General features: G+C 39.7%; 1 protein-coding gene across 2 annotated transcripts; it reads left to right on the top strand.

Moving 5' to 3' along the window:
• Positions 1-15,484: 15,484 nt before the first annotated feature.
• On the top strand, positions 15,485-61,539 carry GABRA1 (gamma-aminobutyric acid type A receptor subunit alpha1). Of its 2 annotated transcripts, none has more exons than XM_048488573.1 (10): positions 15,485-15,982; positions 18,073-18,161; positions 22,183-22,295; positions 38,318-38,385; positions 42,212-42,432; positions 43,609-43,691; positions 44,966-45,109; positions 48,785-48,937; positions 53,428-53,630; positions 58,636-61,539. In XM_048488573.1, exons 2-10 carry the CDS (start codon positions 18,088-18,090, stop codon positions 58,948-58,950), a joined length of 1,374 nt encoding a protein of 457 aa, XP_048344530.1. In that variant the 5' UTR covers positions 15,485-15,982; positions 18,073-18,087; the 3' UTR covers positions 58,951-61,539. The 2 variants fall into 2 exon arrangements, with proteins under 2 accessions (XP_048344530.1, XP_048344532.1); XM_048488575.1 differs by lacking the exon at positions 15,485-15,982 and adding an exon at positions 16,007-16,124.
• Positions 61,540-72,089: the final 10,550 nt, after the last annotated feature.

Raw genomic sequence — 72,089 nt, 5'->3', positions numbered from 1 at the left:
AGGCAGAAATCAAAAGGCAAGTTTCTATTCACTCATAATTAAATATGGCCAGTGGTGGGACTCAGCAGGTTCACACCACTTCCGCAGAACCGGTTGTTAAAATGGTGCTTGTAAACAACCAGCTGTTAAATTATTTGAATCCCACCACCGGAACAGGTTGTTAAATTATTTGAATCCCACCACTGAATATGGCTATAAGTAAAGAGCAGCTTTGTACATCATATCATATCTATATCACAATCTTCTATAGAGTTTTAACAAAAAGTATAAAAATGGAACTAGCATTCTCCCTGCTGTGCTGCAGGCACATAGATACCCGGTCAACAGGCCCTCTATTTTTTTTTCATAGTATCAAATATATAGTAGGAGATAATATGTGTGTGTTTTTTTTTCAAATCAATGGGAAGCATTAACTTGAAATGATTTTGTAACTCCTTTGGTTCTTTGGATTGAACAGTGTGGATCATATATTTCACCATATATTTTGTGCAGTGTGAATTGTTTATAGTCTTTCCACAAGGTTTTTTGGATTTTATATGTTCTCCTAAGCACTCAGAATGAGACAATAAATAAAGAGATAAGATATGCAGAAAAGTAGGAATATAACACTTCTCCAGGTTGGCTTTGTTGGTACATTTGCTAAATTTAATAATTGCTTAATAATTTGAGCAGCATTCAGATTTGGAATTAGGAAAGTGGAGCATAACTCAGTGGATGGAAGAGCGATTCTTGCTGCAAACATTTCCCAATCCTCTTTACAGCACAATACTGTCACATCACTATTATGTTAATTCTTTCTGGAGATTGAACCTGGTAACTTCTACATGCCAGATACTCTACCACTGAGCCACAGCTCTTCTCATGTGGGAAGAGTGAATTACTAATGGCATGATGCAATATAAGACAGCTTTATTAGATGTTCATATGATGTCACTTTCAGTACACCCCCCCTTTCAAGCTGGTGTCAAAGACATGGGACAGGAGTCATAGTCCTGAATTTGGAACCCTACTTCATGGAATAAGAGAGTCATTGATTGTGGCTTTGGTGTTTTCTACATTCTTCTCTGAGAGCATACTGATTATATATGCATCCTTATATTATCTTTGAAAAGGTTAACTGAACTTCATTTCTTAACACTTTGACTAGGATCAGTGCTGTGATAGGACTTGATTGCAAAACCACAGTTGCTTGGAATGCAGTCCATATTTTCAATTTCATTTGCCAATAACAGATGACAGGAAAGTCTTGCAAAATCTTTGGCTGACAGTACAAAGCTTCCAATCAAATACCACCTCAGCAAACAACATATGTATTATTAAAATAGCAATAATTAGCTTCTGTAAATGATCAAAGGCAGACACAAATATGTTACTTTAGCAAATGTAGATAGGCTTGCCAATTAATTTGCCTTAATCCAAGCAATTAATTGTGCACTAGAACTGGACTGAGCCTAAATTTTAAATCGCAACATGATTCATCACTGAGTATTGAGTCTATGCAAAAGTATATTCCAAAGTAAAATTACCCAAATTCATGTTAATACCCTACTACTAGGAACAAATGTTTGAGTATATAGTCAGGGAACAGAAAACATGGCAGGGGGCTGTTTTCAGCACTGTAAGTGGTTGTTTTAAATTAGTCCATGTGTCAGATCAATGAACTGGCAAAAGATATAGGTACTCATGAGGAATAATTATATGTGGCATGCAACTTTGCTTATAGTGCCCACTGCTAGAGTTAGCACTGGGACTTGCTGTGCAATTGGACTGATATTGCTGCTAAAGAGTCTGCCAAACATTACAGTTCTCCAGGTGGACTACCAGTATGCAGACATGGTTTCCAGGGATCTCCATGTGTGGTCTGCAATAAATAAAGATTCCCCGTTGTGTCCACAGTGAAGCTAAACTGGCTTAAATCCACGGTCATTTGTATATAGTTTTGTCCCTTCCAGCAAACCGCAGCTCTGCTTTATTCATTGTTTGATCCTTTATTACTGGAACAATGCAAAGACTTCCCCTGGCAGAGCTTACTGGTCTACAAATAGGAATATGAAACAAAAGAAAAGCACAGTATTATGTAGTAATGTCTGGCCTTACTTTACTGCACTTCTACTGAGGCCAAGAATTACTTTAATAGCATAATTATGAAGGGGTAAAAAAGAAAAGAAAAACCAGTTCCATTATCATGTTCTATAATAGACTCAATTTATACAGAGATGGCTTATAACCTGTTCAAAATGCCTTTCCCCCTTTCCCAACAAACTTTAATAAATGTATATAAAGAAGACAAAAAAATAAAGATAATTTGAAAAGTATTGAAGCATTTTTGAATATTACAAAGTCCATAGAAATAATTTTAAGTTGGTGGGGTGAGGAGTCATGTTTGAATTCTTAATAGAAGGTATTGGCCTGATCCATTTGTCTTTACACTACTGTTTCTGATCCTCCTTACTCATATCAGGTGCAACGAGTTAAAAGAAATCAGCATAACATTTGCTCAGAAAGTATCACAAGGCCCCAGGAACCTGGACTTATTCAGGTATAATGTGTGGTTTGGAAGCTTATAGTCAGTGGTGGGATCCAAAAAAATTAGTAACAGGTTCCCAAGGTGGTGGGATTCAAACTGTGGCATAGCACCAATGGGGCTGGGCGGGGCATGATGGGGGTGTGGCCAGGCATTCTGGGGGTGGGGCATTCCTGGGCAGGGCTGTGGCAAGGATGCAGCCACTGCGCCGGTCCTTGGGCAGGAAACGAATGCACGCAGGTGCAGGCTGCCACGCACGCTGGTGCACCTCCTGCTAGACTGCTTCAATTTCTGTGCACTACTGCTGAGAGGAGGGGCGTAACTAAGGCAAAAATCATGTGGCAAAATCATTAATTAGTAACCCCCTCTCGGCACACACAAATAATTAGTAACCTACTCTCGGGAACCTGTGAGAACCTGCTGGATCCCACCTCTGCTTATATTGTAGATGAACTTCAAAATTAAGCTACGTCTAAATTGTAAAGTGGGTATTGCTAAACCACTAGACCACTGGCCTATAGTGAAGAGCCTTTCTTCTTTTCTCTGATCAGCTTAATCCATGGAATCACTAACAGACTATAAAGAATGTTGTTGCAGCGTTACCAATTTAAAGATTTTGGGAAGCAGAGAAACACAGCCAATGACCAGCATAGGGCCTTTACCATGACTTGAATGTTTCTGGGAATTGTATGGTCAATTGAACTGAAACCTTTGATGGCATTCAAATAACAACAATAATACATACAAGAGAGCGAGAGCGCGCGCGTGAGAGAGAGCACAAGAGAGAGCATATAACAAAATAGGGATCTATATTTTTTAAAAATCCTCTACAATTATCATTGGCTGATTCCGCATGGACCAAAAACAGCAGTGTTAAAATGGTGAGAAAATGGTGTAAAAGGGTTTAAAACGGTGTAAAATGGTTTATACTGTTTTTACATCGTTTTCACACCGCTGTTTTTGGCCCATGTGGAATCAGCCATTTAAAAACTGAATAAAATGTTTCAAAGGTTACAGTAAGAATGTCTTGAAATTACAATACAGAGGAACCTGGCAGTCAACTCTAAGACTTCTCTTGAGCCATTGTCCAGAAGGAAGAGGGTTTTCTGTTGGTCCATGAGAATGCTGTTGTCAATCAATAGAGGTGCCAGAAACCTCCCCCTAGCTTCATTATATAAAGGACAATGGTGTAGCATATGATGAACTGACTCTTCACAATTCATGTTACAAATGCAAAGCCTTTCATGGCATGGTATTTTATCTCCCTACCAGATCTCAGGGAAGATGGCATGATGTTACATCTTGCCAAGAGGATTGTGCATCAGATTTTGGGTTCAGGATGTAAATATAAATAGTTGGACATATTTGTTTTCCCCAAAGAAATACCAAGATACAAAGGCGAGCAGAATCTACTAGCCTGATCAATCAGACTCTGATATTCTAAATCATCGAGTCTGTCTCTGATTCTGCTAAACACTTTATTAGAGAACAGCATAACTCAGAAGTCTACTGGAAGTCCCATCCTTCCCAGTTGGCCTTCAATATGGGTCCACTATTCTGGGGAATGCAGTATAGTTAGGGCCTGGCATGAAAGACTCTTGCTCTCACAGATGTGAGTCCAGTATTTAAAGGTAATTCACCAGGCCCTTATTTCAAGTAGATGCTCTCTGGTTTCCACACATAAAGCAGCATAGGGCACTGAACGAGGCAAGCCAAGTACTTTATACAGGAAATTAGACTGAATACATTCAATGTCCCGGCTCCATCCTGGATCCAGAGTGGAATGCCATAGAGAAGCTGTGGGCACACTTTGGCATTGAAAACTTTTGATGCTTCCAGGAGATGAATTGTATGCATAAAGCCAAGGGCTCTCATTGTTCTCCAGCTTTTGGGTACCACTAGTCACTAGTGTAAAATAATTATGATTTATATCCAATGAACAGTGAATGACACTTCATTTGTAGAACATGGCTTTCTCACCTTTTTCTTCCAATTGCACTCCTTTGAATCTCCAAAGCAGGTCCTGAGTACTGGAATAATTTCAAGAACAGCATGGAACATGTCCTTCATTTTTGTGCTCAAGAACAGGCCCATCATATGTGGAGAAAATCAGTTCTCCTATCAACATAGTTCTTTCAGTTCCCTTCTTGGTTATGATAAATTCTTGTCAAAATGGCAGATTGATAAATGTCAATAGTACATTAACTTATTATTTTATTATCTGATAACATAATTATTATCATGGGTAGGGGCTGGCCCAGGCATGTTTGCTGGGTAGGGGCTGGCCCAGGCATGTTTGAGGTGTGTCCTATTGCTCCTGTTCCCCCAGATGCTGCTGGAAAGGCCCCCAACTGTTAGCTTGGTTGTTGGGGCCCACACCCCATAACTGGACCCCAGGTGCCTAGGACCCAAGCATCTTGGAACTGGCTGATGGATGCCAACTGATCCCATCGTACAAGATCTTTGACCTTTTCACAGGGGTGCTGCTAGGGCCTGGAGGCCCTGGACACCTTGGTTGGTGCCCCTCCCCCCTGACCCGGGAGGTCCTCTTCTTCTCAGACATCATCCAGAATGTATTCAGCATCAAAATTCCCATTTTTTAGTTAAATGTTTTGTTCCAATTTTTTTTAAAAAAATGTTAATACCAAATGCTTTGATACTGGTGGCTTACCCTTGCTTTCTAGTGATCTTCTCCTTTTTCTTCTGATCTTGAAAAGAGCCCAAGAATATACCTTTTCTTGTTACCATCTGCCAGATCTCTAAAATAATAATGTAAACACTAATATTTCAAATATTATCACTTCATGTGCTAATGTATTTACATGCACATGGTGGATCACTAACCCATGAGTTGTAATTTGTATCAGTCTCATCTTCCTGACAATGTTCATTATGTATCTGATTTGGCATGCAAGGGAAAGCAAAGTTGTTTGCTATATTTCAGAGGCTGGAGCAAGTCACTGTCTTTATTCAATGTATGTTGCATCAATCATGTAGTCATATGGCCATTGGCATCAGCCATTCAGAGGAGAAATTTATGGAACTATAATTCTCTATAATGTGATTAAGCATTTGGTTTCTTTGTTCTAAAAGAACAAATGTTGCTCTATGATCTAAACCTCCGATTCCAAAGAATGATAATGTAGTTTATTGTTCATATATGCTATTATGCGCAAATTAGAGGTATGAAAATAATGGGTTGGATTCAAGCTCTAACTTGTGTAAAATGGAGGGTCCACATTTGGTTTGTTTCTCTCTATACTTGCAACCCAAGTGGTCTCCCAAACAATTTGGGCAGCTTTTGGAGTGCAGGAGACTGCAGAAGTAACAAGGCAGGAAATCTCTATTTTGTAAAGTGGAATTTTGCTCATGGTACCCTGGATTCTGATTAATACATTTAGGATATATGTGATTTGCATGTATGCATGTGTGGGAGAAAATGAAGGATCTTCTGCAACTGGGCATGCTGAGGGTCCACAGTATCAAAGTATTGAAAGTAAACATACTATACTTAGTACTGCTTCTAGAGTTGCACAGTAAGAGTGCCAGTCAAAGTTTTTCTCCAATAAAACTTTATCTCAGGATAGTATTTTAATTTCTTATGTATGAAAATGCAATCAAATGGGTCACATTGGTCAACAGATGTATTTGATATCTAATGGCTGAATAAAAGATGTAGAGGAAATTCCAGATTTCAGATTTTGGTTACTACTTCCTGCTTCCATTTAGACTGAAAATCATCATTCAGAGTCAGTAAGGCAAGGCCGAGTGGGCCAAAAAGTAGCCTGAGTCAATAATTAAGTATATCCACCCATACTGTAGCCTCCACTCTCATGAGGCCTGTTTCTAGATGCAAGGTAGCATTAGAAAAATATATTTTGGTACTTGAAGGGCTACTCTTAAGAATGTAGATTGTACCAGTTCCAGTGGTGCAAAACTGGTAAAGATGCCTAACTGAGCCCCATACAAAAGTTGTGCAATTTACTTGTCTTTAAACAATTGAAGTGTGGCAGCACCACATTTCATGAAGAATTTACAAGTGACTCACAGAAAAAAACTGTGCAGCCCCTGTTCTGTCCACCAGGGTTTGTAGGAGGGAAATGCCAGTGGGACTTTGTTGATGGTGATTTAAAGGAAGGCCAAGGCAAGTGGTGGTGGCAGAGACACTGACTGCAATTGTGCATTAATACATTGAGGTTGCCACTTGCTAAGATACTGCACTGTGAAGTTCCTGCTTAAAATGTTCTCTTTACTTCATTGGGTGGCTTTTGGGGAGATGCTATGTCAACTTCACCCCCCTCTGCAATAAGAGGAGAATAAAACTGACCTATTATTACTTGAAGGATTACTGAGATAGTGTGTATGAAGCATTTTAAATAAACTATATAAATGGCAGGTATTATTATCAGCATCAGAAGAATGCCAAACATTATAGTCTGTGAGCTCTTTTATGTACTCAGATAAATGAAATACCTCCCCATATATTTAAAAACCAGACAATTGAGTAAGCAGTGCTGTATTTAGCCCTCAGAATTCTACAGAGCTTATTTTAAGGAAGGTGACTTTGCAATGAAAGATGGAATTGGAATGCTTCCATGCTATAATGTAAACATTGCTTCTGTGCCATGATTAGAAGCATTTAAAACCCCCGTCACATCAACAAATATGACAGCCATGTACAGAGTGTGCAGAATTGGTCTGGGATTTATATCATCATTTGGTGGCTTGATCTACAACTAACTGCTTCAGCATTCATAAAACACACATTGTGGTAGACCGGTGGCCATATCAATCCAAATAAAAAAAACACATTCACATCACATTAAAATGGAATAGGCACTATATTTTAGCAAAGGATCTCTTAATCCTTTTCATATTTTGATATAACTATTTTTAAAAGCTATTAAAAACCTGATAATATCTGATTTCCCTTAAAGTTGAATGTACTTGCATTTAAAATAATTGCAGTGGCCATTTGATAAAAGTGTAAAGAAAGGCCCTTGATTAAATTACTCCTGTGTTCACACTCCTCTTCAGACTTGCATGCTGCATGGTGATGTTGGAGAAAGATAGAAACAGCTCAGGCCTGGAGAAAGAGGAGGCAAAAGAATGCTACTTTAAGGAGATTTAATAAATCCATCCTTTCCTGATAGCCCTGTTGCATTATGGAATTGTTTACAGCGGCAGATGGCTAAAAAATCTGACACCCAATGTGGCTTCTCCCCCATCATATATTTAGCACATTGTGGACAATTGTAAAAACTGTATTAAGGAACGGGCTACATATTCACCAATATTTTATTGCTGTTGATACAATGAATATACCAGTTTTTGTAGACATTGTAGATCAAAATATATACCCAGGTAAATTTTCTAAGTTTGATGGTATTCAGGTTTCAGGATTTGTACAATACTGTGTCTGTGGATGGGTGGATCTCAGGTCTCATGATGTATGGAGATGCTCCCTGTGGGACCTTTTGAATCCAAACCTGTGTCTCCTATTTCTGCAAATCAGTTTTGTCTTTAATTTTATATGCAAAAAGGGGATTGAAAGAATCTTTCCCATTAAGCTCAAGAAATAATTACTTTTTACTGGCTGTCACGATAAGCAGTGTAAACCTCTCAGTTGTTACCATTTGTGATACAGTACATTTAAGAAACCATGTAATCCCAAGTAAAAATAGTAAAACAGAATAGCCAAAAAACCAATTTTGTAAATATGTCCATTATTCAATGTAGAAATGCAAGTGACACAAATTCCGAATCAAGTCTAAATCATATATCTGTAAAATTGTTTGTGTTTGTATTTAATCACGTGAACAATGCTTTGGTTCAAAGCAATGGAACAGATGGTCATTTCTATTTTAATGCTGGATCTGATCTGCTGCATGCTAGTAAATCTCTGAATTTCATTTGCTTTATGCAAATCCTTTGACTGTTTCAGGACATATCTTCCATATACCACCATACTGAACCTACTTATATTTAAATTAATATCTAGATCTAGATATATAGATACACACAAAGATACATATATCCCAAACTTATCTACTTATAGAGGTTTTTTCTGAAGAAATTAATAAAAGGATACATCTACTCCAGTAAAAAAAATCTAACCAATGAAATTTGCATAAAGCATGTCTACTCTGATTGTTTGCTAGACGCGTTTACGTACAAGCCTAAGGTCCCTTTTCACTGAACCTTAGCAGGATTCTGAATAGACCTACTAAATATTGCTGTCTAAATACTATAGATTTCAATGCAGAAAATGGGTTTACTAGCAAGTAGATTTATTTTGCCCTTTCTCCCACAGGTCATTATGACCCTTATTATCCATTTATAATTGGTTAATGATATATATTGTTCTCTAATAAAAATGGAGAAACATGTTTTTTTGGTTCCAGCACTAAAAAGTGGGGGGAGAAAAAAAGATGATGAAGCACCCCCACCCCATCAAAGACATATGTAATGGCAGAAACAACTTTCTGGAATGAAACTGACCATAAATTTATTGGTACAACAGCTGGCAGAGCCTTAACACAGCATGGAGCAATGGATCCCAAGGTTGACTGACCTGCTTGCTGACCAATGTATTCCACAGCACTCAATCCCTGTCCACTGGCTCAGTGGGAGGAGATACCATGGGATGGCAAGTTGAAGGATTCTACACTGGCACCAGTCACTGTGTGGTCACCCCTGCCCCTCAGAAGTGAAGGCACTTTGACAGCCCCTCAGCTGGGTATGTCCCCTGTAAGCCCTCACTCAAAATACCTTAAGGGTATTTTAAGGGTTAGGGTTAGGAACAAGATCTACCGGACCAAGGTGAAGGAATTGGGCATGAAGGACAGCCCCTCCCCCATGGTTCTGGCTCCATGCTGATACTTCTAAAAGAGGCTAGTGTGGACCTGCCTAGCTCCCATCAAAACTCCTAACAGCTGCAGTCAAACCTGTAGGCCATGCTGAATGTTGTTCAGCTAGGTCAGGGGTAGGGAACCTGCGGCTCTCCAGATGTTCAGGAACTACAATTCCCATCAGCCCCTACCAGCATGGCCAATTGGCCATGCTGACAGAGGCTGATGGGAATTGTAGTTCCTGAACATCTGGAGAGCCGCAGGTTCCCTACCCCTGAGCTAGGTATTCTGCCCCTACTCCAAAAAAATAGACCCTGTCTGTTTAGAATAACACCTCATGCCAAAAGGAAATGTTTGGGTGACTGATCTGATGGCTGCCCAGAACCTCTATTGCCTTGCTCAAAATACAAGTAACCTTTGTCCTGATCAAGTCTACCTTATCCAGGGGAGTCATCCCATAGTAGTGTTACTGCAGATTTACATTTTGAAGTGGCACTTCAAAATGGTCTCAGCCTCCAGGTCTACTACTGAAAACTACAAACTCAAAATTGAAGCCAAAGCAACTGCTGGAGCAAGTGCCATCCCCCCTCCAAGAATAATATTTGCCAGCTGAATTTGATCTACAGGAATGCACAGTCATTACTTTAGCAGTCCCTGATTACATGCAGTGATTTCTTCTAGTACTGTTTTCAGTTACCCTCAGCTTCAAATGTTGGGACACTCTCTGCCATTATGTTACATAGGCAATTCAATATGAAATTGACAAAGCTGATCCAATTGACTATGCTAGTATATATCTCTGCATGCAGTTAAGATTGTGAGTTCTATGTGAAATTGACAAAGCTGATGCAATTGGCCATGTAGTTTGTATTTCTGATTGAATGTTACATCAATATGACAAAGAGAACAAATATCTGGTTGTGGGTTTTCTGGGAAGGGAAGTCTGTTACATTGTATCACTGACTGTATCACTGGACACAATGTGTAACAGACTTCCCTCTGTGATACACCTCTGAAGATGCCTGCCACAGATGCAGGCGAAACGTTAGGAACAAGATCTACTGGACCACAGCCACACAGCCCAGAAAACCCACAACAACCAGTTGAATCTGGCTGTGAAAGCCTTTGACAATACAGAAAAAAAATCCTTTTGAAAATGGCACTTTGGCACTTTAATTGAGCTATCCACTGTGATCTCAAGGTGTCTACCCTTCTCATTCTCAACAAGTCCAGACTCCATTACTATGTACTTAAAGTTGTTGGGAAGGGGTTTTTCTAATATGCATCACCTTATACTTATCTACACTGAACTTTATTTGCCACACTGTGAATCACCCAATTTGTAGAGATTTTGAATAATTTGGTGCAGACTTCATCACTACATTACTCATGCCTGGTTCCAGATCATTTATCAGCAAATTAAATAGTACTACCCCCCCCCCTGTACAAATCCCCACTACTTAGTTCCCTCCATTGAAAGAACTGTTCATTAATTCCACATGTTGTGGTTCCTTCTTATCTTATTGTCCTCTGACCAGAAAGCATGGTGATGATTGGCTGAGAAAGGACCACAAAAAAAGCCCCATCCACAAGATCCATGTGCTCTTAACTCTTGCCATTTGAAAAGTTGCCACATGGAAGAAAGCTACTTGTAAGCATGAATAAACTTGCTTATTGCAAATTTAAATAGTTCATAAATTCTTATCCCCAAAACCCTGATCCAAATATTAATTAAATCAGACGTTAACTATTTCAGCTTTAAGGCAGTAAAGCAGCATTTAAGTTAGTGATTCTGATATCCAAGACAATACACTACAGCTCTTATTTCAAAACAGTTCCACTGACTTTGGTGGCATTACATCAGATTAGCTGGTAAAACATTTAAACCTGTTCTAAATATTAAACAGTGTTCAGTAATTGGTCAGTCTCATATGAAAGATACAAAGGCTGCACAGTATAATACCGGCTACAATTTAAACCTCCACTCCAGTTCATTGTGCACTGCTATTTTTCCCCATTGACAAATCATTCCTTTGGTTAAAACTGGGATGTGGCCTGATATAGCCCAAGTAAAATAATGTGTGAGATTGTGCTAGATGTTGCTGGTTCCGAGTCTCTGTTCAGTAAAGAAAGTTATGCCAAAGAACATACAAAACAATCTCAACCAATTATAGCTCAGTTGTTGCAAGAAACAAATTACAGTCCTGGGACTGGATCCAAACATCTTTGTCTGATAACAGAAGGCACCTTCAACAGTGGATGGGGCATATTGCCTTCCTCCTCTCACTGCAACCCAAAGATCTCCCCAGAATCCTTCATTAAGGTAATACAGGTCTTTCCCCTGTTTTCAGCATGTGGAGTGAATTTGGGTTTTTTAAAATTGTCCTCCCCTTTGAACAGACGATCACCTGAGCCATATCACAAACTGCTTGTTCGTCTCAGAAACAATGTAAGATAATGCTGGCCACACTGTTGGTCCTATACACTGATTCAACTGTTAGTGAGAGTGAGCGAATGAGAGAGAGGGAGGGAGGGAGAGAAAGAGAGTGGGGGATTTGTGTCCTGAACTAGTATGATTGATCACAGAGCAATATTTGCTATCTAGGTCCTGTAGAAGCTTATATCTCACCCGTTCACTATATCTTAATGCATGACGCCTGCATTTTCATGTTATGTTCAGTTTTAATTTTATGCATGTTACATTTGATGGAAATTTATTAGGCTGATTATTTTATTGGGGGGAAGAATAAATTTGCTAACTCATATTTGTTGCAAATATCCCATAGTTAACTGTGAAGGGTGGAAAAATACATTAACTTTAGTTAATCTTCATATGTTATAACAAAGTACATTTGTTTTTAAGGGAAGATATGAAACTGAATCTTTCCCACTGGACTGAGAAATCCCATAATGGGGTGTTTTCTAAAGCATTAATCCAAACACTCTCACATTTCATTGAACTCACGGTGTCTGTTTTCATATCCTACAGGAAACAACCTTTGGAATCTCCAAGCACGATTCAGGAAAAAGGTGGGATGAAACTGGGAGGTAACACTTTCAGAAAGTCTAATTAGGTTGGAGCAAAATAAGACACAGTTAAGTGCTGGTTGGCTCCATCAAACTAATTCCAGGCTTATCATTGGCTACTCCTATTTGCTAACTAGCACAAGTGATACCCACATCCTATTCAAGATTAAAGAAAGCTGTACGAAAATGAATACAATGGAAAAGACATGCCATGGAGGGTTTATTTTTCCTAAAACAGATTAGAACAGAACTAACCAAATAATCTTCACAAAAATAAATCTCAATTCTCTTGCACATATATTGCAAAACTTTGAATGTAACACTTTGTGATAGAATGTAAAATTATACATTGTGCTGATTATAACTGGCAAAAGAAATATAGATACATTACCTCTTGGCACACTACAGCCAGGGTGCTTCTCTCCCGCCCCCCCTCTTCTTTGTAAACTGTTACTGCACTATCAAGCCCCAATCTGGTGATGTGAAAACCTCACTCTAAACCTATCTCTAGTCTACCAATTCAAGGCTGGTGTAGTATTAAAAAATATCCTGAAGATTTGAAAATAACAAGGAAAAATATAAGACTTAAAAATGAGCACAGTGCTGAAAGATTCTTTGCTCATGTGTCTTCACTGAAGGCCATAAATAGAGCTTTTTCATTCAGAAAGTCAGACAATGACTCTCCTCGGCAGTTGGGCAGTAGCCCATGATAACCCTGATTTGTGTACACACACTGTTCATGTTTAGTACACTGAACAACATTACCTAAAGGCCACCTTCTGAAAAATCTCAAAGATGGCAGGGCGTGGGGAGGATATTTGATAAAGCAATCTTATGTGAGCCCTTTGGGTAAGATCCAAGAGGATGCTTGGCAACTGGCGCTGTTTTTTCAGAGTTCACTATTCAAGATGGGGGGAATTCTCAAATTGTCATAATGCCAGCAATTTTTTAAAAAAGAAAAGTAAAAATTCTATGAAAGTAGCTTCTGAAAAGATCATTCATAGGTATGCTGCCTATATGATGTTTGTGAGAAGCAGATAAAAACTGGCAGAGCGGAGTCCGATTGATTACTATTGTTATTACATTGTGAGTCTTGATCTCTATTCTACTTAGCAGCCTTGAAGTTTCTTAACAAGATTGGTACTTATCTAGATTCTGATTAGCCTTGCTTTATTGCTTGTTTTGTATATTTAATTGTACGTTTGTGCATATATCGTTATTGTTACTTACAAGTAAAATTACTTCACTCTGATGGGAGATATTTGCTTTTGATGCAGTTGTTTCAGCCTGGTTGGTACATATTATCTCTTGTCCACCCTGTGGTTGTGTATCTTCCCCTTTTGCTCATTATGGTGTCTGTACAACATGCATGACTGGATCACAACTTAAGATATTCCTGAACTGGGATATTAAAGTCAGAATGAATTAAGCTCCTTTTTGTGCCATGTGTTTTCATCTCCTGTTGCCTACCTGGAGTGTGCACATACACTGGAACATATACTAAACTTAAAACAATTTCACAATTTGTTCTTCTAAGCATTGTGGGACCAACTGCACAGCCTGCTCGTAGATATTTTATTGCAATTCAGATACTGAATCTATGTGTGGATTGAAAGCACACTTTTAAAACATCCTCTATGGAATCTGGTCTGGAGAGTCCATAGCTGTGCTGCTATGCCACTTAACTAGAGAACAAATCCCTCTGAACTGAGTGAAAGTGACTTCTAAGTAAATCAGTGTGGGATCACTCCAGAGATCATGCTTACAGCCCTTTGAAATCAATGGCCAGGCTAGCCTTATGGAGTATGACAAAGGCCCTCTGGTCTGAAGTCATGGAACTGGTAAGAAAGAAAGGTCTGGGCCTTTCATTTACAATCCCAATCAGAACATCACATAAAAATTCTGAAAGTTATTCAAGCTTTCTTAGTTTCATTCATTCATGAGCTTCAGTGTGGCCATATTTTAGTTTATTTCAGTAGTCCCACTCCACTCATCCCCCAAGAAACATATACTTACTGCTGTGTCCCTGCCATCCCTAAATTAGATACTACACGGAGACCAAAGGTCAGTTTCCATTCACCAGTCTTGTAATATACGCCTACAGATAGAATGCAAACTCTGCTCTGTTGAACAGTGTTCTCAAAGGTTAGAACTTCCGCTTTCCTACCATTATGTGACTTAAAGTCCTGCCCTTTTCGTCTAGTTTCAGCACCACGGAGAGCAGAGCACGGAGAGGTCTTTCAAAGCATGTATCAGTCCTCTGTAAAGTGGCTCTGTAAATAGGTCCATTCATAAAATCGGAGGCTGAATCCCACAGCTGGCTAATGGGGGGAGGAGACAGGGCAGGGGCGATTATATCTATCTACGGAACGTGTGCGTGCATCCTATGTACCTAAAGAAAACCCAGTATCAAACAGGGCATGGCTGTGTCTTATGGGCCACCTGATGTTATTATTCTGCTGGGCAGTGACATGTCATTGAGAGGAACCGGCCATGTCATTGAGAGGGTGCTTGGCAGGAAAGAAGCTTTTTATTCCAAGGGATATTAAAGAATCGCTCTCCTGCATCCTTTGGCAAAGGCAGGTAAATCGTTCATTCAGAAGCAGACCTGGCGTTCAGCTGTGTGAACTGACGCTGTCCAAACACGGTATAAGAACCCACCCGCCCCTCCCCAAAAAGCCAGTCTCGCCTTGCCATTAATGTAGAAAAGATCGCTCTAGACAAAACATGTCGCCTCCTTATTCTCGACGTTGTGGAGAAAGCAAGGTGATACAATGCGTCTCCTCTATTCAACAGAAGATCTATACACACATTCTCTTCAGAATTTCCCAGCTGGCTTCATTCATATTGATAAGCCGACTGAATTGATCCAAAGACTGAAGAACAGGGGAAGACGATGGGGGGGGGGGGGGGGAGTGAAGAAGCGGGTGATTTTGTTTACCCCGTGCCACCCTTCCACATAGCCTGTTTGGTCAATTACATCTGTCCGAAGAGTGTTAGCTCCCCCTCCCTCCGGTCCTCAACAGATCCCCCTCCCTCCCCCCTCCCCAAATAAGAATCATCCTCCCAGCCGCAGATTGGGGAAAGGATTTGAGAGTGCAGTCCGAGAGAGAAAGGATTAGGGCCGGAGCGCTGGAAGTTAAATTGTGCTGCATATTTTTTTTTGAAAAAAAAATATGGGCGGATTGGTCTCTAGATGAGAGCTTGGTACCACCTTCCTTTCTAAAATAAAATCTCTCTGGCATGAAGTCACAGCCTATTTCACATCCGGTTTACCCCGGGACGTACTACTACTGTCTTGGTAAAGAGCAAAGCCTTTTTTTTTTTTTTTTGGTGGGTCGAGCTGCGCGCTGAATCCCAGGCATAGAAAATCGGGGTGTTAAAAATCCGAGAGCGGAGCGGGGCCGGGGGCGGCGGCAGAGTCCATGATGGCTGGGAGCGCCTGAATGAATGAGACGAGCAGCAGAGGCTCCGCCGCTCTAAGGCGCCCTTTGCCTTCCAGCAGCCGCGGCTTCTGAGGCGGTCCTCTCGGGCAGACTCGCCCAGTGCATCGACGAGCCGGTGCACGAAGGGTCTCCAGGTAACAACCGCTTTCTTGCCTGCTCCAGCATCTGCCGGGGAGGCTCTTCTCTCTCTCTCCTTTCTCTCTCTCTCTCTCTCTGGGCAAGGGAAGAGGCTCTGTGGATGGAAGGGTCTCATTTCGCTTTCTTCTCCCATAGCAGGTACAGCGCCGGCATGATTTCCCAATATTTACTCCCCCCCCCCCCCGCCATCAACCCACCTCCACCGCATCCCCCTACCCAGGTGGAAGATCCGCAGCGATCGATGGGCAATTGATAAGGGGAGGGAAAAGGGGGGCTAAGCGGTCTGCGAGGGGAAAGGAAAAATAATGGCACCCATTGGGGGAGGGGGCGGGGGGGCGACTTTTAGAGGGAGGGCAGAGAATACAAAGTTGCTCCGCAGGCTGCAAAAACAAGTCTCCGTCTCCTCCTCGGAAGCAGGCAAGGCTTTTCCACCGGGCTCCGGCAAGGCAGCTCGCTTGAAGGGTTTGGTTTGCAGCCGAGCATGGGAGAGGCGTGCGGGCGTTCTTGCTCTTTCACGGGGAGCTGCTCGAAATGATGGGATGGGGTGGGTTGCAATAGGGTTGTGGTTCCCCTTGAAATGCCATTTGGGGGGCATTGGATGTGTATTTGTGTGCATTTTCTACAGGCTGGCGGGGATGATGATTTGGTGATTTTTGTGTATTCGCTTATTTCATTCTCCACCACCACCACCACCACCACCCCCCCCGCCCCGCACAAGGGTGGAGTGTGAGCACAGTAGGGGACTGGCATTTTATGACCGTTTGGCTGAGGAGCAGTGCAAAAGTTGTTAGTGTAAAAAGGTGCCTGGGCTTTTTTGCATTTGTAGATGCAACACTCCTTTTGCAAGGTGAGCAAAGCAAGGCAACTCACACCCATGAGAATCTCTCTCTCTGTCTCTCTCTCTCTCACACTGCCTTTCCCCTACAGCCCTTATGGAGACCCCCCTCTTTCTTTTGCCCACCATTGCTCAGTGTTTTCACTTCCAGGGCTTCTACTCTGAACACATTCGTCCTCTTACACATTCGTTCCCTGGTGTCTGATAGTCTGCTTCCTAGTTTTGGTTGGCTTAAAAAAAGCAATGGCTTTGTTGCTGCTGATGCTGTTTTCATTGTTTTCCAAATAGTCTCCGTGCCAGGAGAAACCGTGCATATTTTCTTCTTCTTGGTCAGAGCAATTCAAGTAGAGTGGATTCCAGCACTTGTAGGCAGACACCATAAAGCAGGCAGCAAAGCTACTGCCTGAGCAGGCAAAGTGAATGGTTAAGATTGCTTCCAGAAAAATCACCTAAATTTGAGACTGGGGGTGGAGAAAAGAAGAGGGCTAGACACACACACACTCTTTCTAATATAAATGAAAATGGACCTGGGCTCCCCCCCCCAAAAAAAGTGCAAAATAAAATGGAGTCTTTGTAGCAGGGGTGTCCTCACAGAAGACTGGAAGAGTGGCTAAAGATTTAGGTGAGGGCAATCCTCATGCAATTATCTGCAAATGATTTGACTATGAGGTATGCTTTTTAAATTGATGGAAGCTTCAGTGTACGAAGACAGCAATCCTGAATGAGGCTCTTAAATGTTGAACTGCTTCTTCATGTGTAATGGCTTGGTAACCTAGAGGACAACCATGGAAATCCCTCCAGAAGAAAGTTCTTTCCATAAAACCTCCTATACAGCTTCAACACCTCTGGGAACATTCTTGCTAACACTGACTGACACAGTCAAGGGATGGTCTGTCCCTTGTTAAAGGTAAAAGAATATTTACGTCCTTTCCCAAAGTTGTTAGAGCCATTTGAGGGGGAAAGATTGTAGAACTTCGTAAGCAGTTATAGTTGAGAGAAGCAGAGCTCTTCAGCCTTAAAGGAGGTTAAATATAGGGTGTTTCATACAGTAAAAAGAAGAATTAAATCTCTAGAAAACCAGAAGTTGAAATTATTAGGTGTGAAATGGATTGAGCCATTTTTTGTCTGTCAGTGGCACACAATCATTTACTTCTTTGACTCTAAGGAGAACAATCTATGCCTAGTTTAGATTTATTTCAAGTCGAGTCAATTGCAAGGAATATTTACTTATGTTTAATATGTTGTTTTCAGTTTTCCCGATCTACCATGAAGATGACAACTCTTCTGTATGACCGTCTTTGGGCCTACGCTCTCCTCATGAGCACACTAACTGGAAGAAGGTGGGAAAAGAGCTTTTTAAGTATATATATATATATTTATATATACACCAATCTCAGTTTGGAACTCTCTCTCTCTCTCTCTCTCTCTCTCTCTCTCTCTCTCTCTCTCTCTCTCTTTAAGTAGTTACCAGAGAACCAGAACCAGGCAACACATGGGATGGGCTACTGCTAAAGTGTATTTGAGGGAAGTTAATCCTGCTCAAATCCCAGCTAAATCAAAATACGAGAAGATTGAAAGAAACATCTGTAGTGCAATGCTGTTCAGAAAGGCTTCAGGAAACACTAGCCACACTGAGGGTAGATTAATGATTTAAGTGCAGCTAAGACTACATAGTCCTTTATATAGAGAAAATGTGCAAGGCACAGCTTCCTTTTAGCAATTTATATATGGGTCTCTTGGATTTTTTCCCCCCTACCCTACTGAAATGAATGGGATTGGTCTGTTAATACTGCCCCAATTTATTAGCACTATCTTATTATAACAGAGCTTATACTTCAAACCAATGGTGTATTTGAATGTATTGATGATATCGCCTAGGTACCTTAACCTTACCGATTAATTGAACTTTTGGAGTCAAATAATCCTATGAATAGGAAGAATTAATTCACACCAGTGTAAGGATTTGTCTCTGGCACCAAGGAACAGAGATACACAATACACAGAATGGAATATGGGGAATACTCTTGAGTTGCCAAGTGGATTTATATAGATTATAGTTCTGTCAATAATGTATCTAATTTATATATCACTGAAAATGTGGTCTGTCATTGAATTGCAAATTATGAGGAATATTTTTGTACCTCTAAGAGATCTGGTTCACATCCTTTATTCAGAAACCTTTAAAATATTGTAATAGTTTGTTAAGATAAAAGTGTGTTTGCATAGAATTGGCATGGTGGGGAATAATCAGGCAGATCTTCAGCATTTCTTCTCAAATGACACGACAAGAAAACTGACAATGAAACAAAAGATATGTACAGCTTTAGCTTCTGTAGCCCACGAATGGAAAAAAAAACCCTCAGGTTTTCTCAATAAAAGGAAAAGGAAATTGTACCTTGGCTATCTTTCTCTGCTTGATCATCTTGTTCATGTCATGTGATGGCATGTATGTTTCACTGGAATTGTTGATTTGGAATTGAGAATCAAGATGCATTTGCTTGCCTTTGAAAAATTGCATGAGGTGTCACTATTATAATGACCTGTAGATGGAGTTAGTGCACAGTGTTTTATTATACAGTTGTTTAGTGTGAAACCACAAACACAGTAACTGACATTTTCCTTCAATATGTTCAGACTACACATTGGAAAACAATAATTGCCCATCCAGGTTTAGCTTATAGCTTCTTACACAGAGAGCCAATGTCACATATAGTGAAAATTCACCTGCCTGTAATTGGGTAGTTCTGTTTATAAATGCTACCAATGCTTGTGTTAGTTTGTGAAGATAAATTACAAAAGAAAGTGTCTGTAAATTTGCATTTTAATTTTTTGTAATATCAGTTGTCTGTGCTATTATTGTATGTTGTCCTATTCATGGAAAAAAGGATAGGGTGTTTATCTAGAAAAAATAAAATCTAAATGTATGTGCAAACACCACTGCAGCCAGAAATTGGTAGAGGTCCCTCTACACTGTTATTAGTACGTGACATTGGAATTTAGATACCTTTATGAATACACATGTACTTATTGCAAGAGTATTGGACAAACTGTAGATGTCATTACACACACATCCAAATTAATATTACTTTACATCTTAATTGTTCACTGAATCTCCATAGCTTACAATGGGACATAGTGAAGCATTACTGCCATGACCATTGTTCTAGCCCCCTTTCAACTCAAAAGTGAGGTGGAAGCTCAGCAGTACTTGGGCTCCCAAGAAACAGACCAGTTTCCCAAGAATTTTGTTGGCTTTGCACATAATGGCACATGCACAGTGTAGCCACATTGAGGGCCACTCTGCTCTTGGATAATGTACTCTTGGACTAAACATATTCAAAACTGGTACTTCATGCAAGAAAAGATGGATCCTGCATTTCTGTCGACTGCATCGTAGCTGAAACATCTGAAGGAGATCTTTTATGTTTGAACAAAAAATAGATGCATTTGTGGATAGAAACATTCACCTATCAAGGCTGTTGAAGGCATGTTTATGGTGTGTTTTCAAACATATAAAATGACCTTCAAATGTTACAGAAAAGACATAGTTGATCTATGTTGGAAATGTAAAGGCCTAGATTAATCTTAGTTACATATTGCTCAACAAATATAGATTTTCCAAGAATCACAAAGGGTTCTCTTCTGATGCTTAAAAACATCACAGGGAATTAAATATCCACCAGTTTACAAATGTATATTTATGATTATGATTAGGTTAGCTTAGAAAAGCCTGATTACTCCTCATAGAGAAAACATCTTATTGGTAATTATTACGTGTACAAAAACCACAGTGTGTGTGTATAGACACATACTTTTATATATAAGGATTATAAGTGATGCATCTATTTGTATTAAGCTCTTATTAGAATTATGAAGGGAAAATTGCTGTTTCCTTTGGGATGTTAGTTACACATTTATTTGAAAAAAAAATCAGAATTTTTCACCAATGAAATAGGATATGCAAAGTTATTCTTCTCTATATTTACGATCTTAGCAACAGAAACATCTAGACATTTACAAAGGTTAAATTATAGCTTAACATTGCACTGTATATTTGTTAAAACTGATTATTATTGGTCAGAATAAATGGAGCTTACAAAATACTGATTCGGTTGTTGACATTCACAAACAAAAGTTTTGGAAAAGATGCCTCCGTTAATCGTATCACACCAGATACGTGAGGTAGACTGATGCAGTAATAATGTATGTGACAAAGTGATCAAGAGGAAAGCTTGGGGTTCAAGGGCTAAGTCCTGCTGAGTTTACACTGGCAAATGTCCCACTTTGCAAATAGGAACTTTCTCAGCTAAAGGGCAGAAGAAGGACTGCAAGATTTGGCTTTAAGACAACCATGATAGATGATTAGGAGAAAACAGCATGACTTGTACTTGAGAGTGCAGAAGAGGAATCATTCTCTTAATCACAAGTACTTGAGATATTTGAGAAGAGGTCAGAACTTAGCTCACATCCATGGCAAACCCATAGAAATAATTTGCTACAAAAATTATGTACTAGTTAAACTGCAGTGTGGAGGAAAGGAAACTGTCACCTTTTGAATCAACAAACCATTGGCGAATGCTTTTGGCTATGATAATATAGAACGATTTGAACCTGAACCCAAGCATTGTCACTTATCAAAATCAAATAATGGTATTGAACTTGTCAGGTGTTACTCTATACTACAGTTATTGGATGCAGATTTGGGTACTAAGCTTGACATCTGGGAGAAAGAGGGAAAACATCTAAAATAATCTCAAAATGTGGCCTCTTGGTCTAAAGGACATTATTTGGGTCTGCTTTCAGGGGCTTCTCTAAAGGGGTACAAGAAGCAAAAGGATACAATTTTATTATAATAAAAATCGGATTACAGATACTACTAATGAATCTGCAGGGATGTAGGCAGGGATGTATAATATAAAGATAACATCAATGGTTACAATACTAAAATATTTCCTTAAAATCTGGAACAATTCTTATAAAATCTATATGTTCATGACTGAACTATCAAATCACATATTTAGACACTCCACCAATTTCATTTATGATAGATTTCATTCTGCAAGAAAATAAACTGTTTTGAGGTTCAGTAAGGAAATATGCTATCCTGCACCCACAAAATGCAGTGCAGAAAGCAGAAATACTGTGAACGTGAACTAATCATCCATTCCTAGTTTGTTGTGAACTTTTTAATGAACATGCATACTTTGAAGAGATAATATTTAGGAGAAACAACCCTGTAATACTGTCACAGTCTGGCATGATGGAAGAGAATAAGCAAGTGTATACAGATTTATGAGGAGTGATTTTGTAGGTTTGCTTGTGGATTAATATTTATAATGTTAAGAGTACTTTTTTTTTCAGCTATGGACAACCTTCTTTACAAGATGAAATTAAGGACAACACAACAATATTCACTCGAATTCTAGATCGACTACTTGATGGTTATGATAATCGCCTGAGACCAGGATTAGGAGGTATGCATCACTTTAATTTCTGGATTCACTGTAGAAACAATAACTATAAAATTATTATTTATTTGCTTTATTTTTTTTAAAAAAATGCTTCATTTTGTGTTAAAGTGCCATAAGGCAGTGAAGTGAATATGTGACTGCTAAGGCGTAGTACTTAAGTAATTAGTTCAGCAGCATATCTTAGCCAAATCTAAACTAATTGCCATAAATCTTGATGACTATATGTCTAAATTCTGTCTAAATATGAAATATTCTGGACTCCCTGATAATTTTGATGGAAAATCTTAACCCAAACATGCCAGTGAAAATGTGAATCTTCCTTTACAAATGAAGCATCAGACTTTTTTTAAAAAATGCATGCATTTTTACTTTTTTCTCAGTCTAAAGATGAAGCCTCATTAAATTAATGTTTGTGGTTAAGGGGTCATTGACAAAGGTGTGAGGAATTAATGTAAATACTGCCCACTCTGTTTACTGAATTGAAGACTAGGATGCTTGAGAAGAAATAAATTTGGGTTCCTCTCTGTCCTGTCCTGAAAAGCATAATAGGCGATCTCTCTACAGTTCCAAAAATGTTGAATAAAAAAGAGTGGCTTCAAATGTAATGATCTGAACAAATACAGTGCATTTGTGCACCATCATCCAGACCTAAGGCTTCTCTGTGCTATTTCTGTTTTTGGTAAAAATTATTTTATTGATGCAGCTCTCTAGTGTTCATTTCTACATTCCTATTCTTAAATAAGAAAAGGCATCTCTTTTTTTTAAAAAAATGTTAAATTCTACTTTTATACCAAGACGAAGATTATTTACATGCAGCTATATTACAGAAATGAGGCTGCTGGGATTTATATCAGGTGCCTTTCTATTTTCTATTTCTGATTGTTGTTAAGGATATTCTTGAAGGTCTCCTAGCATTCAATAGCAGATTTAGGGGGAAGTTATGAGATGAAATTAGTTATGTGATGTTGATTAGTATGTCTGATGCACAGCTTGGCACTGAAGAAGAACAAGCCGTCGAATCACAACGGACTCATGGCAACCCCACCCACAGGGTCTCCCATTCAAGTACTAGATTTGGTCAGCCCTGCTTAGCTTGAATGTTCTAATCAACTTGGCTGTTGAACCCAAGATATATTATACTAACAGCTGTCACCAGTGGTTTTGATATGACGTACTTCACTGTCTTTGACGTACCACAAGATTAATTTTTAATACAAACTCAATGACTACGAACTTCAACTGAATTTAATATTTGTTGTATCTTATGTCTCAAAGTCTTATATACTTCCAAGGTCATAAGACCTTATTTTGAGATTAGAAGCAGGCACATGTGCATGCACATGTACAAATGGGAAAGAACTGAACAAGCAGCCAGAGCTTTGAGTTCCATTCCCATAGCAACCCAAACCATGTCTTGCCAGTTCAGAAGGTGGAATTGCCCGTATACCGGAAGATGTCAGAAAATTGTATTGGCTGATCAGAACTGTATGGATAATTAAATTCACTCCTCAGTTGTATGGGTTCACTCAAAATCTTTCCCATTTACCAGCATTTTGGGCAAGTCTGAGCTGACTCCAAGCCTGTCATGACCACAGGCAGCATATTTGCTTGTGCAGGGTGATGTTGCCTATCAACTTCAAGAATGTACACTGTTTAAAGGTTCAAATGTTGATGCATAGCACTGAAGAATTAATCCACCACGCTCTTTGAGTACTATTTAGTTATGATTAGGTGCCTCCCCACATTCTAAAATGCCTCAGTATGTCCATCTATTACATAATATGCACCTAACCTGCATGAATCCTTACTAACCCCTCAGGATCAAGCCAACCTTGATAATCCAACCTTGATAAACAAATGTGAAGCAAATGAAAATAAAAAAGTCAGTTGTCCTGGCCAATTAAATAAAGAATGGAAAACATTTCTTTTCAGACTAGGTTGCCAGTTTGGGCTGAGAAAAACCTGGAGATTTTGGGGGTGGGGCACGAGGAAGGAAGGGTTGGGGAGGGGAGGGACTTCAAAGGGATATAAGCTGTAGCATCCACCTTCCAAAGGGGTCATTTTCTCCAGGTGAACTGATCTCTATCACCAGGAGATTTGTTGTAATAGCAGGAGATCTCCAGCCACCACCTGGACCCAAAGTGCTAAGCTCACATTATTGCCACAAGGAGGGAACAGTCAAGAGCTCCATGGCAAAACAAGAACAAAAAAACTCTCAACCCATGTCAGATAAGGTGGGAGTGCTATGAATAGCCTCTGCTTTCACCTCATCAGCAGTACAGCTTGAGGCAACTGTTATAGCACTCCTACCCCAATGTCTGCTGCCTACTTTTCTGAGGGGGATGGGATGAACGATCATTCTGATTGCTATGTGAGCAGGAAACATCCTTGCTGCAACAGAAACACAAAGCAAAATTCCACTGCTGTCTGCTGCTCTGCCTAATGCATACAAGGCCTTTCTCTGGTTTCCAAACCATTTGCTAAGCATAAAGAGATGAAAAAACATTCAAGTATCAGGTGTGTTTGTGCAACAGAAAACTAAAAAGTTCGATACTTGTTGCTGTTATTTTTAACAATCTGTCCTCCAAGAAGCTTTCATTTACCCCAACACTGATAAAGGTGCACTGTCTCATCTGTCATGGAGTGCCTTTTATCTGGTAATTCTATTATTTTCCCCAGTAGATGGTGAATAAAGCCTTTGAGGTTTTTCGTTTTGGGGGAGGGTTGTTTGCATTTGGGAATGATTATCTTTGAACTTTAGCTTTCTGGAATGTTGTTTGTAGAGCGTTCTGCTGCTAGGAACTCGAGAAAAGAAAAGCTTGTTTTTGGACTGAGAATTTTTAATGTAACATGTAACAAAACAAGTAATTATTTTGTTCACTCGCTGTGATAATATTTCCTCCGCTTTGATGTAAACCTTGGGATTAGTTCAAGAATAAATATTTTTGATTCTTGATTATTACAATGGTAGGTTTCAGTCTGCCTTAATAGCAAGTATCACTGAGTATATTGCAAAAACACGTCTGTGTACAACTTGGTTAAGAAGAATATATGAATTATGTTATTGTTCAGTGTTGTCTTGTTTCTTTTTCTTGTCTGTTTATACTTGCTAGAATTTGCCGTGCCATAAGATTTGGATCAGTGCAAGCATCTCAGCCCCAGTACTCCATTTAAATGCTAGAGATTGATAGGAAACAGGATTTAGGCTGATGCAATGACCCAGGGGTGTAACGAGGCAGCCCTGGGCAAACTGTAGCCCTGGGCAAAACTTGAGTTGGATGCCCCCCCCCATGGGTGGCCACTCCACCACGACCAAATTTTTTTTGCACCAGGACATTGGTGCCTGCAGGGGGTGCATTTTTAGACATATCAGCACCAAAATTTCAGCATATCATCAGGAGACTGTCCTTATGCTACTCCCCACGTTTGGTGAGGTTTGGTTTAAGGATTCCAAAGTTATGGACTCCCAAAGGGGGTGCCCCATCCCCCATTGTTTCCAATGGGAGTTAATAGGAGATGGGGGCTACAGTTTTGAGGGTCCATAACTTTGCCCCCCCTGAACCAAACTGCACCAAACTTGGGGGGTGCCATCATCTCCAGATGATACCCTGAAATTTTGGTGCCGATACATCCAAAAATGCACCCCCTGCAGGAACATCCTAGAAATTTGCCCAAGAATCTTTGTTCTGCATTGAGTTTTCTGCATTGCTGTCAATGGGGGTTGCAGGCTGAGGGGGGCACATTTCTGAAGGCACAGTCTCAAAACTTTCAGGGTCTCATCAGGAGACTGCCCTAAAATACCCCCCAAGTTTGGTGCAGTTTGGTTCAGGGGGGCCAAAGTTATGGACCCTCAAATCTGTAGCCCCCATCTCCTATTAGCTCCCATTGGAAACAATGGGGGATAGGGGCATCTCCTTTGGGAGTCCATAACTTTGGACTCCCTGAACCAAACCTCACCAAACCTGGGGGGTAGCATAAGGACAGTCTCCTGATGATATGCTGAAATTTTGGTGCCGCTAGCCTAAAAACTGCACCCTCTGCAGGCCAAAAATGGAAAACCACTAAAATACCCAAAAACGAACCCAGCATTTTGATGCCCCCCACAAGGTGATGCCCTGGGCAGCTGCCCACCTTACCCAATGGACATTACGCCAGTACAATGACCACTATAACAGTTGATCTCAGACAGGCTCTTGTGAGTTTCCCTTTGCTTTTTCTCATCCTATTGTCCTGCCTCCTTCAGGTAGAGCTGTCACACTCTTCACAGTGAGATTATCACATTCTTCTGCCCCTGACTCCCACATATATATTCAGGTTTTGCAATGCATATCCTCAAGAGTTCACAGTAATAGGTAGCTGGGGGAAAAACTTAATTTTGTTTTTAGCTCATAATTAAGTACAGTCTTGTTGAGTCATAATACAGTTTTGCATTCTAATCTTCAACATTTATATCCATCCATGTTTGTCTAATAAACTGATAAGTTTTGTTGTTGTTAATATTGAGTACTATTGGATTGGATTTTAAATCAGGTCATTTGGCTTATAATTTTCAAAAACTGGGGCCTATTTTGTGTTTGACTATCTATCAACCATGACTTAAGGCATTAAAACAAAAATTAAGAAAACAAATCAATAAGGAGTAGTAATACATCCTTCGCTGTGGAAAGGTTCTGCCATTGCCACTAACTGCACATGGGGCAAACAGTGAAACGTACATCTACAAACTGCTGCAGTGCAGTTGGTAAGGGTCAGGTGAACATTATTATTATTATTATTATTATTTTATTCGATTTTTATACCGCCCCATCCCCTGGGGGCTCTGGGCGGTGTATAGCATTTAAAACAATGTATTAAATAGCATTTAAAAGCAGCAGTAAAACTCCTAATACATTTACAATTTAAAACCCAAATCTAAGTTTAAGTTAAGGTTCAAAGTGCAGTGTGGCGTCCAGCATCAATAGATAAAAAATAATAAATAAAAACCCTCCCACCCCATGGTGGAGGGGGGCATGGTGAGTCTCAATGATGTAATTACGGCCTAGGTGTCAGAGGCCAAAAATGGGGCACTATTAGCGGCTGGATCCGCTAATAGTAACATTAAAGAACATCTGAAGCTACTGAACTCATCTTGTTGTAGATATGTGTGCAAAATACCTTCAAGCAGCAGCTGACTTATAGGGTGTTCAAGGCAAGAGACTAGCAAAGTTGGTTTGCTATTGCCTGCCTCTTCATAACAACCCTGGTATTCCTGGTGATTTCCCACCCAAATACTAATAACCAGAGCTAACAATGCTTAGCTCATGAGATCTGATGAGAATGGGCTAACCTGGGCCATCCAGATCAAGGCTGCCATAAATATAGGTGGCTAAACATTAATTGAAAATTCATCTTTAACTGTATTTCTACTATGGGGAAGATACCATGAAGCTTTATTATTGCTGTCATTATTTGTGGAAATTGAACAGAGACATTGAGCAGTCACTTAATAAGAGTGGACAAAATATTAAGGGCAATAGGGAGGGATAATTTCAACTGGAGGCTCCTTGCTTGCATTACCAATGTGGGTGAGAGTGAAAAATGTTTTTTCTTTGTTAAATGAGTAAAACTTATAGAGCCTGTCTCCAAATGGAGGTGGAGAAAAGCACCTCCAACATTGCCACAGAAGAAAGCATCCTGGGGATGACAGGAATTATATCCACAGCCCTCTGTTCGGATGACATTTGTGACAGATCCTGGTCCATGGGTGTCAGTCACAGCAATTGTATAAGAGGTCCTCATGTCCTGTAAACCCCTCCTTTTTGCTTTCCCTATGAGCCACAATGAACTATATAGCAGTGTTTAGTGGGAGTAAAGGATTAAAAACACTTTAAAGGATTAAAATGGTGGGTAGGTGTTGTATGCCAGCTCATTGCCATGTGCCATTTTCAAAACAGAGCTAAACTCATTCCTCAATGGAAGGAACATCTCCTTCCTTGTAGCCATTCTGCAGATTCCCCTCTGAGCCAGAATGCCCATCCACTTAAAGGGGACCCCTCAGAAATTGCAGGATTAGTGCTTGGAATGAATGTAAAGTCATGTAGAAATCCTTTTAAGGTAAGACGTGAGGCAATAGCATCATTACCAAGCACCAGAGCTCGGAGCCCCTTATCCAGACTCACTTTATATCAGACCCAGATTCATAGTTGGGATTCTAGTCCAAAGCTTGATGCCTTAGTGTGTCTGTGTGGAGGGTGGGAAAGCATCTTGGGGTCCTAAAATCTGGCAACATTTTCTAAGGTTTTCATTGCTCTCTGAATCTCAATCAATTACAATTCTTAAAATCTGACTCTGTACTATAACATTATCCTAGAATATATCCTTGTCGATTGTTTAGCTTCATGGTGGCAAAAGATTGCATTATAAAGACTTTTCCCCACCTTTTACTGGTCAGCTTTTGGATTTTTCTGCACAGATGTATTTGCATAAATGTTCTAAGAGAAGTCCTGTTGCACAGCTTTATGTTTTGTAAATTTCTAAATGTGGGGTGGGTTGGGGAGAGACATTCCTACCACTTGTGAAAATGATTACAATTTAGCTGTGTCCTGACTCTGGATCATATTCAGATTCTGTTTTCCATTTTTGTATCAGTCTGACTCAAAGCTATACAATCTTGTTTAAATAAAATATAGCAGCTGATGAAGGTCACTAGCGTAACAAGAATAATTTCATTTAAATTAATCGAGAAGCCTCTTGGACTTTTAGGTTAACATCAGATGTTCCTTATACTATACACTAGATGGATTATAGCATTTTTACTGTTCAGTTTAATAGCCAAGTTAGTATGATATTATCTAGCTATCTCTTTGGCAGAACCAATAAATTACTTTTTGTTGTTTCATGTCCTGGAGTAATCAAAATATAGTTGACAGTTATTTCAAAAATGTGGAAGTTGTTGAATGGCACATATGCTGTCCTTTGTTAACTCATTGGTAGTGGTGAATCTCTGATGTTTTAACTGCAAGATGACTATAATGCAAGTATGGCACTCACATATTGGATATAAATATGTTTATATACAGCATATATTTTATTAAGTTATATCTATCCAATTGCAATTGAGACTTCTTGACAAGAACATAATTGCAGTTCTTTTCTTATAAATATAGATCACAAGCAATCATCATTTCTTGTCATTTCTGTATAATTTACAACACTACCATATAATCTAATGGCAGAATATGGAACTCAAGCTAGAAAATGAGATCAAATAAGCCAGTGGGAAATCCCAAAATACTCCCATATTGCTTGTTTGATTAAAAAAAACCCTGCTCTAATTTCAGACATCAACTGGTTGTTTTTTTGTGAAGAGGGCCACCATGAAGAAGGCCCTGACCTGCCCCTTACTAGAATAAGGAACCATCAAACCTCATCAATTTTTACATAATCTAAGCGCTTGGGACATTATATGTCATAATCAGCACATTAAATGATGAAAATGAGCTTTGTAAATGCAGGAACAACTAGCATATAAGGAATTAGAAGAAAGGTTGAAAAAGTCCAAAGTCATTAGTGTTTATCTACCACTCCACATGTGCAGTGTACAGTTCTCCTATGTTCCTTTTGTTCCTGCAGCCCTTCCAGTACTGAATTCAGAGCCCATACAGGCAGAGACTGACAAATAATCCATGGCTCTGATCACACACAAATACATTTAGCACATGTCAAGGGATTCACCCATCTCCTGCAATTTTACTGCAGTGTCCTTTCATACCCATATTTAACACCACAAAAACACCATCTTATCCACACATTAGCATTGATAAAGAGATTAAGAGTTCCTGCAGCAAAGATGTTGACAAAGTAAGTCCCCTTTCTTTCTGGGCTATGGGGTCAGCTATATACCCTTGAAATCTACCCTTTCCACTCATTTATCATGACTCACCTGCATCTCTTGGGGGATAAGTCTTCCCTTGTTTCTAGGATTACTAGTATGAATCACACAATCCTTGTTTACTGTTACATTTGGAATATCATTGAAAAGGAGCCCAAGATCCCTTCACATTTTCTCTTCATCTCTAGAGTCTCTCAGATCAATGAGTGCTACAGAACATCAACTGTGAAAGAATTCTTGAAACACAGCTCTCTATTAGCCAATTCATTCCCAGCCTATTGGCAAACATCCTGCATTTTAATCTGGTACACTAAAGAGTGTTGAGTAAGTGCAGGGGAGGGGAAGGGGGGAAGTAAAACAAGGATGGGTACAGTTCTGTTCTGTGAGCAGACCTGAAATCAGGAAAGAGCCAGTGTTGCCAGTAACATATTCACACAATGGTTATTCATTCTTTATGCTGGCTGCCGAAACTATTATTGTAGGTTGGCATATTAATTGCCTGCATAAGCAGGAGTGTGAAAAAATGGATGATGGAAAAGACCTATTGTAAGGATTAGAGCTCACACAATATTTTCTTTCCATGTATAGTGGAAGCCACTCCAATCAGAGGATAAGTGTGGCATTAGTTTCTCCATCTGTAAAATGTAAGAAGGAAAACCTTGACTTCAAGTAATCAGATGTCCCTGTATCAGTTGTCCACATGTCCTTGTTATGGTGTGGTGGATAGCATACGTTGGCCCAAAGGGTTTTTTAAGCCTAACACAACCATATGGCCTTGGACCAGTCACTGTTTCTTTGCCTAATCTACCTCTTAAAGATGTAGTCCATATAAATGGGAAAAGCCAAACGTGAGCTTCTTTGTAAAAATTTGATAACTGAAATCTGATAACAGGTAATCATATTTTTCAGCAGTGCAGGATTTGTTGCATTATAGTAACTCAGTTGAATCTTGCTGTTTGTTGTTGTAGTCCAAAGAACAAAACCTCATCCAGATCATAGATATGAGCCATCAATATGATATGCAAATGCATAGTAAAAGTTATCTTTCATTGGAATAGATACCCCAACTCTGTGAGTCAGTTGCTATAAAGTTGTGTCCTGTGTAGGAATGATTCATTATTTTTGGAGCATCCAACAAAGCATTCATTATTTTTGGAGCATCTAACAAAGCATGCCTGAATCATCTAATTGCCAAAGTGCTAAACAAGAGTTTTAGCAAAAAAACACAGCCAAATCCGTGAAAGGGCACATTTCTTTCTCTATCTACAGGTGTGTTTTATCCAAACACAGCCAAATCTGTGAAAGGGCACTTTTCCTTCTATATCTACAGGTGTGTTTTATCCCAAAAGTGCAAACCGCTCCCCAAACCATACAAACCCACCCCCAACCAGCAAAAGTTATTTATTTGTATATGGAATAAAATGAAATCCTTAGTAACTAGTGTTACTAGTGTTACTACTCAGCATCACCTCATCAAAAATTATGTAGTGTTACTAAGGACATAATTTTTGATGGGACAATGCTGATATTAAAAATCTGAGAAAAAATCTGCTATAAAGTGCTGTAGATCATGGATTTCTGTTTTCATTGCTTTAGGACACTTTGTGTTTTCACAGCTGTTACAAAATAATGTGTACATGTGTGGGGGAAACATTTTTTAAAAAATGTAGCCCATCTTGTGAAATCACTGTGGCAGGTAAGGCAACTTGATACAATCCTGTTAAAGCAGTAGGATTTAGATTTAGTGGTTTTGAATTCAAACAGAATCCATTTACCCTAGAGTACCTTGAGATGCTATACCAGCAAAGAACAGCTCAGGGAAGGTGCACAGCAAATGCTGTGCTCCTATTAAAATACAACTTGATATGGTAACATAGATCTGGTTTAATGCATTCATTGGCTTAGTACTTCAATGTGTATAGTGAAGGTGTGGTAGGTATTTCACATGGAATCCCAAATGCCTGATACCCTGATTGGTGAGATCCCCTCACACTCACAAAATGAATGCTGATGAAGGTAACACACATAGTGCACATGGGTCCTATTACATTATGTCACTGGTAGGGAAGAATAGGTTGTCCCATCATGCCAAAACCATGAATGGGGACAGTATCAGTACAATGTGAATAGCTACAGTCTATGATATGTGGTATACTTTTATCATAAATAGCTAATACATAGTGTAGGATTGAAGGAAAACAGAGAAGGTAGAGTGGAATGACTAAAGGCTTCTTTCCCCCAAGATTCCAATAAATTGATCCTCCATTAAAATATAATTCTCTCTTGATTTGGGAATAGTTTCAGTTGTCTGTTCAAATTATGGGAAATTTTACCAAGTCTTTAGAATGGTCAGGCTCTAAAAGATTATGAAACATAATTGGGGTTTTTTTCTAGGTTTAGAAATAGATATGTACCATGTTTCATGAAACCTCCTGAATCAGTTTGTTCCCATAACAATAAACTATATGCGCGCGCGCGCACACACACACACACACACACACACACACACACACACACACACACACAATAGTAATAGAGATATTTTGGGCCTGGTTTGGATTCTAGCAGTACATTTTGTACAAATACTAAGGGGCCATTTATTTTAATTTTTTAAGGAAAAGCTGTTTCTAGAAGTAGCAACTAGGCACAGAAGCAGGAATCAGATCAATCTCTGAGAGTTATTTCTTAATCTATACTACTTCTTCAGTTGAAATTATCCCTCTCCAGTTTTTCCAGGGGATATAAATTTATTTGGTGATATAAATTTGTCTAGGTTTACATATAACATGTAGTGATACTCTTAGCCACTAAGAAAAATTTCAATTTAACACTGCAATCCTATGCAGATTTCAGTGGGCTGATACTGGACTAAGTCTGCATGGAGGCATTCACAGCCATCGTTGCCATGGGTTGATTTGGCCCAGTCCAGATTCAAATCAAGCTGAAGGCTAGATTGGCTGGGGCAGGGAACAGCCAGCCAATAGGGGAACAGTAGGCAGAGGTTATTTATTTGCTGCATCATGTGCATTTTTAGCTGTGACAAATGTAGCTTAGTAAGGAACTCAAAATGACTCTTAATAATGTAAACATTATGTTAAGGTATATTGGAAGGGTAGAATGCCAGAATAACTAGTATGTGAAGGGAGTGGAGGGTAAAAAATGTATAGATTTGTATAGAGCTTCTTAGACATGCTTCACAGAAGAGAAATGGTGACCCATTGCCAGTAATCCAATTGCAAAACTTGTGCAAATGTGTGCAGATTTATGCCAGTACACTGAAGTAATTGTGCAGGTTTCTACTGTGCATGTAATGTGGGTGTGGGTGTGTGGGTGTGCATGCCATCAAGTCACAACTGGCTTATAATGACTTCATAGGGTATTCAAGGCACGAAATGTTCTGAGGTGGTTTGCCATTGCCTTCTTCTGTATAGGCTGAGAGATTTCTGAAAGAACTGGGACAGGGCTAAGGTCCCCCAGCAGGCTTTATGCAGAAAAGTGGGGAAATTAACACAGTTCTCCTCCAGTTTAACATCCCACCCACTCTTAAAACCATACCACACTGGTTCCTAGGATATAATATGAACATAAGTAATTATTAGTCTGTCCAGATTACAGGTTACTTAAACCAGGAATGAACAAGACAGATCTTTCTACAAATGTTTCTACAAACTTGAAAAACATCCCAGGTTTGCAGAAAAATCTGAAATCTATTTTTTTTAATTGCAGGGCTTACAGCACCCAAATAATAATATTGGTGCTTGTAACTTTAAGAAACAGATGTCATCGATAGCTGTAGTTAAACAACTGCAGAGTACTGCCAACCTCCAAGCCTTGGTTTCTGTCAGTAAAAGGCAGCGAGAAGAGCCAGGTCCCTTTCCAAGGCTGTTATGACCATTGAGAGTGGACTTATTGGGAACAAGCCCAGCAGCAACAACTGGGTATCTTGTAATTAGGTTGATGGGTGGGAAGGAGAAAAGGAAGCAGGGAAGGATGAGACTGTCAGGAGGATAGAAAAAAATCATTAGTTTGGGGAAGCAAATACAAGGGAAAGAGAGGTACTCTTCTAAAGTAATTGTGAGTTCACCATGCAACTGGAACTGGTCCAGCAGCCTGCACCATACAATTGAGCCATCGTCTCCTGAGGCAAAGACAGCCAGGGAGTGGGAAAGAGGGAAAGCTGAAAACGGGGGAGCAGATGAAGGTAGTTTGGCTGGAGGGTTGGGAAAGAAAAGAAAGAAGCAGAAAAATTGTTGAGAGAAGGGAAAATGAAATACGCTCTGCAAGTTCTTGTGACTTCCCTGCTTGTTTATTTGGGCTGTAAAAACTGTATGGGTTATTAACCAACATTTGTTTATTTGTTTGTAATATTTATACTTCACCTTTCTCACTGAGATTCAAGGTAGATTACACAAGATAAATCAAAGCAATCAAGAAGATGATACATTTGATAAGTCATATAATAGGACTAGGTCTAGCAGAAATTTGAAACAGAGCTGCTGTCTGGACAAAACAAAATTATTAAACACTATATGTTAAACAATGCAGAACATGGCAGTACGTTATAGTGTGTTTCCCTGGGCCATTCTGTTATAATGTAGCCCCATTTCCTTCGTAAAAATGCCCTCCTGAACAATTTTGTTTTTCATAGTCTGCAAAATGCCACAAGCATATCAACCTTCCTGACCTTTTCAGGTAGACCATGCTATAGGGTGGGGGCCATTACAGAGAAGACACATGTACATACAGTTGTTAATCTTGCCTATCTGCTTGGTGGCATTGGCAGAAGGCCATGCTCAGTCAGCTCAGCAAAGTTGTTGTGGCAGAACAAGATAGAAAAGTGGGCATGCAGCTATGAGGTTCAAAGAGCTTTGTATGTGATAGCCAGTAAGTTGAACTGAGATCAGTAACTGTTGGCAATCAATGTAGTGACTGAAGAATGGGTGTGGATTAAAAAGGGAGTTTGGAAGTAGCAATGTCTAGTGTGCAAAGGAACTCCAAAAAAGGCCCAGCAGGGAGCAGGCAAGTGACAGGGGTGTGAAGTTAGAAACTCCTCCATTCTTTTGTGTCATCTTGTGTCTGTCTTTAGACTGATAGTCTCATGTCTAGTTTCCTCCTCCTTCTTGGAAGTTGAATTCTCCTTCCCTTCCCTAGCTAGCGAGGTAGTGGTGGGCTATCTCTGTCCCTCCTCTTTCCTATCTAAAATGTAATTCCCCTAATAAACATTTACTTGTAATCCTTTAATCTGACACCTCTCTGCACAGTAATCTGCCAGCACTGGTTACCGTCCGACTCCAGACTCAATTAAACTGCATATGCCGAGTTGTTGATAATAATTGAGCTACAGCATTTTGCGTCAGCTGGAGTCTCTGAATTTATTTTGTGGGGAGACTTATGTAGAGTGCATTACAGTCTTGAGGTTACTGTGGCATAGATCCAGGTGGTCACATCAGCTGAGTCAAAAGAGGAGGCCATTTTCCAGGCTAAACTAAGTTGGGGAAAAGTGTGTGTGAGTGGGGCGGGGTTGCACTTGCATTAACTTTTTTCTCCCACAGTAATGTTGGAGCCAGTACAACCCCAAAACTCTTAACAGAGTCAGCAAGGGCCAGCTGAACCCCATCAAAAGTTGGAAATACAATTTCATTCAAGACCTCAGGCTTCCCAATCAGCATGATCTCTATTTTGTCTAGGTTTGGTTTGCATTTGTTCACTTTCAGCTATTTAATCTCAGCAGATAGGCAGTGTCTCAGTGCTTCTGTTACATCACCAGGGGATCTTGGTAGAGAGATATATAGTGGGAGAGATGTATAGTGATATATGCTGGCAACATCCAATTCCAAAATTAGAGATGAATTCTCTGAAAGAATTCCCAAAGAGAATGAATAACATTAGGGATAAGATTGCAACATGTGGAATCCCACTTGTTAACCTCTATAATTTCAATTGTGCAAATTGTCTTTTTAAAAATATTGACTCTTTGTTGATCTCTTGTTCTGAACTTCAGCGTAGCTGGACTCTTCATTTGTTGCAATCTCCTGAAAGCACGTATCTACTCATATACAACTTACGTTTTTCTCAATCTTTTCAAACAAGGGGGTGAAACTAACAGTCCAGAGCATTTTCTATATTTGCTCCAACACTCTGGAATGGCCACCCATTGAAATTTCAGACTTCCCTCTTGCTGCTTGTTTTTAGGAGATGTTGCATTTACCATAGAATACCTTGAGATGGTATGCAAGCAAAGAACTGCTCAGGGAAGGTGAGCCTTTGAGAAACCTTAACAACATAATCCTATTGGGGGGAGGGGAATTGAGTTGTGGAGCTAGCACAGGGTTGTGCAAAGCATTTGCTTCCTCTTCCAGTGCAAGGGACACCCCCATTGGTGGAGGGGGGAAAAGCAACAGTAGTAAGCCACCCCTCAGCTCCAGGTGGTAAAACCTGGAAGTCAGGGCACTGCGAGCTATGTGGGTGTCTAATCAGATGCCAGCTTGGGAGGATGGGCTGGGGCAGGGGTAGGGAACCTGCGGCTCTCCAGATGTTCAGGAACTACAATTCCCATCAGCCCCTACCAGCATGGCCAATTGGCCATGCTGACAGAGGCTGATGGGAATTGTAGTTCTTGAACATCTGGAGAGCCGCAGGTTCCCTACCCCTGGGCTGGGGCATTCCTGGAGGTGGAACCAACATTAGTCAGCTTCCACCCAGGCTTTGCTGGTAGCCTGGAGCTCAGACTTATGCCTTCCTATTGGATGGCATAAGTCTACTTAAGCCCTATGGAAGGCTTTCCAGTGGTGAGTTTTTTCCTACCTCCCCATACTGCTGAAAAGCCCTCTGGAGGTGGTATGATGACGTGGCAGTAGCACCATCCCCAGTCATCTCGGACTGGAAATTGGGGTGCCCATCTTCAGTATTAGTCTGGCTGCCATGTAAGTCCATCTGTTTTTGATGGGTTTTGTATTATCTTTCTCTGATATTGTTGCACATGAGGCCTTGTTTGAGAGAAGCAGTCTGTGCATCTTTTAATAAATAACTAAATACTTATAATAAAGAACTGAGTTTATTGACTCAAATATAAATGGATATAAAAAGAAACAAAACAGGGAACTTTTACTTAACATTAAAATGTGAACCCAATAGGAGCATTTTTGCTTTCAAAAAGTTCTCATGCCAGATGACTATATCTCACTACATGGGGATTCTTCTAAAGGCACTACATGAAGGTTCTTCTGAGAAGGAAACTCTGAAATGAATTTTGATACTTGTGCCTGCACATGATGTCAAAATAGGGAATTGCAGACTTTGTCCTAAATGGTCAGGTTATATTGCTGATAAGCAAACTCAGAACTTAAGCATGAATATGCTTATCATGAGAACATATCTTGATCATATATTCCCTCAACTACATGAATGGCCTGCTCCTGATGTTCTCAGGTGGCAGCCATTATGAGCACAGTGCCATGCTGAGCAGCTTTGCAGCTGCACAATATCCACTTGGTCAATGCAGCATTAAATCATTTCATTGACTGGAAAAGAGGCCACATCCCCAGGGGTTTTAGTCATGCAGCAGGTCATTACATTGACCAACTATTGTAAATCATAGAATTGCTTGCTATTTCTCCTGCCTTCACACCTGCACTGTTGGATACTTGATTGACAATAGACAGAATGCAATGCCTCATTTTTAAACCTATGCAATCATATGTAGAACTAACTGAACTTTAGCTGGTACTGAAGCCACATAAAGACTCGAAGTAGTTTGCCTCACTCCTAAAAACTCCAAGTGATTTACATTCATTTTGGCCTGTGACCTTCAAAAATCAGAGGTGAGGGCAGTGGCAGTTAGATAGCAGAACATGGCAGAGGCAGTGAGACAGTGTAATTATGTGAACAAACAGTAATTATCATATCGTGAAAACAGACACATCTGTATTTATCTGCAACGTCTGAACAAGCTTGTCAAATGATCAGCTCCCTGCTTGTGATGAGCACGCAGCACGTGAGCTGAGAAAGTGGATGTCTGAGAGTAGTTAGTCATGGAACCAATTTTAGCATACTTAATCAAAGTCACTACATTCTCTGTATTGATAAAATCTTCTAGTAGGTGATCTAATGGAAAATGTTGATAAACGGTCACTATCCTAATTTCTTGCTTCATCAGAGCGTGTAACTGCTGTGAAGACTGACATCTTTGTCACCAGCTTTGGGCCTGTTTCAGACCATGATATGGTAAGTGACATCCTATCTTCATTTTGTTTTAATGTTTTTGCTTTCAAGAAGAGAATGAAAATCAGCAATAACCCATTTTGTTTAACCTGCTTTCCAAAATGATACTACCAGTTCGTGCAAAGTTAACCGTTGCCTTTCACATTGACTCCGTACACAAGAGCACTTAAATGTTATTCTGGAATTTCATTCCCTGTTAGCCTCAAAATACTTATTTGGAATGTTTTTCATCATTGGCTTACTTTGTGTCTCTAAACTGGGTCAAGAACCATGGTAACCGGGAAGAAAGCTTTCTTATGATGAGAAAGTCATTGTTCAAGGATAAGGATGATGAAAAGGTAAAGGTAGTCCCCTGTGCAAGCATTGAGTTATTACTGACCCCATGGAGCAAAGTCACACTAGGCAGACCATGTTTATAGGGTGGTTTGCCATTGCCTTCCCAAGTTATCTACATTTTAGCCCCAGCGAGCTGGGTACTCGTTTTACCGACCTTGGAAGGATGGAAGGCTGAGTTAACCTTGAGCTAGCTATCTGAACTAGCTTCCATAGGGGGTGGAACTCAAGTCATGAGCAGAGCTTTGATGGCAATACTACAGCTTACAACTCTGCACCATGGATCTCTTTTTAAGGAATACATGAAACCTCTAATAAAGTGCAGATCTCCAAAAGGTATTAACATTCTGTCTGATCACTTCAGAACTTGGTCAGGCTCATCTGCTATCTTTTCTCTTACTGCCCAGCTGCTGTTGAACTGCCTTCTATAAAAGCCTTCTGTCAAGACTACTAAGGCCTTCTGCAAGACTATTAAGGCAGAACTGCTTAAAATTGTCAATGGAGCAGCTTGATCAGAGTCTGAATTATTTGTTTTAACTCTACATTTTATTTACTTGTTTGAGTGATGTGTTTTAATGTTTTTAATATTTACTGTTACACTCTGTACTACAGATAGATAGAAAGACAGACAGGTAAAAAGATTGCCTTATCAGTTTCAATAAACATATCTCATTGGTCAGCTACTTATTCCCTTTAAATCTATTCTTCTTGGATATATTTGGTGTGACTGGTCCAAGAGTTAAAACGCAGCCCCAGAGTTACCTGGACCTGCTGTTGCAGCTGGGGAGGGGCAAGCGGGAAAGGCCCAGCTACGGTGGATATGGCTGCCCCTGGGAATGGTGTCATGTGACACCAAATAAGGCAGCGCCCGACAGGCCCTGGCCTCTTTCGAGGCCACATAGCGGACCCCACCCTGTTTTCTGGGTTGGATTGGTTGAATTTATTGTTGAATGTTAATTTGCTTTTTGTCACAGCCTAGGCAGGTTTTGGACATAGGAGCACATCCTTTCCGGGAATGCCAAGCTTGCATGCCAGACCTACCTGCAGCTGGAGGCCTCAATAAGAGGTCTGGCAGTGGGGCAGGCTCAATAACGCAAGCTGTGGAGGCTCTGCTAGGGAGCCCGCTACCTTAGGCAGGAAGAAGTGTCACATAATGGGCATGTGCTCAGGTGGCACCTGGTTAGTTTCTGTCCCAATTACCCAATAGGGATTGGGATTGGTGCTGGGTTCAGCAGGCTTGCTGCTCGGTGGCTAGGATGTGCCCCTTATGCTCACCCAGCTTCGTATGTTGAGGTGCTGGCAATCGTGGTCCCCCAGCTTTGCAGGCCTGAGGCAGCATTGGCAGAATCATGGAATCCCAGTGGATGCAGCTGGCAGCCTGGCAGAATCACGCTCTGCTGGTCAGGCAGGAGGCGGGAGCTGGGGAACACCAGCCATTCCCATGCACAGACTAGCTTGGGTGGGCAGGGCACACCATGGGGAGGGGGTGAGTGATTGGGAGGAAAAGGAGAGGAAGAGGATTTAAGGAGGAAAGAGGGAGAGACAGGGGGAGGAAGTGACAGGAGGAGGAAGGGTTGGAAAGCAGAGAGAAGCAGGAGTTTGTGGAAGTAGACAAGAGTGAGGGACATGGACAGAAGGAGTGGGAGAAGGTCTGCAGAAGAACTGGCGAAGAGGGATGGGTGATAGGGAGAGACAGGACACCCCGCCAAGCTGTTGGTATACAAGCTCCTGGGCAACTCTGCCCCAGAGCCTAAGGCAGAGGGAAGTAAGGGAAGATGGGAAGGATCAGCCTCAGTGGGCAGGGCCGGGGAGGTGGAGTGCCACTAATGGAGTTGTGTTATATATGTGGATCATATGTAATTTACAGCTTTTGTAAATATGATGTATCATTTATAAAGATATTGTTGGAATTGCACATGCACTTGCAAAATCAATTTGTATATTAAAGGCAGTCCTGTAAAGTCCTTGGGATTGGTGCTGCATTTAAGGGAGTCCAAAAATCCCAGTTTGACCTCCTAAGACAAAAAGTGAACCCCATATTATTCAGCAGGTTTGTCAGGTTGCAGCAAATGCCTGCAGCAAAGAGGTAGAGCCAACTAGTCCAGTACCTCCTTCAATTAACCCAATGAGAACTTAATGGTACCTTCAGGAAGATGTGGTGGCTATGATGACTCCCCCTTGCTCCCCAGCAGAAGATGGAATTTGTAGCTGTAATGGAACATTGCTATTGTTTTGATTGTGGATGGGAGTGAATGTTTGTGGAGAATAAGTGTGTATAACATCTCAAGGGGGAGCTATTTGGTAGGGGTGTGCATTCGGTAGGTGTGCATTCAATTATTTTTTTGGCTGGAAAAGAAAAGTTTTTTTTTTACTGTAACCAGTAATACTGATCTCCAAAACCCTGAAAAAAACTGGCTTTTCCCCAGAATCTTTTTGGGATTGCAAGCCATTATAATAGAAAGGGAAGATACCTCTTTTAAAAGAAAAAACACACACACCTGGTTTGGCACATTCATGCCAAACTCTCCTATTGGAAAAATAGGAAATGGATCAGTCTTTGGGCACCCATAAAATTGCACCTCTTGACCTAATCTTTACCACACTTGGAGTTACTCTAAGAAAAATCACCAGAAACGATGCTGCAATCTGGTACATCTTCCTTCAAAAAAGCCCCCTCCCCAAGCCCTGGAAATATTCTTTATAGATTATAATGGAGCCACATTTTTCAGATTCTCTCCCCCCTCCAAAAAAACACCCCCATGCAGGTATGGGGATTCAAAAATTTGGAGAATCATTAAAATTTTTGGTCCAATATACTTGAATCCAAATTTTTCTTTGTTTTTGCACACTTCTACTGTTTAGTCACATACAGATGACAGAAATTCAGGTAAAGAGGAGGAGTCAGAAGTTTAAAATCAGTTCCTTGAGACAGATGTAAGGGGAAAGCCTAGTTTATCTGACAAGCAACCTTTACCCTCTTGGTTATTCACAATTGTGGCTAAGATTGGACATTGTGGTTTTGAACTTGTGACTGAAAACCCTCTTAGTTTTGTGATCACGTATATGGGCGTTGTCTGTTGCTTACTTAAAGGGATAGATGTAGAAGAATGGATCAGAAATATGCTACCTAAGTCAATTTGGGTTTTCAGAGACTTTTCTATGTGGCAGAAGAGAACATAAATGTAAATATTAATAAATTTGAAATGTCCATGTTTTAGCTCTTCCAACAGACTTCTATTAGGGATCTTACATGCCCCCAGAATCAGTTTCCTAATGTGTAAATGCCCCACAACCTCTTTTTTTGGTGATTTCAGGAATGCTCATTTGGTGATTCAGGAATACTCATATGCTACTGGATTTATTCACTTTCCTGGATTTATCCACTTCAAATAAAAATAATAAATGTGCATTCTTTTAAAGCTCTCTATTAAACTGGAATCTTTTGCCTTACCATTGCTAGACAAACTTTTCAAAACTCCCCATTGTCTAATTTTAGGAATATACAATAGATGTATTTTTTCGGCAAAGCTGGAGGGATGAAAGGCTAAAGTTCAAAGGACCCATGACAGTCCTCCGGCTGAATAATTTAATGGCCAGCAAAATATGGACACCAGATACTTTTTTTCACAATGGAAAGAAATCAGTAGCTCACAACATGACCATGCCAAATAAACTCTTGAGGATTACAGAAGATGGGACATTGCTCTACACAATGAGGTGAGAATCACATGGCATCTTCTCATTTATGAAAAAAATACTGTAGCAATTATAATTTGCATGAGTAATTTAATTCCTTATCTCACTCCTTTAAAATATTTAGAATTTCAGATTCTGTGATGAGGTGAATGTCATCCCAGGGACAAATTGAATATAGCTTCCTCTGCTCTTTTTTGTGCTTCTCATTCCACTTTCTGAGCTGGGTTGCCTAATCCAAAACCCGAGGTGACCAGGGTGCAGTGCCACTGATGCTCTGCCCACTGACTCCAGAGGGTTATCAGGCAGCATGTGGAAGCTGAGAAAACTCATTAGCCTGAAAGCCCTCCATAGCGCTAAATGTACTTACACCCCCACTTTTGGGTGGCATAAATTCAAGGCCCTTGCTGTAGTGCTCCTCGTATGAAAGCCTGCATGGAAACTGACTATAGTTGGCTCCACCCCTTGGAACACTCCCTACTGGCATCCAATCAGATGCTAGAACCCACTTCTGGGTTTTGCTGCCATGGAGCTGAGAACACCTGGCCACTGGCGCCTTTGTCCTCTCTATTAGTGGGGGTGCCCCTTACACGAGCAAATGCATCAGTGCATCCCTGCACTGCCTCCACCAGCCAGTTTGCCCACTTCCCCCCAGGATTGGGCTGTGAAACAGACTTGAGCCTATCAAAGTCTTTGAGCTAAATGAGGATTCTTATTTCTGTTGAACAAGTTTGGGGATTATGCTGTTGTCGCTTTTGCTGCAGCAAAGTAATGAGCAATTTTCTCCATACCATTAAAGTAGCATCCAATAGATTCCAAGAAAGACATTTTGGTGTTCTTTGCTATCCCCATTCCTATCTCAGTATTTAGAGACATCATAAACCTGCTATCCTCTATACAGGTAAAAAAAGGGGAAAATGTCTCATTTCTGTAAAATATTCAAAAGCTTTTTTGAAAGCCAAACATTTGATCTTTGTAGCTTTCTCACTCTTTACCCCTCTAAAATGTTATGAGTTATGAAGATCTCAAGATGATATTTAAAATTTAAATAATGAACAGCAAAAAAATCCAAATGAGCAAATATATATATCTGGGTCAGTTAATGCAAATTATCATTTGATATGCTGCATTCATCAAAGTGCAAAAGAATACAAGCTGTTATATTACAACTTACCTGTGACCTTCCTTCCTCCTTTGTAGACTCACAGTGAGGGCAGAATGTCCGATGCACTTAGAAGACTTTCCCATGGATGCACACGCTTGCCCTTTGAAATTTGGAAGTTGTAAGTTCTCTTTTACAGTCATCCTCCCTCTCACACCCGAATGGCTATTTAACTGTCAGAAGAAAGTATCTATGAGCTTGGATTGTATGTGTGTACATACTTTTCACTCCTTATAGCTTTATTTTCTAAATGAAGATTTTCTACATGAATGAATGTAATCCAATATCTGGCACAGGGATGAGCCAAAAAGAGAAATGGCTACACTCCAGAGATGCAGAGCTCTGTATTATATAGCACACCGTATACAGACTTATCATTTTGGCTTGGCTGCAGCTATATTTTATAAGGGAAAGCCTGGTTTCAGCAAGACATACAAAAAATCTGTAAATTGATTCTAGTGAAAACAACCATGGCACTTAAAAAAACTCGCACAAATTTCTGTTAAGCATAACTGGTTTTAGACTTATTTGGAGATGAATAAAATGTCAAAAATCTAAATTAGAGTTGTTATTTGGTAATTTTTGATAGTGGAAATATGTGCTAATCTGTTCAGAAAGCATTCTATGCAGACTCCTGTTCATTTTGGTTGTGCAGGAAGATTGCCTGGTCAGTTGTCCTCAAAATAGATACTGGAAAAGTTCATGTGAGAAAGCCTGAGCAAACCCTAAAAAGACAGCTGCAAGGCCCAGGATTTCTCCTGAAGTGATTCCTGAAGGGGGGAGAGTACATATTGTTTTAAAATAATAATATCTTTCAATCAGGACATCCAGTCCATGATAGCATTGCTCCAGGTCTGAAAGATGTCTTGAATCCTAGTGCCTTAAATCCTAGTGCCAAAATGTATGTTGATGAAGAGTCTCCAGTGGGGTATGGAGAGGGTAGGGTTGCCAGATCCAGGTAGGGAAACTCCCAGAAAATTGGGGAATGATCCTGGGGAGTGAATATAAGCAATGGAGTCCACCTTCCAAAGCATCCATTTTCTCTAGGGGAAATTATCTTTGTAGTCTGGAGGTGAACTGTAATTTTGGGAGATCCCCAAATCCCATGATGATGATGATACTGTCAACATGATGATACTTTCTCATCAAGGCTACCTTGAAAGCACTTGAGCTTAGTACAAAGGAAAATGGGTCTTGTGGGACTGAAGAAACTCTCAAGTAATGTTTTTGTTTTCTAATGATTTTTTAAAATAAAAAATAAAATCAGTGGTTAGAATGGACATGATAGTCTGGTTCAAAAAAAGCTAAGCAAGTGTATAATATCAGAATTTAAAGGGATAATCATTTTAAGAGACACTCTGCCCATGGAAATGACATTTTGTTCTTTCCAATTAGATGCTTATACAAAATCAGAAGTGCTGTATGAGTGGACACGGGAGCCAGCTCGGTCTGTTGTAGTGGCCGAAGATGGATCTCGATTGAACCAATATGATCTTATGGGACAAACAGTGGATTCTGGAATTGTGCAATCCAGTACAGGTAGGTAATAAAACAGTGTTTGTTTTGCAGAAGGTATTATTTGGCTTTCCCTATCAAATCAGATTTTTTGGTATTTCTCAGCATTAGCACCTGAGAAATGAGATGGAATAGTATATTATCAACAAGTGTAATGATAGGCTTGGAAAATACCCTAGAAATTCAGTAAAATTTGGATATTCGAGTATACCCGAAAAATTCGGGTCCATCTGATTTTTTTGTATTTTTTGGTGTTGTTAAACATTTTGGCCTGCAGGGGGCACATTTTTAAAGCAAGCAGCACCAAAAGAGACTGTTCTGATGATACCACCCAAGTTTGGTGAAGTTTGGTTTCAGGGGGCAAAGTTATGGACCCCCAAAGGAGGCCCCCTGAACCAAACTTTACCAACCTCAGGTAGTATCATCAGGACAGTCTCCGGATGATATCCTGAAATTTTGATGCCACTAGCTTTAAAAATGCTCCCCCTGACAGGCACCCCAAGTAATTTGCCCAGATTCTGTGCTTTGCAGTGCCTTGGTTCCATTGTAGCCAATGGGGAATTTCTGAGTGTGTAAGCAGGCTGCACATTTTTGACGATAGAGGCACCAGACTTTCAAGGTGGCTCCAGGAGGCCCTCCTGGTAACAGCATCCAGGCTTGTTGAACTTTGCTTCTGGGGGTTAAATTTTATGGACCCCCAAAAGGCTTATTTTGTTTCCCTGCTCCTGCACATGAAGCCTACTGGCTGAGCTCTCTCAGAACTCTTTCAACCTGTGCCCCCACCCCCAGAAGCAAAGTTCACCAAGCCTAAATGCTATTACCAGGATGCCTCTTGGAGCCACCTTGAAAGTCTGGCGTCGCTATCTTCAAAAATGTGCAGCCAGTGCTTACACACTCAGAAATTCCCCATTGGCTACAATGGAGCCACTGCAAAGCACAGAATCTGCCAGGTTCTTCCACAAGTTCTGTGATGGGAAAAATTAATTAACTTTTCCTACCATAGACTTCAAGGGAGCTTGCTGTTATGCCAAGATGGCTCTATGCTGGAGATTTGGGGACGGACTCGGGGGGGGGGTGTTGTTCTGGGTAGGGGCACCTAATTTCCAGCAGGGCTGCTGGTGTGAGTCTCTTGAAAGGAACCAGCCAACTTTGCTAACATTTGCTTGGGAGGGGCAAATGCAGTGGACATCAGGTTCACCTTCAACTGGGTGCCCACAGCATTTGCCCCTCCCAAGCAATCTTTAGCAAATTTGGCTGGTTCCTTTCAGGAGACTCACACCAGCAGCCCTGCAGGAAATAAATGCCCCTACCCAGAGCAAGACCCCCACCAGAGTGCCTCCCATTGAAACGTCTACCACAGAGCCAGCTAGGCATAACAGCAAGTCCCATTAATGTATATGGTGGATAAAGGGGGTGCATTTGTAAAGCTAGTGGCACTAAAATTTCCGGGTATCATCTGGAGACTGTCCTGATAATGCCACCCAAGTGTGGTGAAGTTTGGTTCAGGGGAGCCAAAGTTATAGACCCTCAAAAGGGTAGCCCCTAATCTCCTGTTAGCTCCCATTGGAAACAATGGGGGATGGGGCACCCCCTTTGGGGGTCCATAACAATCGCCCTCCTAAACCAAACTTCACCAAACTTGGGTGGTATCATCAGGATAATCTCTGATGATGCCCTGAAATTTTGGTTCTGCTAGCTTTATTGTTAATGCAAAACATGAAAAAACACCAGAAAACACCGAAAAAGCCCGAATACCTTGCATTCGGATTAGTTTATATTCGGGCAGGACATATTTCATGGATTTTTGCCCGAACATGCCTGAATTCGCCCAGATTCAGGCCGAATCCAGTATTTGTTGCACCCAAATCTCCAAGCCTAGTAATGATAGAATAGTGATAAATGTATTTGATGCATAGTTTTTTTTTTAAATTGTATCCATCTGTAAAAAGTACAGTCCCTTACAAATCATAAAATAAGGAAAGCTGCTATTCTGGAAAAAAATCAAAACAGATCAGTATGTCAAAAAGAGACTTACAAAATTGCAAGTGGGGAATCATAACCTTCTGAATCCATCAATCTCCTAATGCAATCACAAAACAAATCTAATTAAGTTCACTCTTGCATTTATTAGGTTTTCATACTATTTCAAATGACCATACTACAGCAGGCCTCATCGGCTTTTCTCGCGAGAAAGTTCCACAGTAAGGGAACACCCACATATATCTTCCAATACTTCAAGAGTCAAACTGGGCCAAGGAGCACCCCAAAACTGCACATCAGGTCCTTCACAGGCTATAATACCTTCTCCATTTCTCTCAAGTTTTCTGCATCACCTTTCTTCCTATCTGAATCTAATCATGCTACACCAGGCTAAACACCTCAAAAATCCTGAACTTTGGGGAACATTTATAAGCTACATTTGAAATAGGCAAAAGATAAATGTCCAAAATAAAAATAAATAATATATTATCACTGGAGTGTGGTGGACTCCGCTCAACTGGACTTCAAAAAGGAAGGCGTTCTGAAATTCAGTCCTAAAGATGACTGTTCTGTAACCTGGCTGGAATCTTTTGAAACATGTAGGTCATCCAAGGGTCAAAATGAGTTCATTTCATGCTTTTAGAAAAGGCTGAGGCCTTAAAAGTGATGAGAGCTGGGCATCAATAAGAGCGCTTTCACTTCTTCTTGGAAGGGATGTTCAATGAACCACACCAAATCACCTTGTTATGCCCTGTAGTCACATTACATTTGGTAATATGAAGTTGAGTCTCTGCACCAATCACTCTAATGCAGAGCTGGATGTGTAGAAGGCTGCTTATCTTCAGAAATTTCCAAGCAAGTCTGTCTTTCTGGCCAAAACATGGACAAGAGGGATTGAACAGACAGAACCATTAACATTTTAGTCATTATTCAGGGGTCTATCTTTACTTTTAATCAATGGAAACTTCCTTTAATCAATGGAAATTCAAAAAGCCTTAAATCCCATTCACCTCTGGGGCAGATCAGGGGATTAAGTGGAGGAGATTCAGGTTTGTTACACTTCGTGAGTTTCAGAGATATACCAGCAATAGGTACTTTTAGACCATAAGATGTTGTGCAAATAGTAGACAGTAGCTCTGCTACCTCCCAGTCAACAACTATCCATTGCACAACAGTCCTAAAAAACATGGGAATTTCTTCAAAGGGGATTCTTTCATTGAATACCGAACATTGGCAGAGTATGTTTCTTTCTTTGTTTAAAATATTTTATACCGTGTTTTCATTGGATCATGTGCGGAAGGGGTCTAAGAAAAGCACTACGTTGTTATATTCTACCAAGTCAGTATCTCTTCACCAGCTAATCACTCCCTCAGACTTCCTTGAACTTCAATAAATAAATAACAGACAGACAGACAGACAGACAGACAGACAGACAGACAGACAGACATTACCAGGCCCACCAATATCTCGCTAATCTTGTATTTTTTATAATTCAGAGTAGCCATTATCATTATTTTATTAGTTTGTAGTATCTCTAGACTATCAGCTGTTATAATCTTCAATAGCTAAACAGGAATTGGAATCTCTGTATGTAATGTTTTGCATTAAATTTGTGTAATTATTTCAAAATTATTTCCTGTGCATATTTTTGAAACGTTTTATTCCACCTTTTTTTAGAGAAGAAAACAGCATGTGAAATTTCATAATTTTCCTTTTCAGGAGAATATGTTGTGATGACTACCTATTTCCACTTGAAAAGAAAAATAGGATACTTTGTAATTCAGACATACCTGCCATGCATTATGACTGTGATTTTATCACAAGTTTCTTTTTGGCTCAATAGAGAATCTGTTCCCGCAAGGACTGTGTTTGGTAAGTGCCCTAACTTAACCAAATTATTCATCATTCAAAAGGTTAGTGGACACTGAATTACATATATTATAGAAGTTTCTTCATTGACTAAAGATAGAAAGCTTATCTCAAAGTCAGAGCTCTGTCAGCTCTAACTTGCAGGAGTTAGTGACATCACAACAGGTCAGTTGGTGTTTGCAAAAACTATTTATTAGAAGAGCATATTTACTTCAGAATTGACCTGGTTTCTGGAATTCCAATGATATTTTGATGAACTGGCAACCTTAGGGTTGTGGGGGCAGGATCTCTGCATTTGCACATTAAGTTTTATATATAATGTACAATCTCGAGCAAAGGATGTACACAAAGCACAGTGTACACAAAAGAGGATGTTGAACAAAACAATCACAGACCTACAGCAACAACAAACCAGTGGTGGGATTCAAATAATTTAACAACTGATTCTGGTGGTGGGATTCAAATAATTTAACAACTGGTTGTTTACAAGCACCATTTTAACAACTGGTTCTGCTGAAATGGTGTGAACCCGCTGAATCCCACCACTGACAACAACCAATGTCCCATATCAACAATAAGTCATCTTTGGGCGAATTCCCACTGCCTCCTTAGCACGGTTTCGGGCCACTTACTAACACGGTTTCATCGACGTCCTCCCCATGACTTCTGTGGCAGCAACCGTTTCTGATGCTCGTTCGCCCTGTTAATCCGCATTCTGGCAGAACCTGGATGCAAGTGGTTCAGGCCCCATTATCACAGTTTACGGCTGTTCCGAGGGGAGGAACAAGGTTTGGAACCTGGAGTTGTTCCCCGCCCCAGAGCGTGACGTGCATTTCGCGCAGCCAATCAGATTGATTTGACCCTTGCGCAGTCTACTTCCGAGTTGATGGAACGATCACGTTTCTGAGCATGTGCAATACAAGTAAATGGTCGCCTGGTAACCGATTTAACAGTAAAACTTTCAGAAAATAGTTGCTTTACTGTAAATGACAAGTATTCATAGTGGTTGCACTTCAGCGTTCGCACAGGTTTTTTAATGGGTAAAAATGGGTAGTGTTTCTGAAGTGGCTAACAGGTCCCGCCCAACTGAACACCGACCAATCTGATTAGGGCAATGAAGCGCGATCACATGGCTGTGGGGATTGCAATGATGCCTGCACCCGGGAGTGTCTGCTGTGTGCTCGCTGTGGTGGGGAGGGAGAAACTGCGATGAGGAGAACACGGATTCACAAGGAACAGGTTTGGATCCGCTTGCAATTTCAAGTGGGGATTCGCCCTTTCTTAAAACAAAATGGCTGATGTTGCTTTGATCCCTTCGCAGCAGATCCGTAACAGGAAACTGTTTGAATTAATTATACTCTTACTGAAATCTGTGATAAGATTCCAAGTAACATTGTGATTATTCAGCACGTAGCATAAAATTAGGGGTTCTTAGAGACAAAGGATTGTGAGCAGAGCTCAGTTAGTACAATATCTCTTTCCTGACTGCTACTTCCTGCTGAAGCCCAGTCCACTCTTTGAAATGTTCCTGAAGTATAGGAGGCTGTCAACTCAGCAACAGTATGAAACATGGGAGAGGTAAATGGGCATTACGAGATGAGAATAGGCACAAAAAGCAACAACCCTGTTCCTGCCATGCGTGAACAAGTTCTTGCAAGTGAAAGAAACCTGTGATTTTAACCTATTTAGTTCATGTACTTCACATCTAAATGTCTACTTGTAGGTCCACAGACTCCATGCAAAGGGATCATTCTCTTCCTCCTATTCATGATCTGCTCTTGGCAAATATGCAATAGCTCATGTAAAGCACAACTCAGTTGCATCAAGTTAGGAGAAAGTGGAATGGTTGAAGTTTGGTTTCACACTTGTATTAGTACCTTGACAGATAATCTTAACAACTGCTGCCTCAGCACAGCTGCTCAGTAGGGGATGAACACAAACCAGCTCATTTGATTAGCCTTTTAAGAAGTCTTATAATTTTTCTTAAATCATGACAATTATTTCCAGTCTTTTATTCTCTGTGTTTTACAAATATTCAGTTTTACAGCCCAGACCTGAGAGCTGCTACAGTGTTAGTAGCAGTCAGCTGGCAATATCAATATTCTGCAAGGGAAAAAAACCCAACATGTGCCCCCCCCCCCAGGCAGGGTGCAAATTGCATAGTGAACATGCCAGAGTCCACATAGCCATTGTAACAGCCAGTAACCACACACAAATGCAGCCACTCACTGCCTCTGGATTTAGCCCATGTCCCTTGGTGCCAGTCCCCTCCCAGAGCTCTAGACAGGGGGAAAGATTGCACAACTTCAATTTTAACAGAGGCACATGGTCCAAGTGTCGTTCCCCCCCCCCCACATAGTTCACATGAGAAAAATGCTCATGCAACAGACAGGATGTGACCTGTCCACAGTAGGGGTCTGACTCTCATCAAAACTGGGATGTCTGAAGCTGACCTTTTGCCACAGGAACCGCAGGGAAAGTATCCCATGTTGCCCACCTTATCATCTGAGCTATGGGGTGTCCTGGCTTAAGTTGAGGTAGTGTGGGAGGGCAGAGCCCATTATTAGGTGCAGAGGAGGAGTTTTGGCCATCCAGTGCAGAGGAGTATAATTGTTTGCAGCAATAGTCAGGTGGGATTGCCTCTCGGAAGGGCAATTTGCTTTTCAGTTGTGTGGATGCTTGTGAAATATGTTTCAGTTTTCAGTGGCATAACTTGCATAGGTGCTTGTGAAATTTGTTTCAGTTTTCAGTGGCATAACATATTTCTGGGGAGCCTACCCAGGCTGGGGTGACTTAGGGAGCCAACTAGCTCCAGGCATGCCTGTGAGCCTGTTCCTTACTCTGCTAGCAGTTACTATGACAGTGTTGCTGTGACTGGGATCTGTGGCATTGCCATGCTGACAACAAGCATGGCATAGCTAGCATAGCACCAGTAGAGCACTGTGGCACTTTATCTCCAAGATATGCTGGTATAGCATCTGGACAGATCCCTGGGTACTTTTGTCCCAACTCAGGATTGCATTGTTAGCAACTCTGTAAAAGGGGTGGTGGTGAGGAACTCTCCAATATATTTAATGACTGTAATGCTGTAGAATCAGACCAGGAGTAAGCAAAATTTAGGGACTTAGATGGCAATCATGCACATGGTTATAGAACGTAAACTCCCCTGAATTCAATAGGATCTAACATTCTAATTGTGAAAGTCTGCCAGCCAATTTTCCTATGAAAATTATATACAAATTGTATGAAAATTATACACAAAAATAAAGTGAGACTGTAGAATAGGGATGACTGAAAGTTGAATGCTTTGAATATTCCCCCACCCATCCCCACTTAAAAATAAATAATACATAATGCAGATAATGGGAGATATTTCTGATTTTTGTGTGTTCTGTGGAAATATACTGTAGATTCAGTACAAGAAATAGCTGCAGTTGTCAAGGTAACTGGTGAATATGTGATTTAACGCAACGGTAAGCAATGCAACACAGATGCAGACCTCTCGCTCTCAGTAAAAGCTCCATGGCTAGTTAAAAGAAAATTGTTCAGTGCAGGTGTGGGACTGCTGTACTCAGAATGCAAAGTCTATTACCACAGTGGCATCATTTTTCCTGATTTAATCGACATTTGTAACTAATCTTCATGTGTAGGGAGAGCTGCTCAAAAATGTTCCTGTAAGAATGTGTGGTGGGATTCAGGAAAAAACAAACAAAGAGGAATAAAATTGAAAAGTGCCATACATTTAATTTTCAAATATTATGATGGTTAAAAACATGCATTCAACTTTTAATTTATATGGTAAGATGACTGGAATACAGCAGAATTGACTGAAGACACTTAAGTGCTCAAAACAGGAAATCCAAGTGGTGCCATCCCGGTGGGTAACAAAAAATTGTAATAACCTTAAGCATTGAGAACATTAATTGTTCAATGGTGCCAATTCAGGTGGGCTTTGTCACTTTGTCTAATGCCAACAGCATTCAATGGCTTTTCCATTCCAATTTCCTCCAATTGTAAACTTGGTTGCATGTCCTGTAATCAGTGCTTATTGATGGTAAAAATATTTTATAGAAATATCATAAAGAGATATTTGTCTAGGATTTCACCTTACCCCAGCCACAGGCCGGGCTCAGGATGGCGTACAACAATGTTTTCAAATGGCAATCCCCATGCACTAAACTGCTTTTGAAGTGTTTTAGAAGCATATTAAACATATAAGGATTGTTTTAGGAGCATATTAAAATATTACATGGGGATCTTCTGTTGAAAGTTAAAAATAAAACTACCTTAGAGTATGCTAAGGGGTTCCCTTCTATTCTGGATGATTAGTTTTTGAAAATCCTGCATTCTAATATAAGGTACAATGCATTTAGAAAATGAATCTGGAAAAATCACTCATCTAATTTCTAATTACAGCAGCCTACAGAATAAATGATAGTGTTTGCGTACATTAAAAGGAGATTTAATGACTTTGAAATATTCTTGCTTTTCAGGAGTGACAACTGTACTAACAATGACTACTTTGAGCATCAGTGCACGAAATTCCCTTCCCAAGGTGGCCTATGCCACAGCGATGGATTGGTTTATAGCTGTGTGTTATGCATTCGTCTTCTCTGCATTGATTGAATTTGCAACAGTCAACTACTTCACAAAGAGAGGTTATGCATGGGATGGCAAGAGTGTTGTTCCAGAAAAGGTAACAACAGTATTAATATAATATAATAATATATAATAATATATTTAGCATGTGCCATGAGTGAACCACAATCCCATTCAGTAAAAGCACTAACATTTTCACTGATCCTAAACCTTATTCAGAAATAAGGCAGACAGTGTCCAAATGGCTTTCCTAAATCAAAACTTAGTTGGGCTGTTTATTTATTTACTTCACTTTTAAACTACTTTTCTTCCCAAGACTCAAGCTGAATTGCAAAGCAGGACTACGTGATAAAGACTGTGATCTTAAGAACACTTTCCTGGGAGTTAGCCCTATTGATACAATTGAGCAGTCCTGTTTAGGATTACTCCCAGTTTAGAATTCCTCCCAAAGTATTACATTTTTCTCTAGGAAGCCCACCAGCTGTTTGCATCCTGGCAAATAGCCACTGACAAACTACATGCATGTTTCAAGACTCCTCTTAAAACCACTGAAACTAGAGACCATCTCTACTTCTTGTAAATGTCAATTACATAAGTATTATGCTTTATATAAAGAAGCACTATTTGCTGTTTATCCTTAATTTGCTCATCAATTTTACTTGGTGAGCTCTAGTATTATAAAAGAGACAGAAAGTGTTTTGCTCATCATTTTCTCCATGTCATGCATAAACAAGTCCCTGTCTGCAAAAAAAAAAATTAAGATAACATTTTAAAAATCCAAAATGCATTTCACTGTGTCTCCCTTCCCTTTGTGTACAGTGGCAGCTGATGCATTCAGAGGTCAATGCTATCTTTTAACCTGTAGGCAAAGGGTAAATCATACTTTCCTTACACGCTGTTTCTGACAAGCTTCAGAACTTCCTTGTCAGCAAATATAAGATCTTACTGGTGTGCCACTACCTGAACTGGAAAATCCCCGATTTGACTGGCATGGCATCTAGGTGAAAGTGTTTTTAATGCCTGAATGCAACCAGTCGGTGCTTGCACATAAGCTTATATGAAGCCTTTGCAGACACCAGAGTATTGCTGAAACAGTCTCCTGCAACTTTATATCAGGTTTCTGGGGAATAGCTACTTACTGAGCTGGAGTAATTTCTGATTAACAGAATGGCAACTGACAAGGAATATGGATAAACTTTATCCTCTATAGGTTTAAAAGAGAAACGTTAGGAAGAAATAAATGAGTTAGAATGAAAACAAATCTCAGAAAGTGGTAACTCCTGCTGATAGTGAACAAGCGAAAGAACTCCTGCTCTTGAATGATTTTTGATCACACTCTGTGGATGGATTAACTGTACTTATCCCACTCATTTGGTGGAAATAGTCTGCAGTTGTTATGCCCAGAAGCTTCTGAAGGATTTCTTTTCTCCAGTCTTCCATTCTTTTCCATGCCCTTAACAAATAACAAAGTGGTCATTATTCAATGGGATTTATTTGAAGAGAGGAACAAAAAAATATGAAACACCAGAAACCATGAAACATCCTAAGAAAACAAATAACGGAAAGCTGTAAAAAGTCATTTTAGAGTTTAATTCTGCAATTCTGCAGGGGAAATTTCCACAATTGTGCATAAGCCTCCAAAGATGTGCCTGTTGAACAGAGACACATTTTGTAAGTGCTTGTAATGTAGCACTTGTGACTAAAATAGTTATGGATCCCTAAAACTACTGCTGCTACAGATCAAAATTATTGTTACACAGATTACTCGTGCAGGCTGCTGTCATATGTCCCTGATGATTTTCCTTTCCATACTTTACTGCAGAGGTCTTCAAACTATGGCCCTCCAGATGTTCAGGAACTACAATTCCCATCAGCCTCTGCCAGCATGGCCAAGTAGCAGGGCTGATGGGAATTGTAGTTCCTGAACATCTGGAGGGCCGTAGTTTGAAGACCCCTGCTTTACTGTGTCATTCAGCAGGCACAAAGTCAATTGCAATGGTATCACTCAGCCAGGTCCTCTCAAAGTTTGTTCAGTTATCTGGCCTTTCACTTACCCTTTTGGAAACATGGCTAATCATTCAGTACCCCAAAAGTAAACATTGAATAAAATTGTTTAAAGAGATTTCCATACATTGCATCATCTGTGAATCCATTTTGTGCCTTTTGTTTAGATTGCACCCAAGGCATCTGCCCCTATTGCCTCATCCTTATTAATCTACTGATTTAAGTACCATAGGCAAGAAGGTACCCACCCATCCTACTGGACCTTCTAGATTGCAGCTCATCCCATTCCAAAGAGCTGAGACAATCTACAATTTAACAAATATTTTGTGACTTTAACAAAGTCCACATATCTCTGTTAGCTCAACACTGACTCTTCCATTCCCTGCTAAAACCTGCCCAGTGAATCTTGGGTCTGGAAAAGTTGAGGACCACTGCTTTACTTATCAATGATAAGCTGGTCTTCTAAAAGGCCTTCACTGAGGTTGTATGTGTAAGGTATGCCCTAATATTGAGAGAAAACACTCATCCAAAGCGTCCTCTGCACACTAGGCTAGCCATGGAATCTATGTGCTGCTGTGGTGTGCACAAACACATCCAGGCTTCAATTAGTTTGAAGACTGTGGTATCATTTTGAAGACTGTCGCTCATTATGCTGAGTTGGAGGCTGCACTGCCTTGCCATCATCTTCAGTTTGGGGGATGGTTTGCCAGAGTTTCTCATGAAATGCTTCAGATCCTTGTTTTTTGTGCAAAGGACATTATTATTATTGTTATTATTAAAGGAAGTTATGTATACATTAGTGTACCCAAGATAGAGCTCTGAGAGACATTCAGTTCACACAAAAAATTGATATGCAATAAGTAAGTTATTTCATGGATTAAATGTTGAGTTCCTATAGAGATACCTTTTTGAATGTTTACTGTAAGCATCCTTATTATGATGGCTGGATAGGTGAAGGTTTAAAATACAAATGGTAAAATACTGGAATGTCTCTAATTCATGGCATTCATCTGAAAAGTGTGAAGCAAATTAATCTTGTTTTGTTGACTATCAATCAACAATACTTATTATGTCTATAGCACTTGTCAAAGTTTTATCATTTTTATTCAGTTTAAAATTTTAGTGATAGCACATATCATTACGTAGAGCATCAGTAGCTAACATTTTTCATACCTGAAACCTACAGCCTGTGGGACCAGTTGAGTATGGAGACCATGACAATATATATTTAACATGAGAGTCATGAGATGGAAAAAAAAAAGGAGCCAGAATTATGAGTTCATTGATTTCAAGGCCAGGATGATAGGAAGCTGAGCAAAAGAGCTACAGAGAGGAAATACAAGCCAAGTTTCATAATGGGAAATAAGTCATGGAAATAAGTCAAAGCTTACCTCACAGTCCTACTGTTTTTCTCAGTACGGCTTCAAAGATAAGCTTTCTATTCAGCAGGTTATTCCAAAAGGCAAAAAAGAGCAGCTCTGTAGGGGCTCATGACCAAGCAGGCGGGTCTCCTGATAATTGTTTCAATCCATTGACTGAAGACTGAAGTAGAATGTAAATTTATTATATTTTCGTGGCTTGTTTTTGGCATTCAGTGGCTGATTTCTTGCTGGAATGCCAGTGGGTAATAGACCAAAGCTAACATTGAGTATTCCAGAGCATGGCTGTAGTAATACTTTTCATACCTGATGTCTAATATTTTCCCTCATCCCCAAAGTGTATCAATACAAAGGATTTCAGTTTGCACTGCTGGGGAAAGATGTCTGCCTGAGACATTGGGTTAACTGCTGCTAGGCAAGATAGACAATTTTGTGCTACATGGATTTACTCATATTATTATTATTATTATTTATTAAACTTGCTATACCGCCCTATCCCCGGAGGGCTCATGTGGAAAGAGTGATTTCCCCCCTTCCTCAATGGCTTCATTGGAAGGAAGCACCAAATATTTATGTTGGAATCAGACTAAATGTGACGTCATTATGGTTCTCTTGCATTTTAAAGTAAATGGTCACAAGGTGAGGAAAGATGAGTATCTGCAATGTTTTGCCATTGTCCAAATACAAATTACTTCACCTTACCAATACCCTTGAAGTATAAGTCCTTATATGTTTACCCTGAAAGACATGGGCAGGATATGATTTATATTGTGAAAATAGCATAGGGGAAATAATGTAACTACCCTCCACAGTGCTAAGGTTCCGATCTGATCAATCCTCCCATCCCCCCTTTATTTCTAAAGCAGATCTGTTCACAGATCTTCTATTTCTGTCCACTGAAATGCATTGTGCTTCGCTGACAAATTTGGCACGAAAGCTTGTGCGTTTGTGTGTGTGTATAGATACACAAATGTGTATATGTGTGCGTATATGTATATCTGTGCATGTATTTTAACTGGAAAAAATTATATATATTCCTAGTGATGAAAACATAACCCCAATATAGCACCAGGTTTATACACAATTGCAACAGATATGCAAAAGAACAGTGGAAAAACAGTGGAAAAAGGGATATTGTGAACCTCATAATCAATCCTTGTTGTTTGAGTGATGGCCAGGATATTGGCAAAGTATTAGAGTACATGTGAGCTGCTGACTCTAATCTGCTGACCTGGAGTTGTTTCCCCTGCTCTTCTACAAGAAGCCCGCTATGACCTTGTATTAGTCCCAGGAGTAGGGAACCTGCTACTTTCCAGATGTACCATTAGAGAACTACAATTCATCAAGCTCTTCTGTCAGCATGGCCAATTGGCCATGCTGGTAGGGGCTGATGGGAATTGTAGTTCCTGAACATCTGGAGAGCCGCAGGTTCCCTACCCCTGGGCTAGTCACAGTTCTCTTCTCAGCCCAATCTACCTTACAAGGTGCCTGCCATGGGGAGAGGAAGGGAAGGAGAGTGTACACTGCTTTGAGACTCCTTACAGGAGAGAAAAGGAGGCTGTAAAAACCTAATCTTCTTCTTCATAAACCTTAATAAACATATTTGTGTTCTATAAGTCACAGAATATTTCAGTTAAGTATTATGACTGCAGTGTTTATAAAATTTAACATACACTGAAAAAATGAGTTCCATTAAAATCTCTCTTTTTTAATTTCTAGCCAAAGAAAATAAAGGATCCTCTTATTATGAAAAATAATTCATTTACAGCACCAGCAACAGCCACAAGCTTCACCCCTAATATTGCAAGGGACCCTGGACTGGCAACCATTGCTAAAAGTGCAACAATAGAGCCAAAAGAAGTCAAAGGAGAAACAAAACCTCCAGAACCCAAGAAAACATTTAATAGTGTCAGCAAAATTGATCGACTATCAAGAATAGCCTTCCCGTTGCTTTTTGGAATTTTTAATTTAGTGTACTGGGCTACTTATTTAAATAGAGAGCCTCGGCTTCAAGACGAAACCCCCCCTCACTAACCCTGCTAACCATATCGTTTGTTCCTTCTCTTTTGCACTGGGGATTGCTTTTTTGGTTTTAAACACACAGCAGTTCCCATTTACTTCATTGCCTCTGTCTTAAAGAAATGGAGATTTCCTTATTTTATAAAGTAAAAGTATATAATATATATAAATATAAATATTATATATATATAGATAGGTAGATAAAATAGAAAAGATATTAAAAATGTACTCTAGGGCTGTAACAATGTGATGTAGACACCAGATTCTGAACCGCAACCCTGAATGAGAGGTAAATGTAAGAAATCTAAACCACATGTAGATAGCCTATTGCTGAATGTTCCCATAAGAGATGTTGTACATGTCAGAAGAGAAATATTTTTATGCAAAATGATAGAAGGTAAAAGAGTCTTTATATATGTTCATGTTGCACATACAGTATTGTACTTTCCATTTTTGGAGTGCTGCTTATTTTAAATTCTTTTATAAGATATACATCTTTCCAAAGTGGTGGATTCCAGAAAATACAAATATTTTTCCAAGCTTTCTTTTTACCTAAATTCCCAACCACCAGTTTTAAAATATATAATGTTATTTACTTACAAGAAAAATTACTTATGAATGGTACAGGTAATCACAGAATAGCACATTAGATTAAAGATAACAAATGCTTTAATATGCTCTCTCAACAAAACCTTATTTTAAGCATCAGATTGTCATGTGATTTGGTAACATTCAGTCAATTGCAGAATTCAGTGCAGAGCTCAAATTCCTTAAAATGATAGGTAAAGTGACATTTGGATGATTTGGAAAGGATATGTTGTTTTTATTCTGGGAAGGAAGAAAACCTACAATGTTTTGCAAGCTCTAGATATGTTGAATGTATTGTTTTATAAAATGGTACATTAAAAGCTTTCACTTTGAAATATATGGTTAGCTGAGAAACAAAAACAAACTATTATTTCAATATCTGTAAATATACAGCATGAGATTGTACATTTTAAAAACTTTTTTTATGTTCTTAAACAATTGTTTAGGGTTCACCTCATGAAGCTCTGAATATGTTGTTATACTTTTAAAAAGAAATATATTTAGAGCTTGCATTAAAAAAAGTCAGTGCCACTTGAATGAAAATGAATAGGCAAAAAAGGAGAAGATAAAGACGAGAGCTTGGAATATATTCCATTTGTAAAGTGGCTATGTGTACAGTAGCTTGCAGTTTGAAACTATCATCCAGTGTCTACCATAGGCTTATGACTGGAATGCTCAGGTAATGCGTGAATACAAAAATATGGAATTATATTTGGTAGGCAAACGGTAAAATATTTAAGACAAAAATCATCTGTATATTATTGCTATATTTGCTGATACATAACTGTTAACAATAAGTGATGTAATATATGTAGCATTACATACAGAAAAACACACACAAAAGAATGTACAGGAAAATAAATTTTATTGAGTAAACTTATTACATTTCATTTTTACTGTAGCAATATATTTGTAGGAACAATATGTAAGGGCTTTAAATACAAGATGTCCATTTTGCAAGTTATTAGTAATCCCTACAAACACTTCTGGTCAGTTTCATTTTTCTGAGAAGTTATTTAAAACAACAATAATCCAATTTCAGAAAGGGATATTTCCAAAATGTTGGCGAGATGGTTAGATTTTGGGGAGCATTAACACAGTGGTTCAGAATCCATTACACATGGTAGTGAATACATTTAAAAAAAAAACAATGTGACATGGACCTTCAATTGAAATAGCTAATAAGATAGTTCATTTGATATCTATACATGTTACAGACAATGTTTTATATACTCTTTCTCAGTAAATCAAGAGGTTGCTGCTCACTTAGTATCTACAAACTGAACTCGTTAACCTTTTTTCTTTAGAAGACTTTTTTTAAAAACAAATTAATGCTTCGTTGTCTACCATCTAGTCCTGTCTAAACTTGATGAGCTAATTTGATTGGAGCTTATTAAAGAGGATGTGTAATCTTCTGGTATTATGTGTAGATATATGTATAGAAAAAAAATAAAATACAACTCTTTAACTTCGGTATTTGTTTATCTTGTTATTTTTGGCGTTTTAATCTAGTGTGTTCATAAAGGGCATTTTACCTTCCTAATTATCCATTTTGCTCCTTTTTGGTCTGCATTTTGCACATTAGATGTGAATATTACTTAACTAGTCTGCTTTTTTGCTATGCAATGACTGCATTATGTCATCTCTTAGTTTGTTAGTCTATGTGAATAGTATACTGTATAAACCTGATTGCACAGTTTATCAAAGACAAGGTATTCTCTATGTAGCTTTTTTACAGTGCTTTGCTAAACCATGTAATAATAGTAAGTCTTCCTTGAAATTAATGATACACTCTTATAGAGGACAGTTTCTGTTTACTCCTGGGATAATTAAAAAAAGATGACATTGAATGTTTATTGCACCTCCGTGCAGTGATGTGGCAATAAAACCTAAATCTATAACAGAGGTTGTTTATGGCAGACGCATGTAATGCTTTACAGAGTTTAGCAAAAGCTCATTATTTTATGTCAAACTGTAATTCTATTATACTAATAAAGTTAAAAAAATGACAAATAACAGAAGTGAATGTTTTACTTGGTTTATTTTATTTTCAAGCATGGCTTGTTTTAAGGTCTTTTTGATAAATGACAAGTCAGACTAAAGTCCCTTTTGCTGTGTTCTAGGACCTGAGGAATTTGATTTTCTGCAGAGTATTTAAGATGCAAGAAGCCAGAATTGATTGTATGATTTTACATACTGTTTTGTTTTAAAATATTATTTTTATTTTCTTTCGTTTATAACCCACAGTATCCTATTGATACCTTGAGATAGTCCATTATAAATACAGGAAAGCCAGCAAGATAAAATCCCCAATGGAAATATGATCTATTCTTTGAAAAAAACTGATTCATATTTCCCCTGAGGGCTTAATCCAATTGCAGGAAACAATAAAGACTATTCACAAGTTATAATCAGGAAGAGAGAAAATGTGTTCAATTTAATTGACCAGACATTTATGCATATGCAGAGTAATTTGTGAAGAATGTATTTGCAATCAGTATCACACATTTACCAGGGATCCCAGTTGTATGAACAAACTCTTGTGTATATACTTGCACCTCAGTTGGCAATTCATACGTGAATGAATTTATCACTTTGAGCAGTGCAAGGAGATGTATTCCTACTAAGCGTGTCCTTTCCATGTTGTAACTTGTGAAGAATTGTATTGTTTTAATTACTGTTTTTAACCATTAAAAATAATAATAGCAAATGCTTATGTGACAATACTAATGTAGAGGGTTACAGTGGTTCTGGAAACTGTTCAGGATTGTAGCTGATGCCTCTGATCAGGGAGGTTCACAATTTAAACTTTTGTCACCAAGTTGCCAAGACTTTTCTGGTATATAACCTTATTTATTCAAGATGTTCTTGGCTGATCAAAAAGTTTTGAATAGAATGTAAAGAAAGGGATGATATTTATGGTTTATAGTATTATACTGATGATATTAACTTATATTCTGTTTTATATCCACATAAAACTTACATAAAAACACATAGTAAAGCACTGAATTCCTGGGATAAGAAAGGAAATTAGTAGGGGATTTGTTCATATCATAGAGATTAAAGATTATATGTCAAAGCCACCATTGAAAAGAAACACACTTCCTAACATAATTTAGTGATGTCTGTTGGTCCTTGAATTTGAAAAAAAAAATCTGAGAAGAATTTTGTGCAAATCCATCAGTAGCTTTCCATGACAACCTTCCATGAAAACAAACAACTCTTGGAGGACTTTCAGATTTGCTTCCAGGTTTCAGCTACAACTGTCCTAATAAACAGTTACATATGAGTCCAGTAGTACCTTAGAGACCAACAGATGCATTTCACAAGCTTATATCCCAAAAATCTTGTTGGTCTCTAAGGTCTCTAAAGTTACACAAAAATAGTTTCCTTGTTGAAATCATACGATGCTAAAGTATTCAATGTGTCAATCCAGCCTCTTATTTAGAAGCTGGTGCAGCTGACTTCTTTAGACTGGGTCAGTGACCCAGAATCTAAGCTATTTATCTGAATGGTTCAAGGCCACAAAGTGCTTCACAAGCAGAGCCTGGATTCTTTGCAATCTAATTCATCTTCGATAATCACATATGCATGTTTTGACTGATCGTGTGGTTATTCCTATGTACATCGAGCCACAAGGGAATTGTATACCATAAAGTGGACCCTAGGAATTACAGTTTACAAATAATCTCAGGAAGTAGCTCTTAATTTGAAATTAATAATAAAAATTAATTGGTTTTAAAATATAGAAAACAAACAGAACAATTTCTACAAGGAAAATTACCAGTGAGGATTACCCTGCCTCCCATTGCATTTTTCTCTAATGTTGATTTATGCAATTTACTTTTGACCAGTATGTCCTTAAGAAGAAGAGTCAGCTTTTATACTTTTCTCTACCGTAAGGATTCTCAAAGTGGCTTACATTTGCCTCTTCCCACCCCTCAATGTTACAACAGGCACGTTGTAAAGTACGTGGGACTGAGAGAGTTTTGAGAGAACTGTGACAAGCCAGAGGTCATCCAGCAGTCTCCATGTGGGGAGTCAAACCCCTGGCACATTTATATGTAAACAATGGGTGAGATTTGCACTTAGAATTTCTGTAAAATGTACCAATATTTTTCAAGTGCTTCCCTAACACTAGCATATGTTTGGTCATACATGAAAGAAATCACCATTCTCTTTGTGTTCTCATTCTTATTGCAAGGTGTTGTTAAGGATGTCTGTAGTGTGTTCGTAGCTTTGAGAAAGGACTGTTTCAGAATCCTAGAAGAATACTCCCTATTTTTAAGTTATTCCATTAATATATTAATTTACCTGTGGAAATCAGAGTCAAAGCAATAGTTTCTTCTAACCTTCTAAACTTTTCTCAATTGCTGGAAAATCTTAAAACCAATACATGGAAAGAAAACAGTTCAAGGTTTCCCTAACCTTTGCATGTCAGATTTGCTAGGAAAAGACACTTGCTTTTCTTGTGTATAACCATGACAGAGCTTAACTAAAAATGTGTCTGGTACAATAATGCTGAAGTTACATAAGTGAAGTATATCATCAACCTGTCAGGCTGTGGTTGTCATGGCACATCTGATTACAAGTTATGTCAGATGGAATGAGAGAGGTAAAAGCTTCTAAATGACAAGATTCCAGAGGCATGAGGTAAGTGTGTGTCGTTGTTTGTCTCGCTACAGGCCCATTTAAATAGAGCAAATTACTACACTCATGTTGATAAACTCATCTGATTAAAGTGCTGTTGGGTTTCTTAAATGTTTTCATTTCACATTTCACATGTGCCCAGAAACAACTAAAACCTGCTGCTCCCTTATGTAGAGATTTTAATAGCTGGAGGCCATCTTATTTTAATTGATATAACCAAATGCTGCTTTTAAATTGTTTTAATTTTCAACATATCCACTGTTTTATTTAATGTTGTAAACCGCCCTGAGCCCTTCGGGGGAGGGCGGTATAAAAGTGGAAAAAATAAATAAATAAATAAAATAAATAAACTGCTAAATTCTTCTTGCTTACATGACAAGGCTTCATCATGACAAAGGACACTGCCTGTAAAAGGCAGAACCAGAAAAGATCTTGTACCAGAAAAGATCTTGAGCTCTGCTTCTTGGAGGCTGACTTTGAATTTCTCATCCCAGCTGTTCCAATCTGACAAACCCTTTTTTGCTTTTGCCTCTCTCTGAACCTGATTCTTTAGTTTTGCATCTTTTTGATTCCTCAAGCTATTTTTTCCTACAAAGTTTACACATTTTTAATATTGTTTATTGATAAATACACGACACATCTATAGTTGACTGATTTGAATTGTATGAATAAACATCATACACAATCTATATATATATAAAGCAAACCGTCCGTTTGTGAGTCGTGCTATAACTCCAAAACCACTGGACAGATCAAATTTTCACTCAACATGCCTTACCAATGCGGGCAGGTTTTCGGATATTCACATTGCTGAAATTCAATACCTGAGCCAGGTAAAACTACTGTATGAAGAATTGTATTCATCTAGAATGCAACACACCCTTAGGCAGTGGTGGGATTCAAATAATTTAACAACCGGTTCCAGTGGTGGGATTCAAATAATTTAACAACTGATTGTTCACAAGCATCATTTTAACAACTGGTTCTGCAGAAGTGGTGCGAACCTGCTGAATCCCACCACTGCCCTTAGGAGAGAAATGCCTCGGTTTCTTTTAACACACACACACACACACACACACACACACACACACACACACACACACACACACACACACACACACACTTACAGACACACACACACAGACACAACCTAGTTGTAATGCTATGCAGGCTGTCCTTACAGCTTGTTTTTACGGCTCTCTGGTGAGTTAGAAAAAAAGCAGCAACATGCTTAGCGGATCCCACAGCAGCCCCAGCTCTGGCTGCCATCTTGGAATTACCATATATACTCAAGTATAAGCCGAAGGGGCTTTTTTCAGCATTGAAAATGTGCTGAAAGAGTCGGCTTATACTCGAGTATATATGGTAGTTATTATTAACAAAAACAAACAATTATAATATTATATTATAAATCTAATGTGGCAAAAATATAGGGCAACAGTTATGCATGCAATAAACAATGCAATGTGAATGACCTCAAATGTTACATAAAGACTAGATGACTATTCTTTGTATAACAATAAATCTAAGCTACAATCAGATCTACCATCTACACTAAAACTGGAATCAGCTCAGTTTTAGTCTTGATTAGGTTGTTGATAGAAATTCTAAGTAGTATCCCCAATATTCCTTATGAAATGTTATAATACAAGCCAATTAAAATTAGAAACAATTAGATCAATACGAAGAGACACTAGCTGGCCTCAACCAGGACCAGGGCTTTTTCAACCCTGGCTTCCATTTGGTGGAACACTGTCATCTAACATCAGGGCCCTGCGGAATTTGATGCAATTTTGGGTGAGGCCAAAAACTAGACACTGAAATCGGAGTGTAATTCTATTCATAATTGCATTTGTTGTTTGCCCAAATCTTAACTCCCTATCTGCTTTAATAGCATCTGTTGCCAGCCTTATTTTAATTTTGATCTGAAATTAGCTTTTATTTTATTTTAATTTAAATGCATTTTAATTAGATCAGATCAGATTTTAATCATTATAACTGTTTAATTGTTTTGCTTGTTTTAACTATTTGACTGTTTTACTTGTTTTAACTGACTGTTTTTATTGTTTTTATTGTTTATTCATTTATTACACAGATTTTATGTACTGTTTAGTACTGTGAGCCACTGTGAGCCCTTGTGGGGAGAGCAGTATACAAATCGAACTAACTAAATTAAATAAAGAAATAAATAAAATAGTTTAAAAGAGAACATTCTAAACTGCAAAAAGAGAACATTCTAAACTGAAATGGACTTGTAAAAGCAATCAGAAAAGAAAAAAATATCAATCAAGAATTTGAACTATCTCAGAAAAAAGGTTTTCTTATAATCCTTCTGTATCCCATAAGACATAAGATTTGTAACCTATTTGTAATCCTCTTTTTAACAGCCATAATGGCAGCACTAGAGTCTGACTGGGCTGCCGTGCTGAAGACTGAATCCAGGTTAGAAACAAGGGGACCCTGGGAGGCATTTGTCTGGAAGCACAGTGCCGCTAAGGCTGGTGGCTGGGCCAGGAATAAATAAGTCAGGTAGAGGAAAACAGTGTTCTGAGACCACTGTTGTAGGATTGTGGGGACAGTCCAACTAATGGACAGAGGTAGGATACTTTACTACTACCTCTTAATGGGAATTACACCACAGGTGAGTTCCAGGAGGCCACAAGCAGTGATAAGAGCCCCTCGGGGATAGGGCGGTATAAAAATCTAATAAATAAATAAATAAATAAATAAATAAATAAATAAATAAATAAATGAAGAAAGGTAAATATTGTCTCTAAAGAATGTCAGACAAGCTATTGTTCTTATGTATCCAAAATTCACAATGGGTATTATTATCTATTACTTTCTTTCATTATTGTCACTGTTGTATTAGCCAAGAAAATGTACTTGATAAAGCGAATTTATGATCTCTGAACTGCAGTCTCAACACAAATAGGAAATGATAACTCATTTGGGTTCAGAACACAGTTAGAATGGGACAGTGCATATTACTCAATGAAAAGGACTTCTGGGTCAAAGCAGTAGAGTACATGGGATGTGAAAAGTTAACATGAAGTAGAGCAAGAAGCTTTTACAAATGCCCCTCCTCTTGAAAATAATACAGTAACAGTTCAGAACTGTGATCATGACAAAATCAGTTAACAGTCATCAAGTTTTTTTATTGTTAATTACATGTGTTTGAATATTTACTATTACCTGTGCTAAAACTCAGGGCAAGGGAAGGAACAGGGCAGGGAAAGAAATAATACACCACACAATGGCCATTTTTGCATGGGCCGAAATCACAGATTTTGGCCCAGTATAACAACTTTTTTGGGGGGGAGCCTTCACACAGGCGCCACCACCAAATTGATGCAGCATCACTCCCTCCCCACAAATGGTGTTTTTAAACCTCGCTCCCTGAGCGAGGTTTATGAAAAATGCCAGCTTCTATCCAGTGCTGACTGAACGGCACCAGGAAGCCAGCATATTTCCCTCACCGCTCATGGACGCCTCCTACCCCTGGCTTCTTCTGTCACTCTGTGGAGGCCAGAGGACATGCCTCCTGGCCTCTGACCCCAGAGGCATCACTCTGGTCATAGGGGCATGTACCCTGGCCTCCACAGAGTGACGGAAGGCGGCAAGAGGTAGGAAGTGTTCAGGAGCGGCACAGCCCATGCAAAGGCTGCGCCACTGACTGCAGAGCCAGTGGGGCCATTCATGCAAATGGCCTCTGGGGGTGCATCGGCATGAACTATGCTGATGCACACTCACTCAGCTGGCTATGCGGAAACGGCCAATCAGTTGGGGAAAAATAGGCCACAGCTTTAATGAACCCTGCCGGAGCATTGGCACAGCATAGAGATGGATCCAGCATCAGGTGACTTGCTGGTCACCCAGTGAACACATCCCCATAGCCCACCTGCCAGGAAGTGGGGGAAAACTATGGAGTGGCAAGCCCCTGAGATCCTACTTGGGCTCAAGTTTCTGTATGGTTCCCTTGCCACCTGGTGATATGAACCAGCTGACAAGCCCAGGCATTGGGCTGAATGGCTCCATTCCACATGGGAGTTCCCAAAATGGGGGAGGAAGGCTTGCAGGCACAACCTGGCTCAAACAATAGATCTGTCCCAATGCCCCAATTGTCACAAGAGCAGGGCAATCCATCCAGCTTCTGTCATAGATCGTGCACTGCAGCCTACAAAGTAACTGTGCCAGACCATATGGAGCCAAATATCAGAGGTGAAATGCCATCAGCCCTGAAGAGAACAGGCTGTGAGGATGAAATGCTGTATCAGGAGACCATGTTTGCAAGTCAGTTGCCACAGAGATGGTGTTACCCAAAATGGTGGGGATGCAACAACCCTCTTTGGTTGGGGGAATTAGCTGTAGAGAACAAGGTCGCTTAGTGTGGCTTAAGGAGTGTTGGATAATGTGATCGATATATTGCCTCTGTATATGAGTTTCAGCTCATCATAAGAAACCACCAGAGAAAATAAATTCTTTTCAATTGTTTTATTGAGAAAATCAGAAAATAGAATAAAATAAAATCTCACTCATAATCACTCAATTACTGGGGGTAAAAAAACACACATTCATGGTTTCCTAGCATATAATTTAGAGGTAAAAGACAGGTTTTGGATATATATATGGAGAGGGAGAGAGAGAGAGAGAGAGAGAGAGAGAGAGAGAGAGAGGATGGGACAATTAAATATTATATTTATCAGTCTTGTAGTGGACATCCAGGAGACAGAGACCTAATGGCCAACACTAGGCTCTGAAATTATCAGCGCTGATGGAACAATATTATCAAACAACAAGGTAGTGGGTGACAATATTTGAACACCTAACTGGGGTCTAAGGTGTGCTTTTATAGGGAAAAACATGTCTTGGGGCAAAGGAAATCCTTTAACAAAGGATTTTTCCTGCTGTTCCAGGTGATGTTATGGTCTTGAGTATCAGACCTGACCCATTATCTTGATGGGTTTTGCCAAGTGTTGGACAATACAGGTAATGACCCCTAATGGGTGTTACAACATAGATGTCACAAGGAAGATGAATCAGAGGAACGGTGAACAAATATAGACAAAAGAGAACTGGTTTCGTCCAGGATTGCTGTTGTTCATATTCAAATGCTGTTTCCTGCCAGGCACGTGCCAGTCATGAGGTTGTATGTGCCAGGCCTGAGGTGGGGAGGGGGGGATCCTTTAGGCATTATTTCCCACAAGGTCAAACACAGTCCCAAGATGGAGTTTCTGAATTCAAACAGACTCCGAAGTACAGGGCACTGTTCTGCCAGGTCTGACAGGGCAGCATTCCAGGAGAAAGACCATTCTCTCCCCCTCCGTGCTACCGCAGGTCAGGTTGTCTACAATGGTGAGGTGTGCCCCCTCCTGGAGATTGTTATTGCCCAATTGGATGACTATGGTGTCCAGAGATCCCAGGTGAAAAACTTGGTATGAGATAGCAGATAAGAATTGAAATCCTGGCATATTTCTTTCTGACCCCAGTGTATCCTTTCCTGACCAAAACATGTGATATATAGGTGATACTGGAAAATGCTGTGTAGGTTTCAACCCAATACTGTATTTGCCAATCCAGATGGACTTGAGACATCCCGCAGAAGGAGCTGAAAAGACCGAGACTTAGCATCTTACCTAGGCTGGAGGTGGAAGTAAGCCTTTTGCAAAATCTCAGAACCTTGATGATAGTATTTCACCAGATGGATCATTTTAATTTCCTTGTTCCCTATCTGGAGCCAGGAATTCAATGCTCCTTTCAGGTAGTCATGGCCAAACTGGACCCATGCAAACAGCAAAATTACACTGGTAAAACTTTAGACTTTACTTCAATATAAAATAAAAGGTTCAGGTACAAGCAGTGTTCAAGTAAGTTGGTGCAATAAACATAACAAAATCTAACTCCTAATATTCACATACATGAAAATAAGCACAAGTAAAGTCACAGAAGCTTCCATCATGGCTTCTGAGAGTGTGCATGTGCATGCATGTAAGTGAGCATAAGTTGTCTTCTTTGTTCACTCTGCCTGTCTTATAGAAATGGGCTCTCTCCTTTGTCATTTGGTCCAGCCCGTTAACCCTCAGCCAGATATTTTTGTTGGCAAAGGGATCTCACAGGCTTTGAAGTAGCTTGGAGCTCTTGTCACATTTACTCAGGTTTTATGATTTGACCAAATACTCGGTGTAACCTTTGACCTGTTTAGATTGATTCATGTAAAAATGTCTATCTCTTGACAGAGAAGAATCACAAGCACCCAACAACCTGAAGCTTAAGTGGCGGGGGTTGGTGGAGGAACAAAACACACAGAATTTCTTTGGTAGAAGGAACTGGAGTAGCCGCACCAGCTCATGTGATGCTATTAAACTGAAACTTTGACAGCCAAGGACCATCAGCCTAGGTAAACAACAACTGCAAGATGGGGCATATGGCTGACCCTGTGACTACAATCCCTACTGAGCCCTGGACAGTGACGTAGTACTGCACTATGGCCTGACTGGCATGATTGCCTCATAAGAAAGCAAACAGCTCACAACTACAAAAGTCCAAATATGGGCCAATTTAAAGCCACCCATAACACTGTGATCTCAAAAGGTAGCAACAAACCCAGGCATTCTTTTAATAATTATTTTAGTGCTTTAATTATTATTTTAATGCTTCTTTTAATCATTATTTTAACCAGAATGATAGACAATTGAAAAAGGGAAAACAATTAGATGGCAGGCAACCTCCTCAACTGGAGGTTGCAGAAGCAACAAGAAAGTGGGGGGAGGGGGATGGTGACTTGGCAGTACCGTGCTCGGCTCCAGACCCATGCCAACCCCTGCAGTTAATTTTCAGCTCTCTGCTTGTTTTTTTTGGGGGGGGGGGCTGCTCCTCTTTGAAACTTTGCAAGGAAAGATGTGGGAGAGTTAATTGAAGAAGTCTATCTCCCTCACATTTTGCTGGTGGGCTTCTCAAAGGCCACTGTGACTGGCCACAGCTGAAAATAAAAAAAATTCTGGGCTAAATGGACCCTTGGCCTGATCCAGCAAATCTCTTCCTATGTCATTTCCCCCCAGAGAAACAGACAGGGCTGGGGAAGGGATTCTTCTTCTTCTTCTTCTTCTTCTTCTTCTTCTTCTTCTTCTTCTTCTTCTTCTTCTTCTTCTTCTTCTTCTTCTTCTTCTTCTTCTTCTTCTTCTTCTTCTTCTTCTCTTCTTCTTCTTCTTCTTCTTCTTCTTCTTCTTCTGCTTCTGCTTCTGCTTCTGCTTCTGCTTCTGCTGCTTCTGCTGCTTCTGCTTCTGCTTCTGCTTCTGCTGCTGCTGTTGCTGTCCCCTGTTTTGTGTCACTGATTTGCCTTTATTTCAGTGGCATAGGTTTCCAAATACAGCATGAATTCGTAATGAGACAAGTACCAGAAGAAGGTGATGGAAAATAACTTTTCACAACCAATCAATTCATTTACCTTACAAGTGTTCTCTCTCTCTCTCTCTCTCTCTCTCTCTCTCTCTCTCTCTCTCTCTCTCTCACACACACACACACACACACACACACACACACACACACACACACACACACACACACACACACACACAGGATGCCTAAAAGTTGTGAGCAGTGTGAATGTGAGCCCTGCTGGGAGGTGAATCAAGTGACAGTACTGGAAGACATAGTGAAGCAAAGAAAACACTACCCCAGCCACTCCCCCATCCCCAAGCCATTCCCAGATTTTGAGCATCTGGATCTGCCTCACTGTCAGCATTGCCAAGTACTATTATAGTCAGAGTCAGGAGACAAGCAGGGAACAAAGCTGAAATGACAGATTGTTTTGTGCCATAAGGGACATGAGGGATGGAAACTGCAATGGGTATGGGCAAAGAGCACCTGGCCAGAGGCGCCTGTGTCAGGATTAGGAAGTTGCTATCCTGGGACAGCTG

Source organism: Sphaerodactylus townsendi, linkage group LG03 (genome assembly GCF_021028975.2).
Source record: "Sphaerodactylus townsendi isolate TG3544 linkage group LG03, MPM_Stown_v2.3, whole genome shotgun sequence".
Taxonomy (NCBI): Eukaryota; Metazoa; Chordata; class Lepidosauria; order Squamata; family Sphaerodactylidae; genus Sphaerodactylus; species Sphaerodactylus townsendi.
Note: the sequence above shows the minus strand (reverse complement) of the source record. Positions and strands in the feature narration are given on the sequence as shown.

What these genes read in the sequence shown, in the direction of transcription:
- GABRA1 (XM_048488573.1), top strand. Translation starts at nt 18,088, where the DNA reads ATGAAGATGACAACTCTTCTGTATGACCGTCTTTGGGCCTACGCTCTC. An exon ending in ACATTGCTCTACACAATGAG is followed by an intron (nt 42,433 to 43,608) that starts GTGAGAATCACA and finishes CCTCCTTTGTAG; the next exon opens with ACTCACAGTGAGGGCAGAAT. An exon ending in CCCTTTGAAATTTGGAAGTT is followed by an intron (nt 43,692 to 44,965) that starts GTAAGTTCTCTT and finishes CTTTCCAATTAG; the next exon opens with ATGCTTATACAAAATCAGAA.